Raw genomic sequence first — 70,458 nt, 5'->3', positions numbered from 1 at the left:
ATAAACTGCAAACCTCCTCAACACCTCTGAAATAGGGCTGTGCAGACAAAAAAACACCTCGCAGATTCACTAGGGCAATCCATAAATGAGACTTAAAATTAAGTACTGGCATCCTCATTTTATAGCCCAAACCCTGTCTGTCCTACAGAGTTGAGTTTTTATCTATTTTTTTCCTTCTGTTACTCTTATTTTTCACCTAAAATAAATAAGGAAATTATTTATTTGAGAGTTGTCCTTATCTCTAACAAGATACCTGGATTTCCATATCAAGGGATTGTTTCTCATTTCTTGGAGATAACAAAAAAAACATGCTCCGGGGAATTCTGATTTACATTCAGCAGCTTGTGAGAAACCTATTGATAAAAATATTCAAGGAAGAATTGAACAGATTGTGTCTGAGGATTATCTCTACACCCAAATGTGTGTGTGAAAAATAAATAAAAGCAATAAAATCCATTCTGTCTGCACAGAGATAGAAGCAGGCTTCTTTTGCAGTAAGAAAAGACATTATTTTAGTTATTATTTACAGAATCAGAGAGGTTTGTGTTGGAAGGGACCTTAAAGGTCATCTCCTTCCAACTCTTCTGCCATGGGCAGGGACACCTTCCCCTAGACCAGGCTGCTGTCTCTGGGACAGTGGAGGAGAAAAATAAACACTGAATTGCAGAATAACTTTGCAAAATAACATTTTAAATAAATAAATAAATAAGTGGTTTAACCTCTCTCTGCTTATGGGCTGGAAGGAAATGAGTTTAAAGAAACCTGATCATCTGATAACTGCATTATGCCAATTCATTCCTCCCTCCAGCACAGGTCCTTTAATGAGACCTTTTTACATTGCAGCTGCCATCCCTTGGCTGCCAGGCCAAATGCTCTTCTCAGTGAGGTGTTTAGTCCCAGATCATCTCCTTTATGGAGCTGCAAGTATCTTCTGCAAGATTAAATAATTTCTGGGGGAGATTTTCTGAGAGAAATTAATTTTATTGGACCATAATTTGTCCTTGGGAAGATCAGCCTAGTCTGGGGGTTTTCTAGTGGAGAGGGCAGGGGCAAAGACATCCCAGTGCAGAAGGCCTGAACAACAGCTCTCAAATGGCTAAACTGCTTATTGAAAGTCATAGAATCAAATAGTGCTTTGGCTTGGAAGGGACCTGCAAACACCATTTCATGCCAATCTGCTCCCTTGGACAGGGACACCTTCCACTATCCCAGGTTGTTCCAAGTCCTGTCCAACTTGGCTTTGAACCCTTCCAGGGATGGCACAGCCGCAGCTTCTCTGGGAATCCAGTGCCAGGGCCTCATGACCCTCACAGGAAAGAATTTCTTCCTAATATCCAATCTAAATCTCTCCTCTGTCAGTTTAAAAGCATTCCCCCTTGTTCTATCACTAACTGCCCATGTAAATACACTTGTCTGGATGGACAGCCTTGGAAACCTGCAACCTCTGGTCATGCACAAGAAAATAAAACATTTAAGGCAGAAAAGTGATATCTTCCCCCCATCATCCCTGCAGCTCAGCCCTGGGAGTAGGAAAAGATTTACACAGCAGGTTTTCCCAGGTGTTCATGCACTGCAAAGCATCCCAGCAGCAGCAGCTCCTTCCAGCCCTCCTGTCTGAACCCCCCTGCTCAGCAGATGAGCACTGGCTGTTCCCAGCAGGACTGCCACTCCCAAAAAGTGGCATCAGAAGGAGGAAAGGTCTTGGAAATCGGGAAAGACACAAAGAGAGGAATGTCCAGGGAGGCCTGCTGGCACTCCAGAGAGGCACAGTGGTGGTGTTGAGTGAGGATGAAGGCAGACAGGATTCACCACATCACAGCCATGAGCTGGGACCTCTTCCCAGCCAAGCCCTGAACAGGCAAATACCAAAGCACTTGGGACAAACTGGGAAAATTACCTCAACTCCAGCAAGAAGCTTGAATGGGAGAGGGAGGAGAAGGAACAAAAGAGACAGGATGTTTTCAAGGCTGGAGAAGCACCATCTCTTGAGGAGCCAGGGGTGTGACTCCTCTCCAGTGGGATAGCTCTGCATCTTCCTTGTTTTCCCTGGGTTTTACCAGCACAAACAGGACCTTCCCAACACCCCATGATGTCAACTGAGAGGATTCAGGACTAAAGTCATGATCTGGGGCTGTACCATGAAGATGTTCAAGTCTGAAAGGAGATGGGTCTTTTACAAGGAAAATGAAACAACTGTCTCCCTGCTTGGCCTTGGAGTTCCTCAGGGAGGCAGATGTTTGATTCCAGGATTTTGGCAGAAATTTGTGCACCTGAGACATGAAGACCACAGAAAGGAGAGAGCAGAAAGACAGATCTGTACACTGAATCCCAAATATACTTGCCTGATGGGGGTGTAGCACGTACAAGAATTTCAGCAAAATGCCTGTTAATTAACTGAAAACCTAATTTTATAGAAAATATTTCATACTTTTGGAAATAAGGCTGCCTGTTCATAAACAAACCCATGTCAGTGGAAAATTTTCAGATTTATATGAACCCTAGGATTTACACATTTTATTAATGATCAGTAATGTCATATTTATCAACCTATGGGCCAAGAAAGAAATAAACTGATGGAAACTAAAACCTGTTCTTGGTTGTGCTGACTGCTCCCACCATGGTGACTGGTATTCCAGTCAGCCCCAGACACTGAAAAATCCTGAGTCAGGCCTTAAAACCCACATGCCCTGCTTGAAAACCACAAGAGAATGTGACATTTATGAATAATAATAACAAAAACAGCAGCAGCAACAACCTTGGTATCTCACCCTTGGCATTCTGCTGTATTTCCAGCTTGTATTCCTCGGCTAGAACTTATTTTTGAATATGAAGCCTGAGAATATAATGGATTAGAAGGTCCTAGGAGTTGGATGCATCAGAAAAAAACCCTCATCTATTGCAAAACAAACAGTGAAATTACACAACAGCATTGTGCTTGGCATCTTTGCAAAGCAGGAATATTTCTATTTTCTTCACTTACCTATACAAATCTACCAAACATCTTTCCTCTCCAGCATCTATGGGAGTTTATGGCGCAGTAAAAACTGAATTAATAAACCCAGATAAAAAGCAATAAATTATTTGCTTGGAGAAAAAAAAAAAAAGAACATACTTGTCTTTCAAAATATTGGAGCTGAAAAAACCATCAGGGAAGAATTAGGCAACTTTATAGCTGATTTCAGTCTGTGGGCTTTGGGAGAACAGGGGTTTGCATCCCAATGACCTTCTGCACATGAAACATTTACAGACCCCTTTTTGTGTAAGTGCATTTGGACATTTTTAGTTGTGTCCTTCTCTCAATTTATTCAGTTTTGCATTGAAAAGACAGAATAAGAATAAGACAGCAGCAAAGTGAAAGCCAAAAATACCCTTGGTTTTCATTTTCCAAAAATGGCCAGTTTGGAGGGGGAAAAAAAAAAGTTTTGTTTGGTGGGTTAAGGCAAATGGCCCATTTTGAAATTTAAAAAAAAAGCTGTTTCCAATGCAAACAAACCTTCTGGCATTAGGAATTATGTGATTGGATTGTGCAAGTCGAATGTCTCTCAGTGGACTGAGGGGCAAAGGGAGCAGCATTGGGCACGTTCAGGGCTGCAGCCACAGTGCTGGCCTCTGTCCTCTTCTTCTTCCCTCCTTTGACAGCCTTCAGACCGCTGCCTCAGTTTCTCTTGGTGTAAAACATGCTTAAAATAGCAACTCTCCTCCTGGAGGAAGCTCTGAGGAGTAATTAACTAATGCTAGCAAAGTGCCAGCCAGCACTAATTGCTGTCATTATGCAGGAGAGGAGCAGTGGGGTTTACTTTGGTCCTAGTGGTGCTTGTTTTCCTGGACTCGATGAGCCAGGGCATCAATGAGCCACTGATGGGGCTGTAAGTGACTCCTCAAGGCGCTGCAGCAGGTTCTGAAAATATAAACATTCACAAATTAATTTAGCTCTCCAACAGCCTCCCGGAAAGTGAAGGCTCTGGTCTCCCTCACAACGTTAGTATGCCAGGAAAAAGGGACAGAAAAGTTATTCCTGTTATTCCAGGCTGATAAAGTGCCTGGGTTGAGTTGTAGATCCCCATTCACCCTTTGATTTGTCCTGTAAATCCAGCGTGGTCACACCAGCACTATGATGGCTCTGGTGCAGCACCGGGAGCTGTGCCCTGGGAGCAGGAAATTGGGAATGGGGCCAGGCTGGTACAGGAAGGATGGGGGAAAGCAAGTAGTTTTCAAAGCAGGGGAAGAGAAAGAAGAACTTAGCTTGGGGAGCAAGAGTCAAGGTGTCCCCTGCACCTTCTGGTCAAAAACCTGGCCAAAAACTGGGAATGGTTTGTGGAAGAATCAGATATAGGGACATTACCAAATTCACCTATGGAACAGGAACTTCTGGTGCAGACAGGCCTTTCATGAATATGGAGGTTTCACAAAATAGAGGATCCAAGTTATGATGTGTCCAAATAAATATTTCTCTCCCTGGGAGAACAACAGCTTCTCTGTCATCCTCAGTTTTCACATCAGGAGAGGCTGCTGGGTCAATATCAACTAGAAATTGTTGATCCTATGGCAGGGGAGGGGATGGGGTGCGTGACTAAATTATCTTTAAGGTCCCTTCCAGCCCAAAGTATGCTATGATTCTAAGAAATTATAGTAGGGTCCAAAATATGCTGTTGTCTGCAATCTGGAGAGATCAACTCTCTGCAAGGACTTTTCCAAAGGATGCTCCAGGGGTGGGCATCCCCCATGGCCACGGCACCACCAGAGCCTGCAGACTGAGAAAAGACTTTCTTCAGGTTTGAAAGAGGAATAGCCACGCTCAGACCAAGTGCAGGCTGGGAACTTGAGCTCAAATTTAATTGTACTCCATTTAGACAATTGAAGGGAAATAGATTTGCTGACTGCTGTCTGTCTGAAGACCTAACAAAGGAGGGGGATGGGAATAGTCCTAGGTCTGGACATGTTCCAAGGTGGTAGCAGTAAAAACAAGGAGCTATTCCCACAGGAAGAGACAGTGTGAAGGAATCTTCTTTCACAGTTCTTTCCTCTCTGGCAACAGTTTCTCAAGTTAAATATTTATATATGTATATATGCATTCATGTACATACCCTCACACAAAGCAAGGCAAAAAGTCAAATCTTACTGTCTGAAAAGCGGATCTAATCAAGTAAATTATCTTCAGTCTTGAAATTTCCCTTACAAGATTCTAAAATGTTTTATTTCAAAGTACAACCTCAGCTTTCCAAGTACAGAGTCATTTATAGATTAACATTTTAAGCATAAAGCCTTTGAAGTCCCTTTTAAACTTCCCAAAATGCTTTGAAGATGGGAGGGTTCAAACTTATAAACCCCTGGGAAAGAAGGTACCCCTTTAGAGCCAGATGGGCCTGATCATCCTCTTCACTCCAAAACCCCTACAATTAGTAGGATAATTTGGAAAACCCAGCCTGTGTTACCCCAGTATGACATTAGATGTCACCCATGCACTGCATTTACTGCCTGTCCCCCTCTCCTGGTCTCCATATGGCAAAGTAACAACCCATTAGCCCATTCCCCCCTCACCCCATGGCTGGTGATTCAAGCTGGGGGGATCTCAGGATATCAAACCTGGAGGGCCAGGAGAAATGCCCACAGCCTGGACCTGATACCTTAGCCTGGAAGAGGTGGGGTAGGAGCAGCATCCATGACCCCACAGCCTCGAAGGACAGGGGTGGGTCTTTGGACACAGGAGAAGGTCCAAGATGCAGATGTTTAACTCTGTGCTGTCCCTGACCAATGCCAGCCAGCTCTGCCCATGCCTGGGCAGCCTTGGAGGGCCTGAAGGGTTTGGAGATGAGTCCCCACTGGGATGCACCCCTAATCTAGCAAGAAGAGAGTACAGCTGTGTGGAATTTAGATGTTCTGTGCTACACACACGCCCATGGCCAGGAAATGGGTCCCCAGAGGAGACTGGAACCAGAGATGGCACAGAGGTACAGGGAACAACCCCATGTTGTAAGACAGCCAGGGTGCTCTGCAGCCCCCATTCCCCTGGCTCAAGGTCTCCTTCACACGCCCTCTCCTCCAAGGACTGCTTCACCCTCCTGTCCCCTTGCTAAAGGAGGGGAACCAAAACCCTGGGAAGGTGGCCACCAGGCTGGAAAGCTGGGAGGGAGCCAGCTGAGCAGCCCCACGCTGGGAACCACCCCTGGTGCCATTTGGGCACTGTCCCAGCCCTACACCAAGTGGGGCAGGATCTCCCTGAGGGCTGACAGGAATCCCGTGGACTGGAGAAGGAGGCCGACCTCATTAAAGCCATGGAAATCCCCTTCCACATTCCCGGCTGCGGTGTTTCCTCTCTTGCAAGAGCGTGAGGCGGTGGCAGGCGGGGGGAGGCACTTTGGGGAACATGTTTACAGAACTCCTGCCAAACCACAGGAAGTCCCAGCTCCTGGAGATGAAGAATGGGCGGAGGAGGAGGCAGATGTGGCCAAGGCTCTGTCAACTCCTCTCCACTGCCACTGGCAAACAAAAGCCAGAGCACAGCAGCGTTGTTGTGCCTGGCCATGTGGGATGCAGGAGGGCCTGGAGTCTTCTCCCTTTGCTGTTTTATCTCAGAGCAGCTCAGCAAGTGAAGTCGTCCAGCAAAGGGGGAGAAAAGCACCCAAGAGACAGGTCATTTATCTGCACACTTCTAGGGTTAAGCACACCTCACTGTGCTTCTGGCTGTGGCAACTGAGAACAGACTCAGAAACGGGATCCAATAGCTCACCATGCAGAAAGCTGACACTCAGTTTTATTAAATTTTTTTTTTAATGATTACTAAACAGCATTCATCTGCTGCACCCTGTTTGCCCACCCAAGGAATGCCACCTTGTGGAGTTCTCCTGGCTTCTCTCTGAAGGGCTGGCAGCTGAGCTGTCCATGCATACAAGGAATCTATAGGAAGGTGTTCCTTCCCATGGCACAAGAGCTGGAATTGCATGATTTTTAATGGCCCCTTCCAACCCAAACCATTCTATAATTTTATGAGTCTGCTGCCTCTGCCACCACTCACAGCAGTAACATGCCACTTGTCCAGTGAGACTATCAAAGGTGTGGGCAACAGCTTGAAGATGCTCCTCCTTGATCAGAAGGTGTTGGACACCCCTACAAATGCATCCTAGAATGGCAATGAGCTCTTGAGACTGGGCGCCACGAGGGTCTCCTCTGCTGACACCAGCTGAGCAGGATTTGGGCAGCAGGTCCACAATTCAGTACATTTCACATCCCTTTTAATTTCATTAGGGACAACAGCCTTACAGCAGTCAAGGATGTTTCTTTATCTCCCACGATCTCACATTCCCGGTGGCTTTGGCTGCATCCTTGGTGAAGACCTTGCACTCATAATAGCTTTAACCTGAAGCTGGGTAGGTTTAGATTAGATATTAGGAAGAAATTCTTCACTGTGAGGGTGATGAGACACTGGAACAGGTTTGCCCAGAGAAGCTGTGGCTGCCCTGTCCCGGGAAGTGTTCAAGGCCAGAACGGATGGGGCTGGAGTAGCCTGGTCTAGTGGAAGGTGTCCCTGCCCATGGGAGGAGGTTGGAATGAGATGATTTTTAAGGAACCTTCTGACCCAAACTATTCTGGAATTCTATGATAGGTATCTACAGAGAAGCCAACATTCCCCAAAGTTCTCAGCACAGCCCTGTCCTCACCATTTCACTTGTTTGATGAGGACAGACACTCCACACCCTGATTTATCTATCAACACCTGCAGGGGTACAGACAGGCAGAAAAACAACCTACCTACCAAAACATTGCTTCATATTGCTCAAGCCAGTCAGAACTGCAAATTAATTCATAACAGACTGAATTTAAGACCTAAAGAAAAATACAAGTTCATTTATTGGGCATGCTATTTCAAAATGAATAATGTAGTTCTTGTTTAAAAGCCACTAAAGAGATGGATTTAATAAAAGAAAAGAGCAAAGTTTCCAAGATGTTTCATCTGACAGTGAATATCATATTGAACATAGTCAGGAAGAGAAGTCATTGTAGTCTATATAATTAGTCCTTCCCTCCACCCCTGTTTGGCAATCACTTTATCAAATTACAGATGTCCAGACTGGATTAAGTGTTGCTGAAATACCTTGCAGTCAAAATCTTTGCGCAGTGTTCATTATCATTAATTAAGTGTATGCGATCCCAGTTCCCAGAAGAATGTCCTTTTCTGTTAGCTGAGCTATATTTAAACTCAGGAGAATTCAGCATGCATTTTTAATAGAAATTCAACAGACAGTATTGACATTTCTTTTTGGTTTACAGCAGCCTTTTTACATCACAAAAACAATCGCAATGACCCAGGGAGATTGTGCTTCTCCTTTTCAGCTAAAAACCGCAGTTCTTTAAACCAATTTCTGAGATCTTTCCATCTAGACTTAGATCCAGAAATGCCTTGCCCCACTTCTAAGCAGTAAACTCTGAGTTTACTAGTAGGTGATGTGCTTGTTTACACTTCCCAGTATGCTCTTTGCTCTCTCCAGAGGGTGGATTTCCTGACTCACAGTGCCTCTAACCTATTGCCCAAACCGGTTGCTCCCCATCCCGTCTTTGTGCAGCTGACTGTTCCTCCTGCCTTATTCCACCCCACATGCCTCCTGACTGAATCTCACCCCACTTTGGAAAGGCCATTATTCCACAAACTGAGGGTCCTCCTCCTTCCCAGTCTCATCCTCCAGTGCTTTTCTCAGTCCTTCCTGACTCTGCATGTCCAGCAGAGTGAATAATCCTCCTCTGAATTCATCCACCCACCCTGCGAACCCATGTTCACCATCACCATCCTTCTCAGAAGTCCTGTTAAAAAGCATCTGAGTTGTGCTTCAGCTGTTTTAGAAGATTGCAGATGAAAGCCCAGCTGGAGCCAAGGCAGCTACTGCATCTCTCCAAAACAACTGCTGCAAATGGAATTTGATTGATCCAAAAGTTTTCTCTTGACCAGTCCCTAATGGCTGATATTCATTTCCTTCATTACCTGTCATGTGTTTGTAAAATGGTCATTTAATTATCTGTCCTTCACTTGTTTTGGTAAGAGTGTGTGTGCATTTCCTACCCTGTTGCCTCTCCCACTTTATGGTACAGGGCTGAACACCCACTCTTGCTCTGCCTCACCATCCCTGATCCTCATCATGAAACAGCCCTGTTATAGGTCACTAAGGGGAGAAAAGCCTCTCCAAAACATATCTGCTAAACATTCCCAGTACCTTCAGTGAATGTTTGGGTGCCATTCCTAATATTAGTCCATTAGACCCTAAAATAACACTTTAAGTACACAACACATCACCAGCTTCTCCACAGGTCTGCAGAGCTTTGGCCCTGGTTCATAGCATTGTAGAGACTAAATGTCTCTATCCGTGGGTTAAAAAAATGCTGGTGATGTTTATCTGTTCCAAGGAACACCTGTGAAATGGATTCACACATTGAAACAACTTGTGTTCACCTCGTTGGAGAAATGAGAACCCAGGATTTCTTCAGTGCTTCCCAGCCAAGCCCATACCCCTGTCCTCCTGGGAAGGAAAACATTCCCATGAAGGCTGGGCTGAGAAGCAAGGAGAAAACCTACATTTCAATGAAGAATTTTCTCCCCCAGCAACATCCCAGAGGGTTTTTGTGTAGGAGCTTGTTCATACCTGATGATGCGACTGAGACCTGTGCTAGGGTGGCCTCAGGGGACTTTAAAACACACTTGACTGAAGCACCTCCACTAAAAGCTGCTCCCTGGGGTCCTTATACAACCAAAGAAATGGCAGAACATCACTCCTGGGGGTCTTTAGGGATCCTCAAGGTAGCAAGCATGAATCCCTGCTATTGGGGATAGGGATTCTCTACCATTTTGGGGCAAGTTGCTCACAGTTACATCAGGGAAGAATCAGAGCTTGCCTTTCTCTCACTGCTCAGCTAAGATCATCTTCAGACTGCTCATCTCTCCTGTATGAGACAAAATTCATCACAAAGCCAGTCCCTCCTTGCCAGAAGATGGAAGTGGTCCAATGCAAACAGGACAAATACACCAGCTAATGCCAGCTCTCTGTCAACTCAGACAGCCTTCCCTCTGAAACGAAAAGCAAAGCAAGTCCCAGAGGTCTCTCCTGCTCTGAGCATGGCTTTACAATTATAAATTATCCCAAGATTATCTCTGTCCCCAGCCGTGCTGAATTCACCTCTGCTGTGTTTGCTGGGGGATTAATTGCTGCTGCATTGGCTGCACTGCAAAACAAAAGCTGGGGATGCAGCAAGCTCCTGATTGCCACAACATTCAGCAAGGGGTGACAAATTTACAGCCAAATACACAGGAAATACTCTTTGATTTAGCACAGTCTGCAATTAGCCAGCACAGACCACTGCTGGGGAGGAAATCAAGGCAAACAACATCAGGCATCCAAAGGATGTGAGCAAGGACAGGGATTAGGGTGGCACTGGGTAAAACAGCAATGCCCAGAGCTGACCATGCTGGCTTCAGGAGGCACCATCCAAGGATGAGCGGGTGCTTCTTGCTCTACTCACATCCTAGCATGATGTCTGACAGTGCCTGGATGCAACATCCCACTCATTCCTTGATATCCTCTCCCATACTGTCAGGAGACTGCACTGATGCCAATTTCTAGGACTCGGTATTCAAAAGAGATGCTCCAGGACAGCCCTTCCATCCCACCTCTTCCCTAGATGGACCACACATCTCACATGGGGAAATGTGGATATATCTGAGGAGAGAAGATACCCAGAGGTCTGGTGCTATAGCAGAGCACTGGGCTTGCTTTCCAGATCGAAGCCTCTGGTTCCATCTTGGATATCCAGCCTGAGTGTGAGGAAAGGAGGAGCTTCATTTCCAGCAGAAAAATCTCCCACTTGCAGAGGTCACCCACAGCCTCACCATCCTTGTCCATGGTGGGAACAAGCAGCAAACACATCGCTCCTCACTGGATCTGGGCTGGATCAGAGGAAAGCTGAGATCCATGGGATTGCAGAAGAGGCCTGGACATCAGCTCTACTGTCATCCCCATCTGGTGCTGTGGGACTTCTAGGCACATGGAAATGTGGTGAGAGCTCTGGACCCAGAGGCTCAGATGAAACACCAGAAGCTCCACGGCTCTGAGTGGGACCGGGCTGAAAATCTGTCAAGCTTTCTCATGAGATTTCCCCTCTCCCTCCTGGTTCTGTTTGGACTGGAAACACCATGAGAATAATTTTCCTCCTTGCATTTCAGCAGTTTTGCTTCCGGGCCTGGGCTAAACAAGGAAGTGCAGAGGCGTGGGAACTGAGGGGAGACACAAACACATGGGAGTGCAGGATGAATGGCTCCAAATCCCTGCATTCAACTCACTGCCTCCATCAGAGGTTCTCCTGCCAGCTGAACTCCTCTGCACGGGCTGACACTTTCAGGTGGAGGTGGTTATCTGTGGTTCAGATCCTTCTCTCCCTTAGGCAGCAAAGCACTCCCAGGAATAACTCAGCTTTTACTGCTGTGAGACAAGAACATTTGGATCAGGATCTTGGTGCCTTTTAAAGACACATCACCCAGCCAGCAGCAGAGCACTTGGACACAGAGCCCAGACCTCCAAACCTTTGTCCTTCTGTGGTAAAAGGGTTTGGCTTCTGGATACACTCATCATCTCAGCACCCTGAAAACAGAGTCCATTCCAGGTGTGGAGTACCACAAACCACTTCATGGGAGGCTGTCCCATTCCTCCAGGATCCAAACTTCTTCACTACTCCACGCCTTCAGCATCCACTGACAAAACAAGTTGTGCCCACAGGAGCAGGTATGGCATGTAGGGATGAATAATGATCCTATCACCACATACATATTTCAGGATAAAATTCCAGCTTCACCACAGCCCAATGCACCACCCAACATGTGTTTACACCAAACAATCAGTAACTCAAAGCTACAAAGAATGAGGAAATGGGAAGGAGTTTTTCCCATACCAAGCAGCTTGCAATTTAAGGCATTGCTCTTTCCCATAAGTCTCCACCAGATTGGCATGGAAACCTATTTGGGATTATGTGGCTCTATTCAGCAGTTCAAAGGTTAATTGGAGCTACACCAGCATTATGAGCAGAAAGGAAGGGACAATTTCTAGCAGCAAGGTCATGTATCTTGTGAGTACTTCCCTCTGGAGCATTCATCATTATTTAATTATCACTGTACTAATAGCTAGCATGAATTAAAGTATTCAGAGTCTCTTAGGCTTTGTGGAAGAAGAAAAGCTTCTGGTTTTTTTAAGAACTTCACAACAGGAGACAGAGGAACATCCTCCTGGCCCAGCTGGCCCTGTCTCTGAGCAGTTGGGGCAAACAACTGAACTTATTTGACTCTACAACTTTTAGGCAGGACTGGCCCAGACCATGAGCAAAGAAGTTCCAGGTGAGTCTCAAGAACCTGCAGACAGCACTGGCACAAGCCAGAAGAGGACTCAGTGACTAGAGAGGCCATTTAAGTGGCTTTAATTTGAACCAGAATAGGTTTAGATTAGACACTAGGAAAAAATTCTTTACAGTAAGAGTGGTGAGGCCCTGGCACAGGTTGCCCAGAGAAGTTGTGGATGCCCCATCCCTGGAAGTGTTCCAAGGCTGGGTTGGATGGGGCTTGGAGCAACCTGGCATAGGGGAAAGTGTCCCCTCCATCCTGCCAGAGGCTCCTCACAGAACAGGTTACATCTGAATTTGAGCCCCTTAATACCTATTGCAAAACCACCTTCCCTTCCTGAATGGTGCTACCTGGTAGCAGCATCTGGACAGGTTCTGCTGTCCTCTTTGTCTGCATCATGTCCCTGCTCTGAACACATCCCCAGAGGCACCAGCACAGCTTCTCCATGTCCTTGGCTCAGACAGAGGAGCACAGCCCTGAGCCATGTCCTCTTCTCCCTGTCAGAAGAAGCAAGAGAGGCAGAAATGCACCCAAGAGACACCCTGTGACTCTGGTCCCTGCCAGCTCTCTCCAATCTGCCCTGCCCAAGGCACTTTTCCCTGTCACAGTCTGGCACATCTATTTCAAATGTGGAGGATTGCCACATATCACAGGGAACAAGAAACAGATTCCCACCAGGGAAGCAGGGCCCTGGAGCAGAGTGGCGTCAATGACATGCCCTTGAGGTTCAGAGAAGGAGGACACAACTGCTTGTTAATCCTGCTTTCCAGCTGGTGATTTCTAGGGATAACCTAACCAGGGAATTCTAGGGAAAACGTTAAAAGAACTTCTAGTAATGCACTGTGAGAATAAAATCCCCATCGCTGCAGCTCACAGGGAGGCAACGCTGCTGGTTGCACAATAAACCATGTGAACCACTGGACACAGATCCAAGGATCAGGAAACAAGCAGCAAAGTCTCCAGCAAATTCACCTCTTCCATTATTTGGTTTTAGGAGCCCAGATGTGACCCCTTGTGTTAGGGTAGATTACATGGTGGTCCCAAGACTGCCTTTCAACCCAACTTTTCATGAGTCCAATATTTTCTCTTATCTTGTGCCTTTAATTACTTGTGTTCACATGTTCATCCCTACCACATTTGCCTCCTTGCCTTTATCCCAGGCCCTCTCCCCAGCTTCCTCAGACACCACGAGCCCTCAGCCTGTTCTTGACCTCGCAGTGTGGCAGTCTTGAGCTCTTCAGACCTTGCCTGTGGCTTTATGCTTCAGCACTTTTATTAATTCAGAGATGCCTTGTCTTAGAGGACAGAATATGTAGCAACCTGAAGGCACAAGTTAAGGCCATGTGGCTGCAGCCCCAGAAGACAAGCACGTGCTCTGTGCCCACCTGGATGCTACCTGGCACAGTCCTGTCACTGTGAGGGCCAAGAAATGAATCAACAGCACAGTGCTAGACCTTTACACAGGCAAGGCAAAAAGGCAGAGGTGAAGGTAAGTCACAAAGTCAGAGCTGCATTACTCAGCATGGTCAGTTTGTCATTGCAGCATGATCTACCACCTGAGTCACAGGATAGAATTCATTCTGCTTAAATTTAGACCTCTAAAATGTGGAATCTTATGTCTGGCCACACAAATTGAGCTTCCTTCACAGTCTGTGATTCATCTGACCTCTCTCAGACACTATTGTAGATTGAATCACACTCTGGTTCTTCCTATTTTTCTGCATTGGCAACGAAGGGAGCCGACGGTGACTAGTTCATCCAAAGCCAGACATCTCAACTCTATATGCCAAAATAAGAGCAAAGGAATCCCACTCTGGGTATTGTCATTTCTCCCTAATTGAAGGGCTTAAAACTTTCAAAGCAGAAGGACAATGACAGCTGAATTTGTGGTGGGCTTTTCATGCCAACATTCAGAGACTGTTTCTTCCCTGCCAGCTCACTCAATTTAATTCATGGGAATGTCCAGAAACAGGAACCCCTGGAGCAAAGCAAAAAAATGAGCCAGGCTCTGGCATTTCTGTGAGCAACCAGTTCTTAATTATTTGACTAATACAAGCATTGTGCAGCAACCATTGAGCAGTTTGTGGAGGTTTCTTTGTCACCCATGTACAAACCTCCACAAGGGTCTAGGGTTTCTGTGGAGGTTTGGGTACAAGAGCACAATACCAAACTGCAATTCTTCTCAGGGTGTTTGAGGAATTTATAATGAAATTGACCTTAAATGTAATTTGGGGCAGGAAGGATCAGAGAGTCAGGAAAGGTGGGCTAATGCTGATCAAGTAGGAGATGTATCATGGGCATGAGGCAAACCCTCCCAAGCACTGGAAAGGACAGGAGCATGCTGGCAAAACCACAGGAATTGGGGTTTCTGCACAGAAGGGACAAAACTACCCTGGGGGGAGACTGCAAAGAAGCTCTCTGAGCCATGAAAATGGAGACAAAATTACTCACAAGCCCCTGGATGTTGGATACCTGTGGAGATGTGGGCTCTCCCTTCAGTAGGAAATAGGTCAAATATGGTTAGAAATTAGGATTTTATCATTTCAGCTCCCCAGCCCCAGAAGTATTGCTGGTTGAGGGCTCTGAGGCAGAGCAGAGCCAGGGGGGAAGGAAGTGTCTTGGGCTGAGCCCAGGGGCTGCACTCAGACCCCACAGAGCTATGGCAGGGCCAGGAGGAGAGCACAGGGGAAGGAAGTCTTACAGCAAGGTCGGACAGCAGCTGTCTCCAGGAATGAATCCAGGAGCAGCATCCTCCTGGGATGGGCCAGGAGGATCTTGCATTGACTGACTGCCCTTCCTGAGCTCGGGAGGAAATTAATCTCCCACCATGGGCTCCAGTTTATTTTTACATTGCAAGTTAGCCCAAAGGGAAAAAAAGAAAATAATAAAAAAAGTTCTATTCCCTAAAAGGAATCACAAATTTCACAGCGACCTAAGGAGATTAGTCAAATCCCTGTGACCGTCAGCAGTTTCACTTAGGTCAAAGCCTGGCATAACTCAATCTCTGTGAGAAGGGAGGAGTGGTGTGGACTGCCCAGCTCTGCGGGCTGGCCAGCCTCTCCAAGAGGGCCCTTCTGCAATATCTGGAGGGAAATATCCCTTTTGCAGTCCCACAGCAAGCAGTCAGACTGACCCAGAGTGCAGACTGTGAAAGGGAGCGTTATCTCTTGCAGATACCACAGTGAGACCTTCCAAGCTGGGAAGCAGGAGGAGGACAAATTTCCCAGGCTGGGAGACATCAAAGGCTGTGTGAAACCTTCCAAAAATGCTCACCCTGAATTTCTCATGCATGGGTGGGCATATGGGATAACTCTCCATAGGGTCAGGGAAATGTAGAAAGTGGAGCAGTCGGGTTCTGATTCGCCTCTTGCTTTGAGGGAGAAAATGAAGGGAATTTAGCTCAAAACCTAAAAATAAACATGACACCCATAGGTTTGGCTTTGCACAAAAACTGGCCTGAGTTAGGTAACCTAAGGCATTTTTTTGGATGAATTCATTTCCATCCCCTGCCAAACATGTCTATGTTAATGGGCTCACAGAAGCATCAGCCCTTCAAGCTGTGCCTCAGACTTCACCCAATGGATCAGTAATGTGGTGGTGCTGCTGTGATGCACTCAGTGAGCAGAGAGGTGTTGGAGAAATAAACTGAGAACAAACTTTCAGATTTGGAAATGTTCAGGACCAAGTTTGATGGGGCTTTGAGTCTAGCGGAAGGTGTCCCTGCCGCTGGTAGAGGGGTTTGAACAAGATAATCTTTAGGGACCCTTCCAGCTCAAATCATTCTATGCTACTATGATTATTCTAATGAGAAATAGGGTTTTCAGCTCATACTCCATAGCTTTAAAAATAATCTGCCTCCTTCTCAGTCAGAGGAAAGGGCCTCTTGATAGAAACCCAACAGAAAGTCTCCTGCTCTGTAGTGCAAATACAGAATTTGCTCTACATGTTATCATGAAACCAAAAAGGATAGAAGTTCCAGGGTCCTTCCTCCACTGCAGAGAGGCAGGAGGCTTTTGCAACTGTTTCTCTCTCTCTGATAAAGTTGTTGGTGCAGTTCTTAAAAGAAATAACAACTTTTACAATTCTTAGCTCTTCTCCTAGAGACACTTGCTCTCCCTTTGTGGCTTTTCCATCATTTGAACTCTTCCAGTAGTACCAGATCTGAAGTTTTCAAAATTACGAGTCAAGAACTAGAAAATCCTTACACTGATTTAGAAACTAAAAGATTAAAAACAAAACAGCAAGAGAGACCTCAACTGCAGGGACTTCTGAGTTGCTTCTGGTCTTTGAAGTTCTGAAACCAAGAGCGGGACAGTCCCGTTGCATTTTTTCTGAGTATCATCACACCTGCTCTTCTATCTGCTGTTTCTCTCCTGGTGTTGAGTTCTCTTCAGACCAGAAAGCATCCTTCTGTCCTATGAATGTGCAGCATTTAGCACAAGGTGCTTCAGGCAGGATGCATCCTCTGGGCATGGGAAAAATGAAGGTGAATTGTTACAATCAGCTCTTTTACCTATGAAATACATAAACCCAGAGTAAACCTTTGAGAAGTGAAGACAGCAGCTGGGATAAGGAAGACAGACAGCATCATTGTCCATCACAGCTGGAAGAACTCTCACTCTTCAATATTTGCTCCTGACCCAGTGAGAGCTTTCCTGTGGGGGAAAAGGAACAATAAATAACAGGGAATCATAGAGTTATAGCATGGTTTGGGTTGGAAGGGACCATCTCATTCAAACTCCCTGCCATGGATGGGGACACCTTCCACTAGACCAGATTGCTCAGCGTCCCCCCAACTTCCAGGGATGGGGCAACCATGTCATCATCACCATCCTCATCATCATCATCAAAAATATTGCTCATCATCAACACATCAGAATATCCTCTGCTATTCCTCTAACAACAGGGTGACCAAAAGCATGAGTTTGCACTAAGTGGGTTCAGATTAGTCAGAGGTAACATGGCCCTTTGCTCCTGATGATTTCACCAACATGACTTTTGTTCTCATGCCTTTCTCCAGCCTCCACCTCCCTCAAAAAAACCTGGAAATGCAGTTTCCCTAGCTGGAAGCACACATTTCGTAGTAACATTTTCCAGACCACTTTGCAAGCAGTAAAGTGGGACAAATTTTTTCAGCACAGTTTTGTAAAAGCTCACAGCTCTTACCTGGCCCTTCTTGTCTGTATCCTGACATATTCCTTCAGTAATCTCCAGGTCCACTTGGGTTTGTCTTTTTGTGGTGTTTGTTTCTTTGCCCTTCTTAAATAAACTATTGGCAGTTCCTATGGTAACACACTTCATTCTTTCTCTCTCTTCCCTAAAAGTCTCTTCCCATTTAACAGGCTTTTTAAAAGGCTCTATTTATACTTTCTTTTGTTACCCTGCCCCTGCTCCCTTGCAGTCAGACAAGGGCAGGCACGGAGCAGTGCATGCACTACCCTGTGTTACTAATAATGGCCATCCATAAACACAAGAGCGAGCCGTGGGGATCAAAGCTGTGACCTTCATCAGGAGATGCTCTGCTTCTTCGAGCAAAAAGAAAGGAAACCTGAGACACGGCTGGCTCGGGAGGGAAGCACTGTTTGCAGGGGCCATCCCCACCCTCCCTCTCTCCAGCAATGCACTGAGGGGCTGCAAGACCCAGAACCAGCCAGCATGTGAAAAACAGCCTTGCTGTCTCTGCAGGCAGTTTTCCACCTCCCCTCTTTCCTCAGTGTCAGACATTCATCTACATTACCGGTAATTGGATAAAGAGAAAAATATGAACTGTGCTTCTTTTTGCTTCACATTCTGTGAAAAGGAAAGCTCCCCTCCTCTCTGTGCTTTTTCGTTTTACATCTCGGGGCTATTACCAAGCATCAAGGTTTACTTCCTTAAGGGTCATCATATCATTTAAATGCAGATTACAACTTATTTTAACCCTTAACTGAAGCAGTAGGCGGATTTTTATGATGACAACACATTGTTTCTCAGACATTTCTCCTAATGAAAAACAAAGGGTCTGAAACAGTCCAAGTACAATTTGGTTCCTTTCTCCATCGAGAGGTTTCACTTGCACAGTCAGGCTGGTGCCAGAAACCACACGTTTTTTGGTCATCTTTAGGGTGTTCCAGGAAACATATTGTCAACAGATCTCAATTTTTCAGTAGGAAAAGCAAGTAGAAGAATGACTCCCCAGCCTTCCCTTTTCTTTCTCCACATAAAAACAGCTTCCAGGCCTTCTTTATTGATGAAGAATGACCCCAAACAGTTGTAAATCCTATTTTATTTTTTTTCTTGCTTATGATCTCTCCTCCCTGGCCAGCACAAGAAACTGTGATGCCCTCCAAGTGCCACTGCAGAAAGGGTTAAGGTATCTCAAACTACAGTCTCAAAAAGCAACTAGAAAAAGTGTCCTGTCCCCAGGGTAGGATCAGTGTATGAGAATTTGCTCAGATCATTTAATGTTTGTAACTTGATTTCCTGCCGGAAAGCTTCAGTGGGCGGAGTTTCTGCTGAACCAGACAGAACTAGAGCTATTTCCTTTTCCAGATTGCTTGTGCATGTCCAGTCAAGCTCAACTCAATTAATAGCAATCGGCTTGTTTCCCCCACACACCCCTTCCCATTCACCTTTTGCAGTGCAAATTCAGGAAGTGAGTGATAATCTTGCTGTCAGGGCTCAGGAGATGGGATGGTCCCCGCAACCCTGGGCAAGTCCCATTGGTTCTCTGCACCTCTGGCCCACTTCTTGTCAAATTCTGGAGAAAGGATGCTCTAATGACCCAGCTCCTGCCCTACTGATTTCCTACATGACCTCAGGAAAGTCACTTAACATTTGCCTGCCTCCACCTTCCATGAAATGGAGAGGAAATCATCAGAAGGCTTTGCTCACTCTGCTGCCACCACCAGTATTAAACCATGGCCCATGAGGACTGAGAGTAGAATTCTTTCCAATTTAAGCTTAAAGACACGTTGCTGTTTTCTCCTGAACAGAGCAGGTCTGTGCTGGATCACCTGAAGCACTTCTGCAAGGGAAAAACAGCCCTGTTACTCCCCACCATGCTCCCAAGTACAAATTGATTAATTCATCCTCTTCCTAGACTATCCCAGGAACCATGAGTTTCTTTCACATTCATCACTGAACGCAACCAAACCTTCTGGGACAGGCCAGATCCTGCTCCAGGTGCTTGTTTTTTTACCAAAGTTTTAGGTTTCATCAAAGTAGTGTGAGCTAACCCCCATCAAAGATGCTTTCATCAATACTGAGATCCTCTACAGAGGGGTGAATGCAGGACCAGCCAAGTGGGATCCTATGGATCTCATAGGAGAACAAGAGATCTACTCCATGTACAGCCTCAGGACTCTACTGGTTTGAATCATGCCAGGTCAATTTATTTGAGGTTCAGTTGGTAATCCAGACACTTCATCACTGAGGTGAAGGTGGGCAAGCCCCCTTCCCTCAGTCAATTTTCAGCAGCACCATTCAAAAGTAAAAAAAGTAAAGTCACCCCAAACAAAAGAAATTAAGCAGAAAAACTGTGAGGTTTTTTTTCTCTAACAGGACCGAAGAGGAAATTCCTCTGAAGCACAGAGAAATTTCTGAGTGCTGTGTTTCTCACCCTTTTCAAACTGCTGTCTCTACACCAGCCTTCGAGCCCCAGTGCTGGATGCCTGGGGCAGCACCCTCTCCCCCCATCCAGATAGTATCATATCCTTAGGATGTGTCTACACTCCCAGGTGGAGCTGGTTACAGAGAATAGTCCTTTCCTTAGGCCTGGCTAAGTCTGGAGGCCTGGGCGTGAGACAGAAAGTAGGCACTGTTCCTTATCATACAAGGGAGATTATGCAAGAATGTCCTGTAATGAGGATAAGAAAGGTGCTTTGAATAAGTATGTGGGGCTGGCTGCAGGTACCTTCTGGCACCAGCAGGGCTCTTGCAGCATGGACCAGCCCTGGTTTCCAGTGCCAATGAAGTGGGGCAACCAGCTGCCCCACACCAACCTCCCTAAACCAAATTATCAATTTAGCTTCTTTCACCAAAAAAAAAAAAAAAAAAAAAAACCACACAAAATTTGAGAGCAACATCAACGAAGGAACCATCACCAGGACCTAAAATTCAAAATCTTTATCTGCTACTGTTACTTCATCGTCCTTTCTGATTGCTGGCTCGTGTGCATGGGAATGCAACGTGTATGGTTTCATTTTCTTAATTGCAATCATCCTGCAGACCACCTTCAGGCACGCTGGGGACCACCAGTAGCGCAGGGACCGCATGTGAAGGAGCCCTGCCCTGGGAGACCCATCCCGCCTTCCCTGATGTGGTTAAAATGCCATTCCAGATTGTGGTGCCTGCAAGGATTTAACGATGTTCTCAGCCCAGAGGAGAGCCCTGGACTGTGCCCTGTGCCTGAGAAAGCAGGACTGAGCTTCAGCTGTGTAGGAGGGCAGCTGTAAGAAACCAGGATATCTGCAGTGGTGGTAGAGCTCCCTTCATAGCCCACCCCATCTCTTTCACGTGCAAGTGCAACCTTGGAGTCTCTGGACCAAGCTCTCTCTGTTCTGAAGCCTTCACTGGCAATTCATACCTGGGGAATCTGTGAAGTAGGCAAGCAAGGTTTTGATGAGTGTGGGAAAAAGAAAGGCGTTACCACGTATGAGTGAACTTCAGTTTCGCTCATGTGCTGAATTAGTCAGTGCCTTCAAGTGAATTCCAAGTGCTGGTCTAGCTATTAAATGACTCTTCTTGAAGAGCTAAGTGCTCCATTTTTAGCCTCTACTGGAGGAAAACTAAATTTAAAAAATCATATTGAATCAGAACCACAAAGGCTTTGGGGTTGGGTTTTTTGGTGTGTTGTTTTGGGGTGGGTTTTTTTGCATTTTTCAACTTTTTTATCTCTCCCAGAAAGAAAAAGTAACCAGTAGTCAACACACAGCAGTTGCTGGCTGGAGAAATCCAGGTCACTCGTTATGCCCATGAATGTGATATCTCAGTCAGGAAACCTCACTGAGATGTTGCAGCCCCAGAGGAACATGATGTGATAATTGCATCACCAAAGGACCAGAAGTACCTGGTGTAGAGGGTCAAGACACAAGCTCCAGTGGCTGAGAAATTCAGGAGAGGACTTGCTCAATTTGAACATTTAGTGGATGGAAAGGAGGTATGAGTGCTGGTACATCAGCACTGACATCTCAAGAATTCATGTTTCACTTCCTACCCTGGAGGAGTGGCTCCTCCTGCAACCTTTCCAACCCAGAATTATCACTTTTCTGCTGCTTCCCCCTCTAACAGTAGGGCTGTGAGAAGTGCTGTCTGCAGGTGGCAAAAAGCAGAGTTGTTTTTTCCATCAGTTCACTGTTAATGGTGTCCTGGCTTGAAGAAAGTTGAGTTTGGCTGAAATGGAAATGACAGAAGGGGCAGGGGAAAAAAAAATTACAGAAATTTAGACAAAGCAGGTGTATGGATTGCATGCCTATCCTTTCTGCAAACACAGAGGCTGCGTGGGCTAGATCCAGGAAAGTGTCCCAGCTGTAATACAAGCACTTTGACAAGCACACATTAAAACATAGCCAAGCTTTCCACTAACACTAAGGCAAACACAGTCCGCTGGGATTAGCATCTGTGCAGAGGTTACAATCCTTCCACATTGCTTTTCAGTGCATTAGGCTGAAAAACATGCTCAAGGATGCTCACGTGCACAGGAGATTGTCGATATTTGTGCTGAAAATCCATTCAAATTCAGAAATTACAGCTAACATGAAGCCTACTTGATCCTCTTAAGGCTGTGACCTGATTGTGGAAACATTTCTCTTTGCTTGTTTTTCTAAAATACAAAGAAGCAAGGCAGAGGCTTGACTGAAGATGGATTCAGGCTTGCCAGGAGACCTGAAGGTGTTCCCCAGTTGCACTGCCCATCAATTTTTAATGCCTCCATTTCCCCTCCAGCTCAAAGTGGACAAAAGCTCCCCTAGTCAGGATATTCTCTGGTTCTGTGGTGCCCAAGAGCATCAGGCAAACTGGCATGAATTTACACCCCCGGCCAAGAAGCAACACTCCCAGGCACAGCAACCCTTCAGCCTCACCCATGCAAGAGGGATCAAGCTGGGCTTGACAGCACTTCTGAGGGAATGTGGTGGAGCCTCATGCTGTTGGCCCTTTTTCTTCTGCCAGAGCTGTCAAGCTGAGGTTGTGCTCGAGCGCTACAATTTGCCATGTGACATTTCAGATGGGAAGCAAAAGAACGGCTTTGCCAACCACCGCTCTCAGGTTCTCCGCTAAATAAAAAACAGATTCCTGACATTTGCTGTGTCTGAGAGAAAGGCGGGTCTGTTGTTTTTGCAAACAATAAAGGATGCAGAAAAACAAACTTATTCCCTCAGAGCCAAGCACAGTTCCCCATCGTGCCTGGGAATCCCCGTGGAAGGGAAATGCTGTTCTAACAAGAAAAGATTTGACCAAAAATACCCAACCAAATGCAGCAACTGCGACATTTTTCTTTGTATTTTTTGTGTGTTTGTTTCAGTTCACGGGGGTTTTTTTGGGTTTTAAAGAAAGCAGTCACAGGCAGACTTCTCTGTGGGTCCCACCATCACTAGTGTTAGCAGAGGGACCTCTGCCCCCCAGAGCTTTCCCCGGGCTTTGCCAGACTGATTTTAGCACCACCAAAAGTCACACTCTGAGTTTTCATTAAAAAAACGTTGATGTGAAAACCAGATAATTTTCTCACTTTGAAAAAGTAGCAGGGAGTCAGACAGCAGAACCTAAATGTCAATAGCAAGGGAAGTCACAGGTTTTTTTTCCTGTTCTCAGCAGACTGCTTTGCAAGGTGTGAATTTGCTGATGCCTAACCAAGGTTAAACTTATGCTCTGCGTTGAGAGGGGAAGGGGAAGGAGAGAATGAAAATCCCTTTCATCCAGCAGCGTGTTTCAAACTTGCAGACACCAAATGTCTTGAATATCCTTTGAAATCAATCAACAGATTCCAAATTTTTTATCCAAGGACCCATTTTACACATTTACACATACAACACTGTAATTGCATAAGATTCATAAGTGTTAAGAAAATTTGGTAAATTTCACTTATTTCCTTTACTCTTTTGAAACAGTCATATGCCAGATCAGCCCTTCTCAATTCCTGCTGGAGGATTTGCTGTAGGTCCTGGCAGGTTGGGATGCCAAGGCTGGGTTGTGTAACAGCCTGAAGCTGAGTCAGGGGAGGTTTAGGTTGGATGTTAGGGAAAGGTTCTTCACCCAGAGCATGGCTGAGCATTGGAATGGGATCCCCAGGGAAATGGTCACAGCACCAAGCCTGACAGCTCAAGAAGCACTTGGACAACACTCTCAGGTGTGATTTTTGGGGTTGTCCTCTGCAGGGGCAAGAGTTGAACTTGATGATCCTTGTGGGTCACTTCCAACTGAGGATATTCTATGATCTCTGCTTCCAGGCCACCCCTTAACCAGAGAGGAGGACTGCATCCTTTGAACAATGTTCTCAGAAACATAAAGCACTCTCAGACCATTCTGGTTCAGAGGACACCAGTTTAGTGCCTTTCAGGAAAGAGGTAAAAATACCCTTAAAATGCTTAATAACATCTGAGGATCTCCTATATTCATCTCTACGTGTTTGTGTCTCCTGAAGAATCTCCTCATCCCTCTGTGCCTGTGACCCCAAGCCCCCTCTTATTCTTTTCATTTTTTGAAGCCCTTGGCTGCCTCTGCGGTGACTTCTGCTAAGAGAGTCCACAGCAAGTTGGAAATAAAAGAGAACCTGCGATGGCATCGGGTGCTGTGCTCCTGTTCCTTTGAATTTATGGTCTTTACACCACAGACCTAAACACAGGCTTTAGACACAAAGGTTGACAACCTGAGGTGAGGGCCTTGGCTGTAAAGTGACAGCAGCTCCTGAATTGTGCCAGCTTGAGCCCGTGACACACTGGGTGACCCCTGTGCCTCACACGTACCCAGAACCACTGATGGGAGATGTTAAATATATCCTGTATAGCCTCAGGAATGGGCAGCCTCTGCCCTTCATCGGTCAGGGCACTAAGGGCACCTCACCCCAGAGGACAGGGGACACTGCTGCACTGAGCCCAGCCTGGGCTGTGTCCCCTTGACTCTGCCCCCAGGCTCTTCTTTGTCTTCCTCAGCTTCCTCTTTGTCATCTTTGTTTTCTCCTTCTTCTTCTTTTCTTCTTCTCTTTCTTCTCCCTCTTCCTTCTTCCTCTTCTTTCTCCTCTTCCTCGTCACTTTTTTTATATTTATCTTCTTCCTTCCTCTTCTTCTTCCTTCTTTTCCTTCTTATTTCTTCTTTTCCTCCTCTTCCTCCTGGTCATCACCATTTTCTTCCTTCTTCCTCTTCTTCTTCCTTCTCTTCCTCTTCTTCTTCCTTCTCTTCCTCCTCATCATCTTCATTTTTTTCTTCTTAGAATCACAGAATATTTTGGGTTGGAAGCAACCTCAAAGGTCATCCAGTTCTAACCCCTGTCATGGGCTGGGATGACAGGTTGCTCCACTATCCCAGGTTGCTCCAAGCCAAATCCAGCCTGGTTTTGAACACTTCCAGGGATGGGACACCCACTCCTTCTTTGGGCAACCTATGCTAGTGCCTCACCACTCTCACAGGGAAGAGATTTTTCCCTAATATCCCATCTAAACCTGCCCTCTGTGGTTTAAGGCAATTCTTGCTTCTCCTGTCACCCCAGCCCTTCGTCCAAAGTCCCTCTCCAGCTCTCTTGGAGACCCTTTAGGCACCATGAGGGGCTCTAAGTTCTCTCTGGAGCCTTCTCTTCTGCAGGCTGAACAACCCCAGCTCTCTCAGCCTGTTTCCACAGCAGAGCTGCTCCAGCGCCTCCTGTTCCATTTCTTTCCCTTTTCCTTTTTCCTTTTTCCCTTCTCCCTTCTCCCCTTCCCTCACGCTCCCCTCACCCCTTGACCCCGCCCACTCTCACAAGCCACGCCCCTTCCCCAGCCCCGCCCACACCCACCCTAGACCACGCCCCCTCCACCGCCTGTCCCCTCCCCATTGGCTCCTGCGGGCGCCACGTGACGCGGCGGCGGCGCGCGCGGGGGCGGGGCCGGGCGCGCGGGTGCGCTCGGGGCGGCGGCGGCGGCGGCGGCGGCTGCATGTGCGGGCGGGGGGCGGCGAGCGGGGCCGGCCGGGCGGCGAGCGGAGCCGGGCGCGGGGCGAGCGCAGCCCAGAGGAGCCGAGCGGAGCCGGCGGGCAGGTCAGTGCGCGGGCGCGGGAGGCGGGCGGGCGAGGGGAAGCGGCGGCGGTGGCCGCACGTGGGGTCCGCCCGCTCAACAATGCGGGCGGGAGGGGTCCGTGCGCCGCCGGCCGCGGGGCCGCCGCGCCGCGCGATGAACCCCCGGAGAGCGGGGTGATGGCTCCGCTGCAGCCATGCCGCGGCTGTGGTGGGGGGGGGCAGCAGCGTGCGTGCCCCCCCGGCCCCCAGCGAGGCTACGGCCCCGTCAGACCGAACCCCAGAATCGAGGGAGGGGAGCTGCAGCCGCGCTGCCGGGGTCACGCACGCTGCTTCCTCCCACGCGCGGTGCCGCAGTCCCCCGCCCCATGTGCGGACACGGAGCATCCCGGCCGAGCCCTTCCCGCCGCGCTCCGTGGGTGGGATGCGGCGTGGGCACCGCCAGGGCCTCTCCACCCCCGGCCGGGGCCGGACGCCGCGATCGGTGTCACAGGGGGCCCGAGCGGGGAAGCGCCGTGCTCCTCCGGCCTCGCCGTCCCTGGGGATGTTTCCCTCTCCCTCAGAAGAACGGGGCTGCCCTGCATCGGTAGCCGCGGCAGGGGTGGCCTCTCCTGGGTCGCGTTTGGAGCAGGCTGCCCCGGGAAGTGGAATCAGCATCGCCGGAGGTGTTCAGAAAACGTGTGGCTGTGGCACTTGGTGACAGGGTGGTGGTGGTGCATTGATGGTTGCACTTGATGATATTGGAGGTCTTTTCCAACCTGGATGATTCAGTGATTCCGTATTTGAGCATGTCTCCTTAGGATACCAAGCCATTCCTGGCCTTGCTGTGGCGTGGGGGCTTGGGAATGCCAGTAGTTCCCATTCCCTGGGCAGGCAGGTCACGCAGCAGGAGGATAGCCCATGCCATGCCTTTCTCTGCCGTAGGTAAAGTGGATTTTTGCGTGCCACTGGAATTACTAATCCAAGCAATTAGCTGGAATCTGTCAAGTTTGCGCTGCTGCCAATTTCTCCAGTTCATTTGGTTACAGCTTCATCTTTGTGCTCAAAGGAACTGAAATGTAGGCAGGGCAACCGAGTGTCTGGAGCTGTTGGGTTGGGTTTATGTGCATCCTTCTGGCCAAAGGAGGATCAGCAAGAAAACTGAGCCTTAATAAATCATATATTTATTGGCAGCAGTGGAAAAAAAGTGGATAAATGGAGCTAGTGGCTTGTTTGTATACGAAATATCATGAATCTCCTTACTAGTTTGTGAGCTGGATTTAAATTCCACTGTTACAAGGATCACTGATTTTTTTAATCATATTATTGTTAATAGCTTACATTAAAAATGCTGCAAGTGGATTTAAAGCTGAGGGCCTTGAGGGCTCAATAATGTTCTGTGCCAATATTTAGGTACATCCAGGGACTTAACAGTGTGTTGTCACTTGGCTTCAGAGTTAGCTGCCCCGCTGGCAGGGGCTGGTGCAGCATGGTCCCTGACACAGCCACTTTCTGGGGGTCTCACATGCCACCAAATTTCCCAGTTGGGCAACTGAAGCGACTTTTAGTCATTGGTAAGTGCTCCAACCTGAACTCTGTTCCTTTTGGGAATATTAAAACTTTAACTTTGGTTAACTTGTGTCAAAGGTGTGTGCCATGAGCCATCGCCCTGTTGGCTCTGCTTAGAGAGATGGCTGCTTGCAGAAGCAAAAAGCTTTTGTTACAGCTATTTTATTTTTATGTGTGCTTTGATGGCTCAAAAATCACTCAGCTTCCAGTCAAGGCGATCCTGGGTGAGAAGCATCCACTGGGATTGGCCTGTTAAGTGAATTTCTTTGATTTGACAGCAGAAGTGCCCAGAGAGACATCAAAAACCCCAACATCAGGGCATGTTTCCAGCTTCATCATCCTCTGCAAGCCATGGAAATCAGCGGCTTGAAATCCAACAGCACTTGATGTTAAAATAGCAAACAGTAAACATCGTCTCCTATCAATAACTTTAATTATGGTTTGGGTTTTGTCTTAAATAGACACACATTGTCATAGGGAATCAAAGTTTAGCATCCAGACGTGCTCAGTGGGGTGGTAGCGTCTTTGAACAGGGTGTAACACGCTTTTATAGCATAAATTAAAATAAAAAAGGGGTTTAGCAGCGTAGCATGCTGTTGTGTAAGAAAACTGCCAACTTTTGGGCTGAGACTGCGTGGTTTCTGGGCATCGTGTGCTGCGGCGTGCTGGCGGGTGGCGTTCCCGGGCAGCTTTGGACGGGGAGAGCGAGTTTCACCACTCTGCAGCTGAACCCTGACAGGGTTTTTCAACCATAAAACGAAGTGCAGAGGAGGCTTTGTGTGTGCCACGGATAGCCAAACCGAAAGCAAAAATAAACACCCGCGAAAGATGGGTTTTTTTGGTCATTGACAGAAAAGGAAAGTGCCGGTCTAGGGGAGGGTGTGAAGTCCCATGTTCCTTACGCTCCTAATCTGGAAAATACAGACTGTGGCACATGGCATCAGCGTGCGTGGCTAATTTTACATCTCATCCTTTTCCCTTTCTGATTTAACCCAAAATTAAGGAAGGGAAGCAGCATTTAAACAGCATTTAACCTATTAAATGTTCATTTTTTGCCAAGTTACGCCACTTTGCGAACACGAGACATGACTGGATTCCTGTGGCAAGGAGCCCTTAAAATTTCAACAGCTCTACCTATAAATACAGTCACCGTGAAAGGCAATCCGGCTTTAAAAGAAAAAAAAAAAGCAACCATGCTCTTTTTTTAGTCCCACTGTATCTGCCTGACTTTAGTGCCATGCAATGCATCTCCAGCCGGGCGATGAAGCCGAGGCGGTGTGGAACATTCAGTCTCCTGATTTCTCTTGCTAATTTGTGTGAAGAATGGGTGTAAGCAGAGAAAAAAATTCATTTTAGTTGTCCTGAAGATTTTTAGTGTTGGGATTGTGGGGCTGAATTTCTGCAGCCACATCATGACCTTTTGCAAAGGGACCTTTGTTGATTTCTTGGTCCTGGTGAGTTCCCAGGAGCTGCTGCATTGTGGGGCAGTGCAGGATGGAGCCTGGAGCATCCCTTGGCTCTAAAGCAATGTCCCAGCTGAAAATTAAAGGGAAGAAAAAGAAAGAAAGAAGCTGGCTACCACCTCACCCCAGAGGTGTCTGGGCTCACCCACTGCTCTCTGATGCAAGCACAGCAGCTCAGGGAGCTCAAGGGCTGCTTTTGGACATGCCCAGGGTTGCCCAGGGACAGGCTGGCCTCAAGAGCAGGTACAGCATGTTCTGGGCACTCCTCCAGGCCAGTGGGACCCCCCACCAGCCCCAGATGATGTAGTGGGGTGATGGCCACTGGCACATCCTGGTGGAGAAGACAGCACTGCCTGCAGGGCTGGGATTTAGGTGGAGAAGCTGTAAGGGAGGGTGGTTTTGCAGCTTAGTGATGCTTTTCAGCATGCCCTGTGCTTGCATGGCAGAAATCCACCTCTGTGGCCAGAGCAGCTGGGTCACCTTGCAGTGCTAAACCTGCTGGGTATGGTTGGGATGGGGCACGGGCTGGGAAGCGTGTGGGAGTGGGGCGGGAGAGCTCAGCACGGGGAATTGCTGCGTGTGCACTTGGGCGAAGTGCTGAGCCTGGGCTGCGCGGGAGCTGCAGACAGAACCCACACGTGACGTCTGAATTTCAGATGATTGCTGGACCACTTTGCCAACAGCCTCTCGCAGCTCATCAGCTGCAATATCGCTTCTTCTTTTCCCTGATTTTTTTTATTTCCTTTCCCCTTCCCCACCCTGCCTGTTTTCTAAGCCGAAGCAGGAGGGATGAACACGACACCGAGGGTGGCTGCAGCTGCGCAGGGTTTGTATCCAAATGGTTTCCTGGAAGGCAAGTTTTTTTGTTGTTTTTCAATCTTAAAAATATTTTTACAGCGAGTGTCTCGTATCGGGGCTGTTTGGATGTCAGGTTTAGTTTCCCATGACATGGAGTGATTAGAGGAGGGAGGGGAAGGAGGGGCTGGGTGCTGCTTTATGTGCAGATCTCTCTGCAGCAGTGTCATTGCCTATTAATGGTAAATGTGTTCCCTCTCATCTCTGTGATAGTTCTCGGAGATTTCCTCTTTTACGTCACTGCAGTTAATAAGATGTTTAACTTGGGAGCTGGGGGCGATGTGCTGTGCTATCGTGTTGCAAGGAACAGGGGGATGACGAGTTCCTGCGCAGACTTGTGCTGGGAAGATCGTATCAATGCTGGGGAGAACAGCTGGGTCTGGAGACAAACCATTGCCTTTCACCCTTAATGAACCTGACCTGGCTGCATCTCTTTTTTTTTATCATGACAATGATTCTTTTCCTTCTAATACTGAGAGAGGCAACTCAGTCCTCTCTGTCTGCTGCATTGTTGGAGTCAAGGGTGCAACTTGATTTTTTTAAGCAGATTGTGTCTGCTTGGGTGCACTTAAGCTCTTTTTTTTCCTCTTTTTTGGGGACCACTGAAGCATTTCATGAGAGCACCTGATGGCTTTTTCTGGTGATGCTGCAGGTGCAGTAACTGCAGAGCCAGAGCCCTCTCCAGGAAAGTCCTTGACTGTGTGTTTTGTGTGTCACCGGTTGATTATAGAGTTAAGAAAGTGTTGCTGTTGTACATGCCTTGACCAGGAATAGCCTCCCTCCTGCCACAGTTTGCAAGGCCAGCTCATCGAGGGCAGGCGAGTTGGTCAATAAACGCTCCAAGCAGCACCCTAGGGAGTTGTGAACCAAAATGGGAACACTTGTGTCCTTCAGCTCCTCCTTCCCTGCCAAGTTGTTTTCTTCCCCCAGCTCCTTCTCCTGCTTGCCACTCAAACCCCCTTCATCCTGCTGTGTTTTTCCACAAATGTTTTTCAAGCGTGACAGCAGGGAGAAGAAAGCCACGAGTGCTGCAGGGGGCTGATGCCTATCAGGCCAACCCTTGCCTGTGGCTTTGGGGGCCCCTTCACTTCAGTGACTTGGTGGCTTCAGGTGGGTTCACATCTAGCAGCTGTTGAGCTTGGAGCTGTTTCTGTCTGCCACCAGACCCAACCAGCCAACTGCAGCTATTCCAAGGCTCCCAGCTCATCCCCAGGGCTTGAGTCAGGCAGGGTGGCCATGTGTAGGTGTGGAGGGGAGACAGGCTCTGTAACACCCTCAGGGAAATGGGGACATGGAAGGTTTGCAGGAGTAACAACGACAGCTCTGCTGGTGGCATTTTCCAACCTTCCATCAGGACCTGTCGCTTGCAGTCCTGATGACATTTAGCTACTGACATGCTGTCACTGATTTTGCTCCGTAACCCTTTTCTTTTTAACACTAAAATGCTGCTTAAAAAACAACATGCCACCAACATGTTGGGATGTTGATTTAGTTTTTGGGAGGCTCGCAGTCTCCCAGTTCTGCTTTTGCTCTGAGGAGGAAGCAACATGGTTGCGTGCAATTTTCAGCCTTCACGAGAGCATCTAAGAAGATGACTCTACCACATCACAGCTCACACCCTCACTGCTGGATGTGGGACTTAATTTTTCTCACTGCTGCCATGCACAACAGCCCCTTTCTGTGCTTTTGCTGTGAGCTGGGACAAGGGGAATTTTGGGTGCAACTCCAGGCAATGCTGGCTCGGCACATGTCCCCAAGCATCCCAGCTGGGCGGCTGCCCGGGGCCCCCTTCATGCGAACGGGGTCAGCAGCTGGGAAATAGCAGAGCAAAGTGCCTCCCTGGTAATTCCCAGCTGCCGTTAAAGCGGCTTTAAAATAAATTCCCTCAAAGAGCAATTCCAAGTATTTGAGGGTTTGAACTTTTCCGGAGAAGGGTTTGGGAGCTGCCGGCTACCGCGCTGCACCCTGGCACGCTGGGGAGAGGCGCCAGGGCAATTGCCCTGATTATCCCAAGATCTAAAAAACACTTTTTTTGATGTCTATATGATGTTTATTTATTAGCTGCATGTGCAGCACAACTGTTGGAAATGGGGCAGTGCTGGAAGCAAAGTTGTGCTAAACTGGGAAGATGGGTGGCTGGGCAATGTCCTGGGCTGGAGGCAATGCCCAAGGCTCAGTGGCCCTCACCGTGCCATCCTACCTGGCCACCAGCCTTACCCAGGGGTGCAGCACTGCCGGGTGCCCCTGGCCACACATTCCACGGCCGGCTCTGCTTGGTAACGTGGACACAACAGAAAACAAACTTTGCAGCAAGCTTTCCTCTCCCAGAGCCCCTGAAGCTTGCTTTAAAAAAAAAAAAAAAAAAAAAAAAAAAAAAAAAAAAAAAAGCAAAACAACTTTGGAGCAATGTGGTCTTTCTTTTTCTCATGCTCATGAAAATTCTCATACCAAACCAGTAACCTCCACTGCCCCCGGTTCATTATTTTTTAAGGTGGCGTTCAGGGGCATTTAAGGGAAGGCTTGTCTCATCTTCTGTGTCTCCTCCTCTCCTACATCCCATCATGGCAAATTACAGCTTCATCCGTGCTTGTGTGACAGACACTAAAAGGGGAGGTTTGGTCAACAAACTGGAAGGTTGGTCTCATCCCTGAAAGGCTCTGGATGTCCCTGTGCTGGTGCTCCCCAGGGTGATGTGTTGCTGCATCCAGACTGGTGCAACTTTTTGGTCACGGGAATGTCCCCATGAAGCTGAGTACCCTGAGCTGGGGACAGCCAAGCTTTTCCCTGCAGAGATAGTTCTGGGCTCTTGCCCAAGTCCCTTCTCGGGGGCCCTGGCACCAGTGCAAGTGCAGGCAAGCTGAAGGCTGGTGATTAAACCCATGATCCAGGTCACTCCTGCCCCTCTCAGTGCCCCAAAAAATAAGGATGCTGATAGCAAGACTACATCCAGTTGGGGATGTTGCACTTCTCTGAGCAGTTCAGCAGGTTTGGGGGTGAGCTGAGCTAATTTGGGGTATAACCACCCTAAAAAAAGCATTGCAGCAGGGGCTTCTTCCCTGCACACCCTTCATTGCTATGGCTAAGTTGCTTGCATTTCAAACTGGTTTTGTTCGTGGGCTGACCTTTATTTTGGCAGCTTCTTACTGAACTTTCTTTCATATATCTAGTTTTTAATTTTTATTTTTTTTTCTGTGTGGGCATGACAGAGCTGTCTCTTGAGGTGGCAGAAAACACATCTTGCCTCTTAAGGACAGGTAGGGAAACCTGCACATGGCATAGGGAGATTTGCTGTGGATGGGACAGCACTGGGTACACCCCAGTGCTGTCCCAACCCAAAGTCGCATCCACTGGACCACACACTTAGCTCCTTTTTTTTTTTTCTTCTCCTCCCAAACTAATCCCTCCAGCCCCTTAGGCTTTTTTGTTGTTGTTGTTGTTGCTCCTCTCTGAATTCCTTCTAATTTGCAGGCTTGCTGCCAGCATCCAACGCGCTATAAAAAGGGGACTTGTTCTTCAAGCTTCCCTCTGGTACAGAGCATTTGCACAAATAGCAACATGCTTGACAAGTAGGTCTCATTCCCCCTGCTATTACCAAAATGCTCGTAGGGTGCTCGGGGAGTAGAGCTGCTGTCTCAAGACAAGCTAAGCTGAATTTCACACAGGGCCCTGAGCCCAATTCCCAGCCGGTGTTTAAGCTCCTGTCAGCTGGAAAAATGGAGCTGTGCATTTTTATTTTCCTCCCCATGCAGCTTCCCTCTCTCTCCAAGAGCGAGCGGATGCTCTTGCATCCCTCCCTATCCCACCAGCACAGGTGGGATGTGGGCTGTGGCTGCAGTCCCATGTCCTGCTGAAGGCAGCCCCAGGGCCACCACCAATTTTTGGCTGGTCCCCCCCGCCACTGTTACAAGCAGCCATGACAGAAACCCCCTGCCAGCTTCCTTCTTCAAACTAATGAGCTGTTTGACCCTGGCAAGTCCTCTGGGAAAGCTGTTGCCAGAGCCTTGCTGCTCACACGGATACAAACTGCTCTCATTTCCAGCTTAAATTTATTTGTGGATGACTCGTACCCATTTGGCCTTGTTCTTCTTGTACCCACACTGGCTTTTAGCTTGGATGGCTCCTTTCCCTGCTCTGGTATTTATCCTCTGGCAGGCTTTGCCAAGTGCTGTGGGTCTGCCAACCTAAATAACCCCAGAGCTCCTGGTGGAGCATGGCTGGGAGGGGTGTAAGGGCATCTAGGCTTCCTCATTCCTGCAGTGAAGACAGCCCCAGCAGCTTGATTTGCAGCTCCCCCATTGAAAAGGAAAATCCACCATGCTGCTTCTCGACATCCTCTCTGGGGATGGTCCCAGCCTGCAGAAGGACAACCCCAGCCATCCTGTCTGCTGACAAAGGCTCTCCAATTTGAAACCATTATCTAATTTCATTAGCACACTTCTCTTTTGCAATGCAAATGATGTTTTGGCAGAAGATGAGCTTTTTTTTTTCCTGGTGCAGCCTTCAGTAGCACCTTTCCCTCTCCTTTCAGGTAGTGCCAGGGCTCGTGTTCCTGGCCTTGCTAATCTCAGCCCTGGTGTTGTGGAGCAGACATTTCGCATGCACAGCTGTGCCAGGCACTTTGCTCCAAGGCTGAAGTGGATTTAAAATGTCAAAGTTCATCTGGTCAAAATACACACGTGGCTCCTTACCACTGGTCCCTTTCGGAGCTGTAGGACTATGCAGGATGGTGTGGGAACAGCTGCAAGGTGTTTGCTTTCCCCCCAGGATGATAATTTTTCACCATGCTTTTCACTGCTGCACCTTTTCCATGGGTTTTCTTTGCCTTTTATGTGCTTTCTTTGGGACCTCTGTGCTTATTTCTGGTGATGCTGAGATGCTGCCTTATCCATCCCAATTTACACCTCTGCCTTCACCTCAGCAGGTAGAACTTGTACCTTTGATGGAAGGAAGGAAGGATGCTCTAGTGCCATCACTCATCAGATCCTTATTTCCTCCAAGTTTCCCTTTAGTTAAGAACCTTTTTTTTCTTTTTTCCTTCTCTCCAGTCTAAACTGCACCAGCATGTGTCCATTTGAGGCAGGATTTCATATTCCCCTGCAGTGTCCTTCCATCATTCTGTGCCCTCGTTAAACCACGCGTAAATTGGCATCATCAAGGAGGAGCCGGCCTCTGCTGTTATTGGCAGGATTATTCTCATCTCCCAGTTTCCAGTGAAGCTGCTGGGCTGGTATAACACAATTCCCACTAACGCTCATCTCCACTGTCAGGGAGAGTGATGCTGATGGGGCACTGAGCATCAGCAGCAGATACCAGGAGGAAACCAGCAGACCCCATTGCATCTTTCCACATTAAGTGATTTTTGACCCCCAGCTCCTCTCCTCCAGGCCATGGCTGTTTAGCACTTCATGTTGGGCATTAACTTCCCCTCCTGAATCTTTTCTGAGCAGCCCGTGGGCTCTTTCACAGCTGCAGCTCCAGCACAGGAGTGCATCACACCCTGTGCTCATCTCTGGGTTCGCTTTGTGTGTTGCGTTTTCTCGCTGCCTAAATCAGCATCCACAGCCTCCAGCACTGAGAGTGGGTACAGCTGGGCATTTTCTGCCTGCACTGGATCTTCCTTGTTCCTCTCTCCCTATTTATTTGATTTCTCACTGTATTTAAAGGAGAGGTCAGCGTGTGTTTTGCAACCTTCTCCTCCTGTTACTAATTTCTTAGAAACAAAGGGGAAGGAACCACAAGCAATAAAGAGCCTGAGGTTTGAGGACTGGCTGTTTATTTGTCAAAGCTAGAAATGCAGTGACTGAAGAGGACAAGAGAAAATCCTCCATGCAGATGTACCTCATTTAAGTTTAGGCTTGTGTAAGTCAGATTTGGGGGGTGTGGATTTCCTCCTGCTGCAGTTTTAGATGGAGCTGTTATCACTACCATTACTGCAAATAGCATTTTAGTTTTGCCTTCTGCACCTCGTTTTTTCACCCCACAGCCTGACTTTCTTGCACCATGCCCATCTGATGCTGGGGAAGCTGTTGGTGCCCATCTCAGTGGCATCATGGCACCCCATGCAGTGGGATTGGATTGCACATGGCTGATGGCAAGTGGGTGGCAATAAACCAGCCCTAAGGGTGCAAAAGCTGCCAGGGAGGCTGGGACTGGCCATCAGCTGCCAGGAAGAGGGGATGAGGAGAAGCAGGGTGACTCAGATGCTGAAGCCAAAGATGCTCAGAAGCCCAAAAGGGACAAAAATAGGTGTCTGGGTCACTCAAGAGGGTTTGAGGACCACTTAAGATCTTTTCCCTCGGAAGCAGCAATTACCAGATGAAAGGGAATGTCTTCAAGCAGGCATTTTGGAGCATCTGGTTTGCATTTGGCACATTCACTGGGAGAAGCAGGGAAGGCTGGAAGGCTGCTGGATGGGTTGGTGGCTGGGCGAGGCAGATGGTGTCCTTCAGGGGATGAATCTGGTGGCTTACAAAATGCATTTTGACACCAGGAGCATCCCACATCTCTCCTCCTTTTTGGACTGTGCTGTCAATAATTTTCCAAAGCCTTTATGCTGAGTAAGGGCTGGATTTTTGCTCATGGGAGGTTAAGGGGTGTCCCCACATGAAGTGGCAAATAGGGGGATGCACACATGGTTTTCTTTTTAGGTTTCACCCTTCTTCACTACAGAGGAGGCATTGGCATGTAATTACCACCAGCTTTAATCCAGCCAGACCAACTGCCTTTCTGGCAGACCCAAATACAATAGGAGCCAAAGGTTATTGCATGCCCTAAATAAAACCATTACAGCCCTGGGGCCTCACCCAAGCCCAGACCGCAAAGCATCCAGGACCGGCTCCATTCAGTTTTTCTGAGTCTGGAAGATTTGGTTTGATGGCAATGACCCGTAACTGTTTTTTTTTCTTTTTACTTTTTTTGTTTTTTGCTTTCCCCCTGCAAAGCCACCTGCACACTTGAAACCACTGTGGCACCTGCCAGGAGCAGCACATCTGGCCAGCATTAGTGAGCCTGCCAGGGATGCACTTGGTTCAGTCTTTTCTTGCTAAAACCATTAGTGGCTTTAATTGAAAGCAGAGGTGGATGAAGGCACGTCACAGAGACACACCACAGCGTGCACAGCTCAGCCCAGCACATGGCTGTGACCAGTGTCCTCTCAGACTGCTGCCAGATACAGCCCAATGTGCTGCCCATCCATGGGATGGACTGAAATTTCAGGCACCACATTAGGACCCATGTGGCCTGGAGTAGCCACCCAGGAACCAGTGCATCCCACACTGTTCTCTTCTCCCAGTTACTTCTCCAAACTGGGATTTACTCTGAAACCTGAAGGGTTTTACTCTTTGTCCATAAGCAAATACAACCCAAAGTGATGCAAATGCTGACCTCGCCCAGATCTCAAGAGGTAAATATTGCATCATTATGAGCACGCCCCGTATCCTTTGACCCAGTCTGAGACACTCTTGAGTCCATCCTGATGCAGGGGCAAGGCAGGCCAGGGAGGAGGTGTGTGGTGGGAAAGGCTTTCCCCTCACCTCCCACTTTAATTATCGGTGTCTCATGTTTGCAGTGTGATGGACACTGGCCCTGCCTTTGTGCAAAGCTGCTCTGGCTCCTGGCATCCCCACAGAGCTGCTGGCAGGGAGAAATTGCATTTCACAACCCATCTTTCCAGGCTCCCACAAGATTACTGGAGGGAGAGGAATGTGCTGAAGAAAATATCCCAACTGCTGTTAAAAGGCACAGTTTTCCCTACCCCTTTCTGGGATGGCCATTCCTTCACTGAACCAAACACCCTCCTCCAGCTGGCAGCACCCACTGGAGCCAGCACTGTGTCACCTCCCCACATTACCCTGGGGTGTCTTTGCCCTCCTGGCCTCCCCTTCATGTGGAAATAATTGAAATTGTGATAAGCAGGCTCTTTTATGAAGAAATTCTGCTTTTCCCTCGCGGTGCTCCTGGGACAGAGCTCAGTCACTTTATATCTGGGCAATAAATCTCCAGGCTCTCTAGGGCACACCCGCCACACAAGGCAGTAATGGGCCTGCCAGATGCTGTTCTGTCTGGGTGAAGATCTCCCCAGCCAGTGCAGCATCTGTTAATCATTTTCCAGGAGGGTCCAGGCAGTGAGGCAGTCTCAAGTTGAATCCCTTTTGGCCAATCCTTTTGAATCACGGTAAAGCTTTCTGGGCTACCTGGAGCTGAAACAACCTGTGAGCTGCAGCAGCCTGTGATCCTGGGCTGAGAGATGCATCCCACACATCTCAGGAGGAAGGTGAGCAATCTTTCTCCTTGGTCCTTTTTCTAAGAGGTGTAAAATCCTCACCAGGCCAAGGCTAAGGTAGCCCTTTTCCTTGATCCCACTCATCTGCTTTTGCTTCAAAATCCTGTGAGCATCAGATGATGAGATGTGGTCCTGGACAGTGAAAAGCAGTGGGGAATCTTGAACTGGTTTGCTGTTGAGTCATCTCCTCCTGGGTGATGGCATATGGACAAGGCTGTAAGCAGGGATGGCTTTCTCTGATGTTTCTTCTCTGTTGAGTCTTCTTTCAATATTCCACAATCCCAGACCACGCAATTTGCCTCCAGCAAGTAAAACACCTCCAGGTTCTCCGCAGAAGATACTGTTGCATCTGGGGGCAATGGTTGGGCTGTTGCACGCATTCTGATTTCTCTCCTAGGCTAATTACAAGCCTCTTGGACTCTCTCAGGTGGCTTTGGCAAGTGCTCTGCTTTTCTAGTGCCAGTGCCAGGGAGCCCTGGCCACAGCCATCAAATCTTCCCCAACTATTCGAAAGCAGTTACGCTCCTTGTGTGTCTTTTCATTGCCGGAAGCTGGTGAGTGGATGGATCCTACACAAATAAACTTCTGGAGGGCAGAGAGTCAAAATATCCCTGGGCTTGTTTGGTGGGAAAAGGTTAACCAGCGTGAAGTCTATGAATTGCTGCTGACCCGACTTTGTTGACAAAATATAGTTATTAATTGGACTTGCAGGCAAACTGCCTGGGGCTGTTTAGAAGGAACTTGTCCATTGCAAGGGCTGAGATCTCCCTGGGAGAAGATCTGCCTAGGCTCTTTAGAGATGTGCCTAGGCCTTGGCCATGGCTCTGGTTTGGGGTTTTGTTGTTGAGGATAAGATGTGTCAGGGTCTCAGTCGTCCACACTGGCCATGGGGCCACAAAGATTCACCAAGAGCAGAGCTGTAGCAGAGGAGGACAGGAGGAGCCTGTCAAGATGCCTCAGACCAGGTGACTGAAATGGTCTCCTGATCTACAGGAAGATCTCCTTGCTCATTGCAGGAGTAAATACTGTTGGGCTAGACGGCATTTGAAGTTCCTTTCCAACCCAAACCATTCTGTAATTTTTGTGATGACTCTGATGAGGCTCTTGGGTCCCTAAATTCAGAGTTCTGCTGTCAAGCTGAATCCTATATAAAGCATCATTGCCTGGACAGGAACTTGATGGTGAAGGTGAAGTTCTGGAGTGTGACCTGTGCTGCTCCCAGTGTGCTCCTAAATTCCAGCAGCAGTTCAATGCTGCGTTGACACTGATGACACTCACTGTCACTCTATCCTCAGCCCAGTGGCTTATTTTTGACTGTGGCAGAGCAGTGGTCATTGCATGGGTTCCATCACAGCCTTTCAGCCACTATCATGGCAGCTCCAGAGCTGGCTGCTCCTCTTGTGGCTGGTGAGTTCTTTCACAGCATCTCACGGCCCTGCGTGAGGAACAGCTTGTTTCCCTCAGCCTGGGAGCGAGCAGAACACTCGTGCTGGCACCAGCCCAAGACAGAAGCTTTGGGAATCCTCCTCGACAGCCTGACAGCAAATGCTCCTCTCCAGCAGGGCCGGTGCTGGGAGGCTCCCAGCAGCAAAGCCCATCCCGGTGCAGGAAGAGCTCGCCTTGGGCTGCGAGGTTTCCTGCACCTGCGTGACTGAACGTGCTGGAAAGCACCTTCCATGCGTGCCAGAGTGGTGGAAATGCAGCTGCCAGCAGATAAACATGCCTGTGCCTGTCCTGCCGTCCTTTGAGGAGGGGGGTGGCACCTAGTGGAGGTGGGCAAAGGGGCCCACTTTCTCACTTTCCCTAAAAAGCTGACAGTTGCCTCCTAGGTGAGATCAGCCACATCCACATGGAGCCTCATGCAGGTTAACTGTGCTCCTCAAAGGTTGCCATGTGCCTGTAGCCTACAGATGAAGCCACCTCCCTGGGATGCTCAGCCTTGTCTAATTCAAGTTGGGCCATGCAAACATGACCTGGAAGAGCTAATGGGAGCAAGATCCATTTGCTTGTTCCTCTTGTGCAGCCCCTGGACATAGTCTTGCCCAGGCTGAAGTGGCCCCAGGGATGAAATGGTCCATCCAGGCTGGAGTTCAGAGCAGCTTGACCGTTCCCTGAGCAGCCGTGGCAAGCAGCCCACGTTTCACAAGTGGGGTTTTCCCATCAGGCTCTCCAGCTGCTATAAATAACAGGAAACGTTTTGTCGTTTTCTGCTCCAGGGAAGGTCAGGAGCTGGATTCTGTGGTCTTTGGAGCTTTAATAAGGTTGGAGATTTATGCAGTGTACCCAGAACTCCCCCGAGACAGCTTGCCTGAGGCTGTTTGGCTCCTTGGATGGAGAAGTCCTGAATGCCAGCCTTTGACAAAGTTGCCATAGCTGCCCTTTATGAGCTGTCAGGTCCTGCTAAATCCTTAATGTGCTCTTCATCTCCAGGCCAGATGCTAACTCTTGGGTTGCTGCCGAACCAGCTCACGAGAGGTTTGAACCATCCTCTGTCAGTGGTAGGAAAAGCTTCCACCGTGGATCCCAGGATGGATGGATCTAGGGACACCAGCCACTGGTCTCATGAGCTTGCGGGGAGCTCATTCTCATAGAATCACAGAATGTGCCCTTGTGAGACCCCACCTGGAGAACTGTGCCCAGGTCTGGAGTCCTCAGCACAAGAAAGACATGGACCTGTCAGAGAGGGTCCAAAGGAGACTACAAAAATGATCAGAGGGCTGGAGCATCTCCTCGTGGTTGCAGCAGGATGGAAACCCAGCAAATCAAGTGGGAAGATCCATCCTCAGGGGGTTGCTCAGACATCTAGACAGCTTTTCTGGGTCCTGAGAGCCCCAAGCTCAGCTCTGCACTGCCTGCTGCCCCAGCAGCCACGCAGGGAGGAGGCAGAGCCCTGTCTGCCGCCTCTCCCATTTCCCCAGCAGATGCAGGAATGCTTTGATGTCCACTTCCCCAGCCCCAGTGCCCAGCAGCAGGATTAACCACCAGTCAGATGTCTCCATCGACTCCAAATAAATCTTCTAAACTCAGACAAGCACCACTCAGAGGGGTCCCAGCATTCCCCTCTTGCAGAATGAGGGTTAAAAGTAGTTTTTTTCCCTTGCACCTGCCCCTCTGAAGCCAAGGCTGTGTTTTATTTTTAAAACTCAGGTTTCTTGGTGGTTGGTTCCTCTCCTGGGGTGTACAGGCCAGGGACAAATAGAAAAATTGACTATCTCAGTGGTACCAAGGTGAGCAGTGTGGAACGTGCTCACATGGGTTGGGAGAAACTCTTCCCTCCCCCCAGTCTCTTCTTCCTGTAACCAAGACAGAAATGCAACTCTAGGGATGATCCTTCAGAAAAATACTGAATTTTTCTCCTTTTTGCATGTTTATGAAAGTGTTTTATTTGTCTCTAAGGGGTTTTTGGTCAAAGTTAGCATGCCCTGTGCAGATCTCTGAAGCCTGGCTCAGTCCCACTTAAATGGTTTCAGTGAGGCTGAATTATTTTTTGTTAAAGCCCATGTGTTTACATTTCATAAGCTTATTTTAAAACACATGTGTATACAAGAGCAGGCTTATTTATATGGCAGATTGGCCTACTGTGTCCTTACCTGACTTAAGTGTCAAGGAAGCAGCTTTTTTTAACTTTTTACAAGCACAGTTTAAAATAAAATACTGGTTTGCTGTGCGCCAGTGAATCTGCCCAAGAGAGGAGGTCAGGACAAGGTCTTGTTTTCCAACTGTAAAATGTTATTTTGCTTATTTACAGAGCTTCCTCTCACCAGCCATCATTTTAGGTTAGTATGTTAACAACAGCTATAGGTAAAAAAAAAAATGGTTTATGTTCCCCAGAGTCTTGGCAGGCCAAAATCCTCAAGTAGCCAGGCTTCCCAGTGAAACAGCTTTTGGGAACTTTCCATCAGTAAAGCAGGATTTGCTGGGTGATCCATTCTGCCCAGGTTCTTGGCAAGATTTCTGATTTCAAGTACCCCAGGGAAATACTTGAGAAAAGCCTTTGTGGAGAGATCTTGGCATTTTCTACTTGCCCTGGAGGAAGGATTTTATTCTTGGTTTTAATCATACGAACTGGTAACACACCAGTCCAGCTGCAGGAAGGTGAGGAACATTTATGGTGGTGCAGTTCAGTGTTGGATTGTGAGGAGATGTGTGTGAACCTTAAAGCAGGATGGGGAGGATGAGGAGAGCCTCAGGGAGCTACGAATTTACACAAAAGCAAAGGGAAGCTTTGACTGTAGGATATAAAATTCATCTTTCACAAAGATTGAGAAGCCCACATGTGGTTTTTATGCCTGTGCTTGGAGAACTTTTCCTGCTTTTATCAGGCTTCCACGTGGGGCTGATGGATATGGACATGAAGACCTAGGAGGTAATGAGAGAAGTGTTGACATTTACACCCAGGAGAGAGCTGGAGCAGACACAGAGTGAGGGATGGTGTTCCATCCAGAGCAGCTGTAAACCAAAGCCCTGACCACTGGTGGTTATTTAAAGACTCCAGCAGCGTTTCCTGCCATGGGAAGGTGCTTGGCCCACGTTCAGCCTGGGCGACTGCTCTCTGCAAAGCCAAATAAACAACAGCCACTTGAACTTTCCACCTTGCAGGCTCAGCCACATGCCTCATCCTGGGCCATGAGCAGGCACTGCACCTCAGATGGGCCTTGTGGATGAGCCTCTTTGGAGGATTCAGAGTGATCACCACATTTTGGGGTTGAGGGTGCATTTCCTGTGTCTGAAGAACCCTAGTGAAAGAGTTTGGTGCAGTTTGGAGCTGAGAGAGGGCATTTGGGAAGGGAGATCTGTGTCTCCATGCAGGGCCATGTCCTTCAGTGACCTTGGGCAGGGCCAAGGGAGGAAATTATATCCTTTAACTCTAGAATTGTACTTTAGATGCTCTATCTCCTCAGAGGAGCACAGTTCAAGTAGCCAGGACCAGGAATTTCATCCATCAATCCAGGCATGGTGCTAATGCGTGGCTGCAGGGACCATCTGATCTACAGGATGTCCATGAGGGTGCCAAGGCATCAGGGGTGAGATGCCCATAGCAATGCTTCACCGTTGGGGAGGTTGGAGGCTGTCCCTTCCAACCTCAGCCTTCCTGTGACAGTCAGTGTGAGATGTCAGACAGTCCTCTGCAGGTATTTTGTTGCTTTTATTGAGTTATAGTTAACACGATGCACGTCCTTCCCCACTTCTGACCCTTCCCGGGTGAGCTGAGATGTTTCAGCAACTCACATGCACCCTGCAGTGGATGTTCCCCAAGTCCAGCTCCTCAGCCTGGGAACTTTTGCAAGACTTGGCAGCAGGGCTGTTGCAGGAGTATTCCACACAGGACCCAAAAATATTGCTGTCGGTGCAGCGTCGGCCGGCCTGGACGCAGGGTCAGGTCCCGCAGAATTCAGACTGTTGACGAACAAGCTTGAGCACATTCAAATGTTTCGTCTGATTTTCTTTGGCTGCAGAGTTTCCAAGGGAGCCAGAAAGCTGGCTGCTCCTCATGTTGACTCTGCAGACCAGAAATACAGCTGGGTTCAGTGAAATAAGGAAGCTCGCAATTCTTGTACTCGTGTAGCAGAGAGGGGAAAAGCTCAGTTTGGAAAAGCTCAAATGTCTTTCTAGAGATAAAAATAAGTCCAAGGTGGTGCTCTCTGCCTGTACTCAGCATCAGGGATGATTGAGGATCAAAATCCTTGCTTGACATCCCTCTGAATTTCTGGCAAAGAAACAAATCCAGGGGCATTTCACTTGATCAGGTTTGAAAAGTGTGTCCACACTGGCTTTGGAGAGTGCAGAGAGAGGCTGTGCCAGCACTGAGCTGGGATGAGAGCATGGGAGCAGGAGGAGAGCATCACTTTAAACTGCAAATGAACCCTGAAATGACAAAAAACTTGAAGCAAGCCCACATTTTGGGTCAGGCCGGCCATGAATCAGCTCTAGAAAATGAAAGACAAAACTTTCTGACTTCGGTTCAAGCTATGAACTTAAAGACTCTCATTTATCTGGTTTAATGGATGTGAGCCAGAGACATTTTTTGAGGTTAGTGGATGGGACAGCTTCCTGAAAATGAACTCATTGAGAAAGGCGTGATTTGGAGACAAAGTTTGTCTCAAATTCTCATATTGTACAAGGCTGGGTTAATGTGACATGGAAATACCTTCTCTATATCCCAGAGCTGCTCTTGAGCATCCTCCATCCATTTAGTGTTCTCTGCTAAAATGCAGAGGCACGATAAATCACTTCCAAAAATGAAAGTTGAAAAAAACAAATGAGATCTTAAACCCATCTGAATGACAACAAATGTGTAAATAGCTTTTGCACAGGACAGCTATGTAATCTTACTCCATTTCCCCAAGATAACAACCACAGAGTGACAGTGAACTGTGGACAAGTGGGGCAGCCCATGGTCCAGCTTTGTGATTTCATGGCTCAGAGATGAGGATCAGAATAGGAGTGTCTCACATGTTGGTGATTTTTGTCAGCAAATCTTAGTAGGTTTTTTTTTCATAACAAGGCTATTTTTCCCCCTTCACTTTCCCTTTAAAATACTGATTTATTTTTGCCATTCTTTAAAAATGGCAGTGTATTCCCCACAACTGTCTTCAGGCATTACAAAAATCAGAATACTGCCTGAAGCCAGGCATAAAAATGCAGCAGAGGCGTCATGCAGGCAGCTGGGCTAAAATTGGTATCTGCTAAAGTTAGGGGAGATTTCATGAAGCTGTTGTTTGTTTTATTGAAGTGGACAGGTTGAAGACCAGGGTTTTATCAATGCCCTGGCATTTGAGGGCTGCACTACTGGTCCTGCATGCTGTGAGTCTTCCTCATCCTTGGTGCTGTGGCTGCAAGCTGGAAGGGTGGCTGGGATGTGCTCCTGGTGAGGAGTTGGTGGTGTTGTCGCCAGCTTTGTAGGCAGCAGTGCTGGAATGATGCTCCTGCCTGCAGTTGTGCTGGCAAAGTGGATGAGCTCAGAGATGATCCTTAGTGTTAACTAAAGGCTCCTGTTCTTACACTGTGCCAGTCTCCTGGGAGCAGATTTGGGACAGGAGTTCCTCTGTGCCTGGGTTAGGTGTTGGCTCCATGGGTGCACCCAGCCAGATGCAGATCACCACAGTCCTGCCAGCCTGTGAGGCTCACACAGGGAGGCTGTGATCCAGCCACATGGGAGAGGTTGGTTGGAATTTCCCAACCAAGCAGACCTCTTGCTGAGGTCCCCACAATCTTTCAGGTGCCACTATCTGGTGGAGCATGAGGGAAGTCCCTCTGCTGCTTTTGTAGTAAATGCCAGCCCAGGACGTGCTAGTGACAGCAGAGAGGATGTGCTCCATCTGCATGACGAATGACACTTACAGGAGATCTGGAAACAGGATGGGGATGTTTTATCGACCAGCTGATAAAAGAAAATGCCAGAGAAATTCCCCTGTGGGAACACACAGCAGAGTTTCACCCCATGTCTCAGTATTGAATTACAGTGCTCATTTAACAGCCCTTGGCTTTCTGTCCCAGTGCTGCCCACTGTGCCCTGCCTGTTTGTAAAGAGATGGGCTGGGAATGGATCAAGCTGAAAATAAACTTTTTATTTATTTTTTAACTCCCCCAAGGCAAGATCAACTCCATGGTGCCTTTGCCAAGATGGCCTCGTGCTGGTAGAACTGAGCCAAACCAGTACCTGCTGATTTTTCACAGGAGCAGATGAGCTCCATGTCCTGTGGCTGGAGGGGACATCTTCAGTGTCCCTTGTCTCTATTCCCTCTGTCCCAATGTGGTGCTGCCCACACCAGGCTGATTTTGCTCTTCGTTTTCATGTGCAATGCCAAATTTAAATTATTTGTGAAGTAGCAAAACGTCCTTTGTGCTGGCTGCTGAAGTACTGTGTACACATCTGTGTCTGTAGGGTTTTTCTTCTACGGTAGTTGAAATAGTATGGATTTCAGCATGGAGCAAGGTATATTAATAGGAATGCCCTAATTTTGCTTTTTCTCTGTACCAAAGGAGCTTACAGTGGGGGAATTAACTGAGCCTTAAGTCAGCACTGGGTGTTCTGCAAAGCCTCCATAGATGTTCCTCAATGTTTTATTTTCTGTTTGCAGCAGCCTGGCTCTTTAGGAAGCAGCATGAAAAAGAGGTGGAGAAAAACCCTCCCAGGATACATGCATGGCAAACAGAACAGGGAATGTCTGTCTGCTTCCTCCCCAGGCTGAAACCCTCTTATGTGCCCCTGGGAGCACAGGGACAGGGACCATTCTGGACGGATTTCAAAGCCAGTATTTAACACAGACAGCTTGTTACTGCTGTTGCTTTTTCATTCACCTCCTTTCCCTTTTTCCCTGCTGAGAAGCAGAGCATGTGCATTTACTATCAATCAGCTTTATCATAAATGATGAATTTGAGCTTGCAGCTTCCTTTACCCAGGGAAGCTCATTTGCTTTCAGCTTGATTAGAGCCTGCTCCAGCACAGCAAGGGTGGCTTGGAAATGCCACCCACACTGGGGTGTCAAAATGCCTCAGAAACCATCCAGGAGCCAGGGAGCCAAGCAGAGCCGGGAAACCAAGGGGAGCTGGAGCAGCTTGCGTGTCTCCAGGCCATTAAAGCTCACCCCTGGGGCTGGGGAGGATGTGCAGAGCACGGATGAAACGCTGCATCCTGCCTGTCCCATCCCTGCTGGATCCGGCCGTAGGAGCTGAGGAAGTTTTCCTGCTTAGCAGGGTGGGGAGGCTTCACATCTCAGCCTTTATTTAATTTTCAGGTGATAAAAGCGTCGCTTCCTTGCCTGGCGCGTCAGAGCAGCCAGCACCTTCAAACGCTCCCCTTTCTCCAGGGAATTTGCATTTCCCTAAAGGCAGCACCGGATTTATGCAAAAATCTAGATGAAAGAGAGTCAAAGGCAAAGCATGCTCGTGAGTAAGCTGTCCTGGGTACTTCCTGAACAGCCAGACCCTCTCCTTCCAACCTTTTGGCAGTTTGGGGAGAAGTGATGCTGACTGCAGGTTCCTCCAGCCCCAGAAATACTTCGTGATGACCACTTTACCTCCACGTTGTCCCAAGAGTGGTATCAGTCTGGAAAGGTGTTTTGAAGTTGCAACATCCCACTGTTGGATGTGCTTTTCCTGGGTGCACCATTCTCTCTTGTTATGTGTTCAGATGGTGTTTCCTCTCTAGAGAGGATGGATTTCTTCCTCATCTTGCTATTCCCCTGAGGATGTGATCCTTCTCCTTTGGTGGTCTCCAAAATCACCTGGGTGAAGTTCATCAAAGCCAGCTGGCTGTGCTGCATGACCTTCTCCTTGCTTTCCCTGACAGGATGGGAAGAGCACCAAGTATCATCATCCCACAGTGGCTCTGACATGAGCTTTTTACTCATGCAAATCATTGCAATTTCCCTTCCTGAAATACCAGGGCGTTTGCTGGCTTTTACAAAGCCACTGCTGGAAATCCTTCCTGTGAATGACAGGAACAGGATTGGATGACTGTTCATCTTCTGTATCGAAAGACAGTTCATTTAAGTTCAAGAAGTGCCAGGATCTGTATAGTTTGCCATCTTTTTTTAGCTGGTTTCGCCTCCAACAGTGGCTGGGAGCAGCCTTGGCATGCCAGAGCATCTCTGTGTGACAAGTGAGGATGTGATTTAAAATCTGCTCATCTGGGGCTGCAGCAGCTGCTCCCTGCTTCTGGTGTGCAGCCCAGAAAGGGACAGGCTTGATGGTAATTGGGGAGCCCATTTTTGCAGTCCAAAACCACCAAGTCCCAAGCTGCAGCATTGTAGGGCTCCAGCCCAAAGGATTTTTCATCCCATTTTCCTGAGTGTCCTGTTCTAGCAAAGCTTTTTTAATATCTTGGTTGAATTTGAATCCACTTGGAACCCCACTTGATGAAGTTGCAAGTGGGAAGCTGGGTGGGAGCTGATGTGGGAACCCAGGGGAAGAGTCATGGTGACACCCAACCACCCTGGCCATCAGGCACTCAGAGCATCCTGCATTGGTTTGGGACGGAAAGGACCCTTAAAGATTATCTAGTTTCAACCATTCTGCCTGGACAGGGACACCTTCAATTGCAACCAGGTTGCTCAAGGCCTCATCCAGCCTGGCCTTGAACACTTCCAAGGATGGGGCAACCACAGCTTCTGGGGGCAACCCGTTTCAGAGTGTCACCACTCTCATCATAACAAATTTCCTCCTTATGTTCAATATGAACCTGCCCTCTTTCAATTTAAAGCTGTTGCTTTTTGTACTATCACTACAGGCCCATGTAAAAGTCTTTTTCAATCTTTTTTTTTTTTCATCCTCTCTTTAATACATTGAAAGTCTGCTATGAGGTCTCCCTGACCACCAATTCCTGAGATGGGGAAAGAGCCACAGCCACATCCTCACATTTTTATGCCCATCTGAGCTCAGCTGCAAGGTGCATTTCCAAGGGGCTTTGGGTTTCAGAAGTTCTGTAGTTGGGAAATGGCCTCAAGCTGCACCAAGGGAGGTTCAGGTTGGATATCAGGAAGAGTTTCTTCACTGAAGGAGCGATTCAGCATTGGCATGGGTAACTCAGGGAACCAGTGGAAAACATCCCTGAAATGTTCAAAAATAGGTAGACATGGTACTCAGGAATGTGGTTTGGTGAGGCAGGATGGTACTTGGTTGAAGGATAGACTTGATGAGCTTGGAGATGCTTTACAACCTGAAGAATGTTACAATTCTATCTACAATTCCATTATTATGATTTGCAGACCCTGAGTAATCTGAGCTCTGCACTGCCTTAATTTCCTTCCTCCAAAGTGATGCTTAATCCTCCCTCCTCCTCCTTCCAATTTAGTCCCCCATCTTCCACGGGGACAAGGTGCAAATCGGGCTGAGGACATGAGGCTGTGCTTTACACACCAGGCAGGCTTGGCAGAGCAAGTGGAGACATTGCTGAGACATTGCTGTCCCTCCAGCAAGAACAGCTGGGACTTTCAGCATTTCATGCCATTTGATCTTTTATTTGAAAGAAAACCACCTTCATTTGCTCTGCGAGCTCCCACGGGTGGGGGACAACTCTTGGCACAGCTTTGGGGTTTTGCACAAGGGTGGCAGGACCATAGGATTTTTTCCCTGTTACTGAGGATGTCTGGGCCCAGGAGGGTGGGAGAGGGTGCAGGGGAACAAGAGAGGGTACAGGATCAAGCCATGCTGTAGCCATGCTTCCCAAACTGGCAGCTTGGAAGTACCCACCTTTGTCCCTAGAACTTTGTTGACATGTTGCTTTTGCAGAGCACTTTTCCTGTGGCAACCACAGAGCTCTGCTGTGGCTTTTTGCTGGAGCTAAGGAGTTTTCTGGAAGAGGGTTTTAGGGAAAAACATCTCTGCAGGACCTAGGCTTAATGGGAGGAACCAGGAGTGTGATGTGCTGGTGGGTCTTGAAAACATCTTGCCACATCCTACCCAGGAGCAGCCTATTTTCCCATCTCCCTTCACTTGCTCCATGGCTTTTAATTATCCTGGCTGACACTCAGTTGTGTTTCCCTCAGGAAACACAATTGTTGATACTCCTGAGGGGACACTTCTCACCTACATGGAGCATCTCTGTCCCATCCTGCTGGAAAAGGGACATCCCTGGAGGGGCTATTTCAAGGGGCAGTTTCTGCTGATAAAGTGACAATAGCCATGTCTGGGGAGGATGAGGAGGAGATAACCCAACGTGTTTCCCTGCAGCACTGTCCCCATGGGCTTGGTGGCTGCCTTCAGAAGTGTTTTGGTGTCCCCAATACAGGAGAGGGCTGGTGGTGCTGCCACCTGCCAGCAGCCTGTTGTGATTTGTGTGACACTGTCTCCACGGGGTGAAATGTGTAAAGCAAATAGTGCAGAGCGACAGCAACATGATTTGGGAGGACAACCCCAGACAGCATCCAGGGTCTGGATGGTGGAGGAAGCTCAGATACCCACAAACACCATCTCAACCTGGTGCCATTGACTTGGAAGAGCTGCCTTTCTCCAGAGCTTGGCTTCTCTGGACAATCCTGACCATAGCTTGACACCACCAGAGATCCTTCCATGGGACACGTCACAGGCAGAGCATGTTCTGTCCTTTGTTGCATTCCCAGCATGTCACAGAACACTATTTCAACATTGTCTGCGGGTCAAAATCCATCCTTTGGGTAGATTTGAGTCCCTTGGAGCCCCCTTCATCAGCAAACTTCCATCAAAGCCACCGCAGCCTGTCTGGGTTGGGGATTGTGCAACAGGCACCAGTGACGCAGAGAGGGCTCTGGTGGCCTTGGGTCAGGGCTCCTGGTGGCCTGACCAGGTGATGTGGGGACAACTTCCCATCAGAATCCCCCCACCGAAGAGGGACATTGCAAATAGCAAAGTTCAGGTCTCGTGGGACAGAGGTTCAGGCTCAAACTGTACCTCAAAGGGGAGGTCATGGCAGGTCCTCCCTGCCCTTCCCAGGAGTGTGCTGCTGTTTCTCATGTTACCCCAAAAAACACGTCATTCTGCACCCCCACCCCCAAACTTCGCCACCTGCTACAACTAATAAATTCGCTCAAAATACTGTGAGAAACCACAAGAAAAAAGCTGGGCAGGTGTTCAGCTGCACCAGAGTTTCAGGGTGGGAGGGACACGTGGCAGTGGCAGTTGTTGGGGGGACCACTGGGGTCAGTTTGCCCTTAGTGTGTGTTTTGGGACAAGGATGCTGCTTTGGGATTCTTTTCTTTCCAAGGATACTGTTGGACAAGGCTTGAAGCCTGGAAATGCTCAATTGCACACAGAATTGTTTTTTTTCCCCTGATTCTTCTGGCCAAAAGAAATCCCTGAAGGATGGGGGGAGCTGGCCCCCAGTATTTGGGGTGCCTGACTTCCCTGTGCATCAGGCGCCGGAGCGTGGGGACCATCCATCCCCAAACGACCGAGCCTTTCACCCCTCCCCAAAAAAACCCTCTAGGGCACACCCTCTGCAGATTTGGGACGCAGCCAGCTCCAAGCCTGTTATTACTTTTCCCAGTGGAGTTGGCCTCTCTTCCTCCCCCCTCTTTTTTTCTTTTTTTTTCTCCTTTCCCTTCAAATCAAAGCCAGGAAAAACCTCTGACGTCGGCAGCAGGGCTGTGAGCTACTCGTGGCTGCTGGGGGAAGGCAGTGGAGGGGATATCCCAGATCATAAAACCAGGATCTCGCTGTGAGCAGGGCCACCGGTGACTGCCTGTGAGTTGTCCACTGCTGGGAACAGGGTGGGAGGGATGGATGGGGATGTGTTCAGCTGGGGGGGTTCTTTTTCCCCACAGTGTGGAAGGTTTAGTGCCTTTTTGTGGTTTTTATAATCCTCTGATGGCTGAATCTCTTCTGGTACAAGAAGGAATTAGGTTAAAAAGCTGTCCATGGAGACCTCAAATTCGAATTGCTTGGGAGCTGTATGAGAAGGGAAAAGTTGAAATTCCAGTGAAAGGGCTGTGGAAAGGGTGCTTGAAGCATCATATTTCCTCCAGGGCATTGCCCCGTGAGCTCTGGACAGGAGACACAGCCCTGACACTGGTGGCATCACAGGAATTCCAGTGTGAGCACAGTGTCTGTGTCCAGGGGTTGTGAATCTGGGTGAGAGGGAAAAACAACTTCCAAAGGACCTTTGTAGACACTTTCCACACTGTGCCTCAGCTTCTCTTCAAAGACAGAAGGTGCAAATACAAGATAAGAAAGGGTTGATCATGTTACCGGTGCCTCCGGTGCATTCCCAGCTTGCACAGTGCTGGGAAGACTTTGCTCTTCTTTTTATCTGGCTGGCTGGCTCGCTGCCTCAGTTTCCCCATTCCTCCCTCTTTCCTGGTGTCCTGAGTGCCTCCTGCTTGCAAATATCCATGCCAACATCATGTTGGCATCTTTCCCTGATCTCTGAATGTTACCAAACTTCTTGAGTCCAACTGGGGCTGTAAAATCAAGGGCTGCACAGCTCTCTTTGGCAAGATTTAGTGTTAGCCGGTATTTACTGAGCACCAAAAAGGACGTGGTGAAAGATGCATCACCTGGTTTATCTTGCAGGTGTTTTCATGGGCTGCCAAGAGCCCCCATTGCTCTCCCTCTACAGCTGTGCATTTTTAATCCTCCTTGTTGTGTTTTGCTCAGAAAACATCACGTGCAGCAAGAGAAACAACCTAAAAAATAACCCCTTGGAGGAAAAGCCCCACGATGGTTCCCTGGCAGATGGTGCTGGGCACTGCTTCACTCCTGGCAGCAGATACCCCACAGCAGCACAGTACCCAGCATGGCTTTTCCAGGATATCCCATCTGCTCTGTCCAGCTCTGGCCCTGGAGCAGGATGTGCCAGTGGCTGCTTACACCTCTCCCCACAGATTCCAGCTCCTGCTGGGTGTTTTGTTTCCGTCGCTCTCCTCCCGGACCTTTCCTGTTTCCTTCCGTGCGGATGCAACTGGAGGAAATCTCAGCACATTGGCTGTGTCCCAGCTGCAGTCACAGGCTGGGGACAGCACTGTGGCTCTCTGTGTCCTGGGACCTGTTCTCCCTGGCAGTGATGGCGATGGTGGCAGTGGTGATGCTGCTCAAGCTGGTGGAAGTGGTGGTGCTTGTGGCACTGATGGTGCTGCTCATGCTGGTGGAACCCAGTGGTGGCAGTGGTAGTGTTGCTCATAGTGGTGGCAGTGGTGACACTGGTGGCAGTGCTTGGAATGGTGGTGCTGCTGATGCTGGTGGCAGTGGTGGTGTTGGTGGCAGTGGTGGTGCTCATGGCAGTGGTCATTGTGGTGGCAATGGTGACAGTGGTGTTGCTGCTGATTCTGCTTGCGGTGATGGTGGTGGCAGTGGTGATGCTGGTGGTGCTGCTCATGCTGGTGGCAGTGGTGACAGTGGTGGTTCTGCTGGTACAGATCTTACATGTGCAGCTGAGCCTCACAGACCTGCTCCCCATGGTCACTCGTGTCAGTGGCAATGGATGTGTGCAGAAACTTCTGCATGGTGATAACTGAAAATACTCAGAAGCTTGGATTCCATGGTCACTCATGTCAGTGGCAATGGATGAAACTTCTGCATGGTGATAACTGAAAATACCCAGAAGCTTGGATTCAGTTCTCAGGGTGATGGAAGTGCTTGTTGGGAGCAGCAGAGCAGGACTTTATCAGCCTTAAGGGGAAAGGGCTGGTCAGTGTCTTGGTACATGAGCTGAAAGAGAGGTCGAGAAAGTGTGACACAGCTGGGTGTTTTGTTGGATTTCTCTGAAGGTGAACTTTGAACAGGAGATGTGCTCACTCTGAGATCTCTATATTTATATACGGGTGAGATACACATTGTTTGGGTGAGTAAGAGCCTTTGTTCCGAGTCCCGCTGCTGAAGCTCGTGTGGAGCGACACTTTGGCTCTGCAAAGCTTCCTTTTCCTTCTCTTGGGGATGTGCTGTGTTTAGGAAAACCTGACTCCACCATCTGTGTCCCGCTAGCCGGGTACCAGCAGCACAGCCATCAGGTCAGGCAGCTGCTTGCCTCTCTAACCAAGCTCTTCAAGTCACTGGGTGAAAAAGATCTGACCTTTATTGTCCATCAAGTTGCCATGAGGAAGATCAGCCTCATTCCTCTGTTGCAGGCTTAGTCCCTGGACATCTAGGATGAGGCTAAGATGTTTGTAATGGCCTTGCCACACTGCAAAGGAATATTTCAGAGACCCCTGTGATCCCCTCAGCTGTGGGGGTATAAGACAAGGAGATGATGGCTCAGTGATCCCCATCCCAAGAGCAGCAACCTTCATTGCTCTCTTGCCACACTGGTGTGTGTTCATACTGGATCCTCAGTGGGCTCTTAGCTGCAAAATTCCTGTGTAAGAAGCAGAAATTTCCACAGTCATGGTGAAAAGAAAATCATAGAATCATTAAAGCTGGCAGAGATCTCCGAGATCAGTTGTTAACACTGCCAGATCCACCACTAAACCATGTGCCACATCCATGCCTCTTGATCACTTCCAGGGATACTGATTCCACCACTTCCCTGGGCAGCCTGCTCCAATGTCTGAGCACCTTCCTAGTGAAGAAATTTTTCCTTATACCAAATCTAAACCTCCCCTGGCACAACTTGAGGCTGTTTCGTCTTGTCCTGTCCTTTGTTATGTGGAAGAAGAGACCAACCCCCACCTGGCTACAACCTCCTTTCATCGAGGTTCCCCAAGACGGGTTTGAGCCTGACAGGCCAGCACTGCATTGCTGAGCATCCTCATCCAGGGCTTGTTCACTGTGTCCTCACATGCTTCCTCTAGATCCCCCGGAGCGCTCAAATGAGAAGGATTTATATTCCACTTGGCAGGTTATTAATATTAGCTAAAATTCCCTTTTCCACATTGTCCTGCCACGCTTAATATGGAGATCAGCATCGCAGCCTGAAACGCCGGGGATGATTTGTGATTGAATACCCATTAGGGATTTATGGGCTTCGGGACTGAATTGCTGGGATGTGTGATTGCCAAAATACTTGAAACGCTTCCACTGGAGAGGAGACCTTGTGGGAAAGGAGCACTCGCTGTTCTCGTAGGCAGGCGGTTCCCACTGAGCCTCCGTTACTGGCAGCGAGCGCGCCCAAGCCAATAAAAAATTGTCCAGGATCCAGAGCACCGATGGAGCATGAACTGTGTGTTGGATGATGACAAGGGGCAGCGCTGGCATTGGTGCTGGCAGCAGCTCCCAGCCCCACAGGGCTGCTCAGCAGGTGGGATTTAATCCAGGACATGGGTAAACATGGGCACAGTTCGTATTGATGTCCCTGGCAGCCGGTTAAAATGAGATATGAGGTTGTCTGAAGGGAGAAAAGTAATTTTTTGATGCTTTTCCTTGTGCACCTCTGGTGCATCAAATCAGATCGATCCAAATCATTAGGACAGATGGCATTAAACACACTGGAAGCCTGAAGAGCAAAGGCATGAAAAGTAAAAGCAAAATGTCCTCAAGTCCTTTGTTTCAGAGAAACTGGGCTTTCAAGCTGATGGTTTGGGGCAATTCCTGCTTTGCATCAGCTCTTCCCTTTGAGCAGGCAACTGTGGCTGCCCATGTCTCCCACCTCCCATCCCTTTTCGTGGTTGTGCTGGCCAGCAGATTGGCAGCTGGACATGTAGGAGACAGCCAAAACCAGCCCAGAATTACCCTCCAGAAATAACAAATTGGTTCTTACCCAGCCATGGTGAGATCATCCTGAGAAGAAGCAGACCTCACAAACAAAGTGATAGATGGGATCATCACTGAAAAAGCACAGTGAACACTGGGGGAAGCAGGTTTCCCGGCCCATCTTGCAGGATTATTGCAAGCTTTGAGCAAAAATTCCAGCTGCTGTGGTCCAGGTGGGGAGGATCAGCATCATCTGTGGGCTGAGCTGCTCTGAATCACACCTAAAACACTGTGGAGATGCAGCTCCCACCTCACTGCCATGCCTCAGCCAAGCTCCCAGCCTCCATCAGCTGCTAAAATCTGATTTCTCAATGGGGACTGGAAAGTCATCCCCCCTGAATGTCCCACTCATCCCCTGCAGCCCAGGCAGGGTTTGAACTTCGCAGAACATCCTTGCAGGACTCTGGAATAGCATTATCCCCTTCTTTATGGGCAAAAAAAATTAGTCAGGTGTGATGGAAGATGGTTGTTGGGAAGAGTTTGTGATTTTAACAGCCAAACTGGGCACACTCAGCGGAACAGCTCTGCTTCCCCTGATACCTTACCTGGCTTTTTTCCTGTTGCTATTTAACTTTTTCATCCCTGGGTACCACTGGAGAAGCAGGAGGTGTTAAACATGTAAATAATGCTCAGGCCTGGACAAACCCATTGTCAGCACCCAGGTGCTGTTATGAGCTGCTCATCTCATCTCCCTTCTCCCACCTTGTGGCATTGCATAAGGGTGAAAAATCCAGAGGGAAAAGTTTCTGGCTGCTGTGAGGAGAGCCAAGGGGGTGCCTGCTGGCCTGGCTCGCGTTACTTATGTGCTTATGGTCTATTTTGAGGCTCTGGCCACCCGGCACTAAGCAGCCTCTGACCTGGGGGAAGGACCAACTTCAAAACAAGAGTCCAGTGGGGAACAATCTGGGGAGGCTCTGGCTGGGTTTCCCTCGGCTCTGAGTGGGGCTGGCAGAGCCCTTGCCTCCCTGCTGGGCCCATCATCTCATGGATTTGTGTATTTCCACAGTGGGAGTTGATTTTCTTTCTTAATTCTTCCCACTGCCATCCTTGAAAGCAAAGATGCCACGGGTGGAGGAGCCGGGCTCCGTTACTGGGAGCGATGTGCCGGCAGCGTGGGAATGTGGATGAGCAGGCAGGGAGACACATCCATCACTAACCCTGGCAAAACCACACACACGCAACCCCCTCCTCAGCCCCCCCTCCCCAAGATAGCTCATTTGCAGGCGGCTTAATTCTCCTAAGAGCATTAGAGGTGCATTTAGTGGACATGAGCCCAGCGCCAGGAGCATGTGGCCGATTAGCGGCAGCGGCAGCTGGTTTCGGGCACAGCGTGCATTTGGGGTGGAGGAATTCAACGTGCTTTTTGGGGACACAAAGGTGAGGTCTGGGGGAGTCTGGATGGGTGTCAAGGGGGTCAGCTGGAGTGAATTGGGTGCTTAAATCCACCAGCAGGTGCAGGTGTTGGGTGGTATATGGGAGCAAGGCCTTCCCTGCCATGTGCTTTCCGTTCTGCAGGTGAAATGTGATTTATCCCCTCTGGCTTTCCAGTGCTATTCTAGATGATATTTCAGCTTTAGCTTTAAATACCACCTCACTTTCTAATTTGTGTTAAGATGTGAATGGGATGCTCACAGGGGATGTAGAAAGTGATGGTGCCTTCAGGAGCTTCCTTGGGGAGGAGGACACTCTCACCACTGCATTTCCCTTTCTCTCCCCTGCAGCCTCGCTCTGCGCTGGGATTTATGGAGGTGCTGAGGAGCAGCTGTGAGCCCCGCAGCCCCCGGCAGCCCAGCCTGTGAAGCAGCCCCCGGCCGCCTCTCCTCGTCCTGCCCAGCACCCCGACCCTCCGACCCAACCATTCAAGGCTCCCGTGCATGGATCGCCCCAGCGAGGCACCGCTGCCGGACGCCGCCGACGCCGCCCCGTAGGCTCCCGGCCCCCCGTGCCGCCCCCAAGTACTCCACATACCCCGATGGGGTAACGTGACGGGGGCCACCCTCCCGCCACCACCACCCCCCATATGCAGAGGCCTTTCTAGAGCGCCCGGGAGCGCGCGGCACCGGAGGCAGCGGCCGCTCGCCGTCGCACACACGCAGAGGACGCCAACACTACAGCAAAGGGATTTTTTTTTTAATTATTATTATTATTATTATTTCATTAATATTATTTTTTTCCCCCCATCTGGCTTTTTTTTTTCCCCCTGGGAGGCTTGTGGTGTGTCAAGGAAGCCGGTGCGCTCCCAGGAGTTGGGATTATTTGCACAACGTCTGTATATTGAGTTTTCGATCCTGTTTTGTTTTTATTTTTGAAGCGCAGAGGGGTTGTTGGGTTTTTGTTTGGGGTTTGTTTTTTTTTTTTTGCTCCTCCACACCACTCTTTTCTTGGGTTTTTAACCCTGCCACTGTCAGCACCACCTCACCTTCCCACTGTCCCCACCATGGCCCGGATGAACCGCCCTGCACCCGTGGAGGTCTGCTACAAAAACATGAGGTTCCTCATCACCCACAATCCCACCAATGCCACGCTCAACACCTTTTTGGAGGTAAGGAGGAGAGTTTGGAAGGTGGGGACCAGGGTCCAGTTGCATTTTTTGGGACTAAAAGCTGCTGTTGATGAGAGGGCAGCACATCCCCTTTAGTACCACAGCCCCTGGTGGCATCCTGGGGCAGTGGGTCCAAACATTACCAGCTTTTTGGGATGGGAGGTTTTTCAGGACCCCAAATGTGATGTTTGGGCACAGTAGAGATGGAGCAGAGTTTCCTCATTCCTGTTGCATCCCCTGCCAGATCCGGTAGCACATCATGTCACAGGGTTTTGGAGCAATACACGGGAGTGCACAAAACCTTCTCTGTCTGTCCCAGCACCTTAATAATGGCTTTTGATCCCAAATATCCCAGCGTATTTCCAGCACCTAGAGTGTGTTGAGTAGTGCTGGAGAGCTTGGTGTTGAAGAGGCAGCACTGGTAGCAGCTGTGTGAGTGCCACTGCCTCAGGGTGACAGGCAGGTGGCTGTGATATGGGGACAGCCACCCCATGCTCACTGCAGAGGGCGATGGGGACCACACCAATGGAAAGGGAGAAAAATTCCCCTTTCCTCCGGTCTCTTAGACTTTTGGCCGGGCTGCTGAGCATGTGGGGCTCACCACGGTCTGGTGAGCGCACATGGGGAACAAAGGAGGTGGATCATTGGGGATGATCTCATGGTTCCCGGCGAGGCCGGCGCACCGGGCACGTAATCCGGGGGCAATCCTCGCGCCGGGCAGTGAGCCATGCTGGAAGCATCCCAAGTCCCACGCCTGAGCCTGCAGCGCGTTGGAGTGATGATGGGATACGGCTGCGAGGTGGAGAAGGAGCCCCTGAGCCATCTGTGAGATGCTGAGCTCGGCTGCTAGGGCATGCTACGACTCCCCCACAGCTGCCTCCATGCATTTCTGCATCAGGAGTGTGACCTCAGCAGGCACAAACAATTTCTCCTTCAGAGGACTGGCACCCATGTCAGGGTTGTTTCTTTGCCTGAGGTATAAAATCCCTGCTGATGAGGCTGTCAGGGCTTAAAAATAAATGTCCCCATTGGTACTCGTGACTCTGAGGAGTCATGAAGATGCTGGTTAAAAATCCTACAAGGCCACGTGGCTTTGGTGTCCTGGGATTTTGTGTTTCCTTGTGCCTGCCAGGCTGGATGGATCATAGGTCAAGGGTTCAGAGAAGGGGCACAGCACTGTTGAAGGGTCCATACTGCTCCACATGGTCATAGCAGGGCTTGGATGTGTCAAGGTTAACTGGGGTGCATCTGGCAGGATCTGTTCAGACCCCTCCTTCTCTTTCCCTCCCCAGGACCTGAAGAAGTACGGTGCCACCACGGTCGTGCGAGTGTGTGAAGTGACCTATGACAAGACCCCCCTGGAGAAGGACGGCATCACTGTCATGGTAGGTGGGCAGCAGGATGGGCACCGGGGGTGCTGCCCCAAAACACCACCCTTAAAAATCTCATCCCTTGGGGCTGTTAAACAGCCCAGCACAGCATCACCCTGAGGCAGGAGCAGAGCTGGAAGCCCAGCTGAGCTGAGCTGAGGCTGGTGCTTTAAAAAGAGACGTGCTGCCCACACAGCCGAAACTGTGACTCACCCGGCTGAGTCGGCAGCTGCCTTCCCTGCCTGTTGCTCTGAAGCATCCAGGGATGAGAGCGCCTGATCCCACGGGGAAGATGCGCGTGGTTCCCATTACCCCCGGCGTTATCTTATCCTGGGGGGTGGTGTGAGGGTTTTTTGCTGTTCCAGCAGCTGGCTGGTGCAGCTGAGGGGGATGAAAGGGAGCAGGCAGCAAGCTGGGAAAGGCAGAGCATGCAGCTGCCTGGGCTGTATCTTGGCTGATAGGTAATTGGAGATGATGTCAGGCATGATAGCCCTGCCAGGGAGTTCAGCTCCAGCTGGGAAGTGAGGCTCTGCTCGTTATTTAGGGAAGGGTTTGGAAATGCCTTGTGTCTCCTGGGGTGGTCCTCTGTGTGTAGGACCTCTTTATATAGCTCTGTCTGTATATTGTATATCCTAGAGAGAGAGGAGGCTCTATCTTAGATCCTCAGGGATATGGGTGGATAATCCTGTGGCTCTCTAGATATAGATGTCTCTAGATCTAGATGCAATCTGTGTCTGTAGTGGATATATCTTGGAAAGATCACTGTATCCTGCATATATAGAATTTGTATGTTTGAGATCATATCTGCTCACTTACACACCAAATTCTGCATTTTACCCCATTTCTAACTGGAGCCTCCAGTCTGAGTTTCTATATCTAGGATATACATACCTCTTTACATCTCTTATATCTCTCTTATGTGGAGAGATACGTATCTAGGATATGTTTTATATAGAGAGTTAGAGAAACTATACAAGATACTGTATAGAAACTAAATAGCTTCTATATCAACATTTCTATAACCATACAGAAACTATATAAGGTAAATCAAGAGATATCTATAACCTGGTTTTTATAGATAGATGTATCTCTGCAGATACAGAAATATCTCTATAATTGTATCAAATCTCTATATATTTTTGAGATATCATGGTATATATTTTTATTTGATATACACAGTTTGGTGTATTTTTATCTGTATCCTCATAGATATATCTGGCATATAAATATATCTTGGTGCACAAGTCTGATGAGGAGCAGCTGAGGGTGTTTAGTCTCGAGAAAAGAAGGCTTGGGGAAGATCTTTTCCTCTCTACAACTCCTTGAAAGGAGGTTGTAGCCAGGTGGGGGTTGGTCTCTTCTCACAGGTAACAAGCAACAGGACAGGAGGGAATGACCTTCAGTTGCTCTAGCGGAGATTTAGATTGGATATTAGGAAAAATTTATTCCCTGAAAGAGTTGTCAAGCATTGAAGCAGCTTGCCCAGGGAAGTGGTAGAGTCACCATCCCTGGAGGGGTTTAAAAGAGCTGTGGATGTGGCACTTGGAGACATGGTTTAGTGGTGGCCTTGTCAGTGCTGGGTTAACAGGTGGACTTGACGATCTTGGAGGGCTTTTCCAACCTAAACAATTCTATGCTTCTATATATAGACCATATCTAGGTCTATATATGGAGAAGTGAAGGCTCTGGGGAGACCTTAAAGCCCCTTCCAGTCCCTAAAGGGGCTGCAGGAGAGCTGGACTATTTACACAGGCATGTAGTGATAGACCAAGGGGGAATGTCTTTAAAATGACAGAGGGCAGATTTGGATGAGACATAAGGAAAAAAGTTTTTTATCATGAGAGTGGTGAGACACTGGCACAGGTTGCCCAGAGAAACTGAGGCTGCCCTATTTCTGGAAGTGTTCATGGCCAGGTTACAGCAACCTGGGATAATGGAAGGTGTCCCTGCCATGGCAGAGGGTTGGACTAGATGATATTTGAAGGTGCCTTCCATCCCAAGCCATTCCATCATGGGATGATTCTGTAGGGTGCTGTGTCATCCTTGGTGTGAACCCCTGACCTGCACTCATGGCTGCAGTGGGGACATGGCCTTGCAGCACAGGCACAGGCCAGCCAGGGAGTCTGGCTCAAACACTACAAATACCCTGAAGCCCAGTGTGCTCCTTTGCTATCAAATCCCTACAGAAATCACACCACCTGTTCAAACACTGAAGTGAAGCAGCTTATTTTGCCATCTCACACCAAGGGTGACTCCAGCACAGCAGCTTAGTGACTCACTCCTCAAAATCTAGGATTAGGGCCCAGGGCCCAGTGCCTTCAGGGCTCACCAAGCCACATCCTCTCCAAGTGATGCTGCCCTTCCTGTCTCTCTCTTCAGTGCTGCATGGCCATGTGGCCATGCTCCCCCTGACAAATCTGTTTTAGGAAAGAAATCCCCATTTTGGGACACTTACCCCTCATAACTGAGCCCAGGGCTGAGGGGTATCAAACGCAGAATCCATTTAACCAACTTCCTCACCATGCTCCAATTTTGAACCCCTGCAACTTGAGGATGAAGCTCAGAAGATGGGATGTTTTTCTTTGTCCCTTAATAGCCTTTCCTGAAGGGTGGTATTTAAATGGCCCCATTTGGAGTGATCTCACTCCCTTGGACTCTCTCTAGGGCTGTTTTAGTGGATCCCCAGACCATTCTTTTGGTCTTCCCCTCCGTGTGTTGCAGGAAGCTGAATTTCAGCACTGCATCAACCTCAGATTTCAACCATCTTCAAGCCACCTTTGCTCAAATCCCCTACAGTGTGCTCCCAAGTGCTGGAATTAGGAGCTGGCAGGGGGGAGGATGGGAACTGCATCACCCCAGGCTCAGTGAGGTCATCTGGATGGGGATGCAGCATGGGGTGGCCATCCTGGTCTGCAGAAGCAGGAGGTCATGGGGACCACGTTGCAGATCCTACAGGTGCTCCTGTAGGCTGAACGTGTGCATAGGAGGTAGAAGGACTCCAGACCTAGATTTGTATGTCTTCAACCCTGAGCCAAAGCAGCCAGGGAATTCCTGTTTGCCACATGATGCCACAAAACCACCTGCATCCCCACAGAGCTATGCTGTGAGCCCAGATCTGGCACTCTTCTACCTCCCTGCAGCTGAGGCCCCAAACACCATCACCCGGAGTGAAAAACTACCCCTGAAAGGTTTTCCCCAGACACTTGACAGCGTTTCTCTCTTCCCAACCTTGCAGGATTGGCCATTTGATGATGGAGCACCTCCTCCCAGCAAGATTGTGGAAGATTGGCTCAACTTGCTGAAGACCAAGTTCTGCGAGGACCCCGGTTGCTGCGTGGCCGTGCACTGCGTGGCCGGCCTGGGGCGGTGAGTCCGAGCCCAGCACCTCAGCTGCCACCCCTCATGAATGCAGGAGAGGGAAAACCATGCCAGCTCTCCTCTTTCCCTTCCCCAACCCCCCTCTAAGCAGGGTTTTGTCCCAGCTGCCACCTCCCCACGAAGGCAGAAGAGGGACAACCATGCCGATACTCCTCCTTGCTTTTCCCAGTCCCTCTTTGAGCAGGGTTTTGTGAAACTTTAGTGGGAGAGTAGGTGTTGATGGGGGAGATCTGCTACCTGAGCTTCTCCTTGAACTTTAAATGGTGGATATCAGCCTCTGGGCTGTGTGACTGGGGAGTGACAGCCACTGCTTCTGCCTTTCAGCGCTCCCGTTCTTGTCGCGCTGGCCTTGATCGAGAGTGGGATGAAGTATGAAGATGCCATCCAGTTCATCCGACAGTAAGTGGAGCTGTGTTGTGGTGTTAGGGCAGAAAGTCCCTCCCTTAGGGAATGGAGACATCTGGCACGTCCCAGGGTTTGGTTGTTTTGGTGACAATGGGGTTTCTTTTCTCTTTGGGAGTGGGAAAACGAGGCATTGGCATGGAGCATCCCTGAGGGGCTTTTGGCAGTCACCCCACCTCTGTCCCACATGTTTCCTCCCCAGCCCTCCATGTCCTGGGAGTCAAAGGGTGGATGAGCAGCAAGGAAAGCTGCTGGGGTCAGTGCCTGTCTCTATTCCCTGGAGGGTGCACCTGGCTTCAGCCTCCAAAATGCCTTCCTGCTCCAGGCAGGGGGTCTCAGCCCCCCAACAAGAGTGGTTTGGGGTGGGGGGGAATCTCATGGCACACCTCTGACTGTTCTGGCATTTCTCTGTCCCCGCAGGAAGCGCAGAGGAGCCATCAACAGCAAGCAGCTGACCTACTTGGAAAAATACCGACCAAAGCAGAGACTCCGATTTAAGGACCCTCATAACCACAAGAACAAATGCTGCATCATGTAACCTCAATGACCTCTTGCCAAAATCCGTGCACAGACCCCCAGGCACTCGCACACATCCCACCCCCTCACCTCCTGGCCCAGCCCTGCGCTCCCCATGTGCTGCCCCTCTGCCAGGGCTGGGCTGGGGACGTGGAGCATCTCCAGTGTGTTCCAGCACTCACAGCACACTCGTCTTGCTGGATCCCCAAAAAAGGCTGCTCTCTCCAGCTGCAGCCCCAAGGAGGGAAGGCAGCACTGCCCTGAGACTCTTGGTGTTAGCAGGCAATCAGCTTGTGTGACCATTCTTCATCACCATCCTCCTTCCCCCTTTCCCCTCCCATTGCACTGAGAGGGGTGGGCAAAGGGTGCTTGGTTTGGGGTGATGCAGGCAGGGCTCTGCCAGCTGAGAAGGGATGGGGTGCAGAAGTGCCAGAGCACCCCCAGAAAAACCTTTCCCCACCTCTTCCCCATAAATTAAGGGCTGCAGCAGCAGGGATGGAGGTGGGGATGGCACAGTGGCCTCGGGGGGGACGGTGGTGATAGCAGGAAGAGGTGACAGGGCCTCTAAGCTCAGTGACCTTGTGACCAGGGGAGGGGCTGAGCTAAGACCCCCAGCACTATTCCCTTTCTCCTGGCCCCTCTGTCAGCTCACCACCTCCCTGTTGCCTCAGTGCCAGCCAGGATGCTGCAGATGGAGTTCCAGCTCCAGTGAAGGCAGAGCTGTTGGGAGCCTCGGGGACCACAGCAGAGCTTTGAGGCACTCAGCTTTGCTGGGGTGCTGGATCAGCACTGGGTCCCCCAAAGCGTGGGGTGCTCTTATTTATAGCTTCCAAATTCAGTGCCCAGGGTGGTGGGTTCTCTGCTGTGCTGTCCCCACCCCTGAGCTGTGGCACAAACCCCAATTCTGGCTGCAGTGCCCTGGGGACACAGTGTGCCTCTCAAGGCACATCCATGTCCTCCACTGCATTTGCTGGCCAAGGGGCTGGGCTGCAGCTCTCCTAGGGGATTTTGGGTGTTCCTGGCAAGAGCACATCACCTGATTTTGCAGCTGCCTTTTCCATGTCTGTACCAAGGCGCCTGGCACCCCCAGCACACACCCAGGTGGGCTGGGCTCAGAGCTGCCCCTGAGCTGGGACATTAAACATCTCTCAACTTTCTGCCTTTGAACGCTTGCAGCAGCTGGAGCAGTGGCCACGTAGGGGGTATGGGGGTGATTTTTTTCTTTTAATGAGGATAACAAGAAATTTGCTAATTAAAGGAAAAAAAAAACTTTAAAAAAAATACCCTGTTTGTCTTCCGCACATCCTCTGGCCTTTCTTTCTCTTGTCACTGCCCAGTAGAGCCCAGGAGGTGACCCATGGTCCCCCAGACTGATCCCCAGCACTATGTCACAGCTGGCTGCCATCCACTATCACCAGAATATACATGTGGCCCAGGGGATGCTCCAGGGCTCCTTTGGCTCACTGCTACTCACACCTCAGCTGCAGAGGATCGCACTTGTTGGGACAAGGAGGGCTGATCATCCACCTCTTGGGGTTTTGGGCTGAGCACCTTGAGATGCCCTCAGTGTCCTCTTGACCCTGAGCTGGGTCTCTCCAGAGGGTTGTGTGCCTTCCAAAACATTGCTGTCCAGAGACATTTGCTTCAGGGCGTTCATCTCTTGGGACAGGTGCTGAGGAAGGCTGCTTAGACACCTTCAGTACCTGCAGAAGGCTGGGGCCTGCTTTGTACCACCACATGGGTGAGCAGCAGAGGTGTTTGGAGCTGTTTCCAGCACCGCTTCACCTGTCCTGATGGGGAAGGCAGGGCAGGGAAGGCCATCCTGTGGGATAAGCTGTGGTGCTGAGTGAGGTGGGGACCCTCCACATGTGGCCCTGGAGTTGTCATACCACACACTTTGGGCCTGTCCAACATTGTGGGTCAGCCTTCAGTCCCTTGAGTTTCTCCTGCTCTATCCCAGGCTGTTGGTTCCCATGACTCGTGGAGAAGGCAGCAATGGTCAAAGGGTCTGTGTTGATTTGGAATAGTGTGGATTGGACTGATAAAAAAGCCTGACTCTGTATTAGAGCACCCTGCTGGGTGGGTCACCATCCCCTTCTTGCTTGGGTCTGTCCTCCTGCTGCTAAAATAGGTGCTGCTTCTTCCCCAGGGACATAGGAGGTGGCTTGGCATTGTGGTGGTGACAACCCCAGTCCCTGCTAGCCAGGAAACCTCCCAGTCCCATGCCCTTCCTTGTGGGAACTGTTGCTTTATGGGCCTGGAGACGTTTCTGTCCTGCCAGGATGAGTTTTCCTCACCCATGCTCATGGCAGCATCACCTGGAATGTTGCCCATGGCAAGAGGTCCTGGGATTCAGCCACGATGCCTTTGAGCTGGACTCAGGCTGGGGACAGAGGAATTTGAATTCAGCCTCCTTTGGCCACTCTTGAGCAAGACTTCACTTAGACCTCAGCTTGGGGGGCTGGCCTGGGGGAACATGAGGGGGACAGGCTTTGCTTTATGTAGCATCAACCCAATCACCTTAAAATTAGGGAGCTCCTGGTATAAAAGCAGTCCTTGATCTGGCCATGTGGCCAAATCCTGAGGGCATCTGGCTGGCAGAGTGGCATCTTGATCTTCCTCAGTTTATGAGTTACTGAAAGAAAAAAAAAAAAAAACAAAAAACAAATCATGCTGATTTAATTGTCCTAGATATTTTTCCTTTTTTTTTCCATGGATGTCTCCCCCTTGACCCTAAAATGTGCTGCTTCCATGGAAAGGATACCTTGGCAGCCCAGGAGCTGCTGTTTTGCATGAAGGGCTAAATTCAAAAGTGTCTCTGGGTTGGACTGCCAAATATTTGGGATTTTTTTAATATCGACTTGGGTTCCTTTCTCTGAGGTACCAACTCCTTGATGTTTCAGCCTAGAGAAGGTTACAGAAGCAACAGACTGGGGAAATTGAGGGGACTTCCGAGGGGGATTTGGGTTAGAAATCTCAAAGAAGAGCTCACAAGTCTTGACAGTTAGGCAAGGGGGAAGGTTGAAACTCAGTAGACAACACCAGAGCAAGGCCTAAGCCGCCAAGGGCTCATGGTTTGGGCTGGTCTTGGGTTCTCTCCTTGTACACTAATCCTCATTTCACCTCAAAAGCCATGATGCTGAAAGGAGACCCTTAAAAATCTGATGTATTTGCCAGTGCTGCCACTGCTCCTGTTGTTCCCACCGAGTCCTGGCAGATGTCACAGGGAACAGACACCCCATGGCTTTGGCTACAAACCATCCTGCCCTTTTCTCCAGAAGCAAAGGCTCAAACTGGGTTTTAATAATTTCTCACCCCTACCCACCCCCTCACCCTCCATGGAAAGCCACCACAATTTGCAGGGACAAGGCTCCAAACTGGTGCAAGAACTTTGCAGACCCAAGGGATGGCAAAGCAGAGGTGCCCCAACCATCAAACTAAGAGCCTTTACCCAGGAGTCAGTGATGTCTGAGCCTCGTGTGAGGGAATAAATCTGAGCGGCAACTTGTAGCTGTGTCCTCTCACCAGGGACACACAGCACACATATGCCCTCAAATATCCCTTCTGCTGTTTGTTTTCCAGTCAGATGGAGCACGTGGAGGGGGTGGGATGGTGGGAAGGCAGGAAATGTGGCCATCACAAATGTCCAGCTCTTAATTTCAGAAAGTTCTGGTGACACACACGTAAAGACTTTGCATTTGTAAATTCATATTACGAGTCTTGCAGCAAGGCTGACGCTGTGGTGCTTGGGCTGGGAGCTTCAGAGGTTTATGTGGAACAGATTTCCCGAGAAAGCAGAGTCTGGCTCTACCCACAATAGAACGAGTCGTTTCCTTTTTTATTTTTTTCCTTGGGTTTGTTTGGTTTTTATTAGTCCCAGTGGGAAAGCACACAGGGAGATTCGTGACTTCCATGCAGTTTCCAAGGTCTTGTATCTTATTTGCTGCCAGCACGCGGGGTAGGTGCAGCTTGGCGGGTGGGTTTGGATGGGATTCTGTCTGGTGGGAGACAAATGTGGCTGGTTTCTTGGCACAGAGGGGGAGTCCTGGGCCGGGCTCTTGCAGACATTCCCGGGGAGGGGGCGTTCCGCTGCTTCCCTTCAGACTATGATCTCCCAATGAACTCTCCACTTCCCTGCTGTTCCTTTCTGTGCAACAAAGAGCTGCATATTTTCCTTTTTAACCCCCTGGGCAACCATAGTAGTGTGTAGATTAAGCCCAGATGACTTTTTTTTTTGTTGGGTTTTTTGGTTTTGTTTTTTTTTTTTTGGTTTTGTTTTGTTTTGTTTTTTGGGGTTTTTTGGTTTGTTTTTTTTTTTTGGTCTGAGCCATAGCTAAATTATTGTACCCAATGCTTTTTGTATCAGATGGCATCACTTTGAATATGCAGATGAGGTATAGGATCTTGACACTTTATAACCTTTTTAAAAAGAAACATGTCTGTTTACTTAACGTCTTGTGTAAAAAGGAAAAAAAAAATGTATGCCTTCGGTAATCACTTTTTTTTTGTTGTTTTTTTTGAGTTTTATGAAATTACAGTGGTTACACTCCAGCAGCAAAATAAAAAGCGTTCACTGTTTTGTACATCCCTGTGTGCCTGGTGCTGCTGATGGGAATTATCAGGATGTGGGAGGCAAAGGCAGAGCTGAACTCTGGCCAAGGGTGGAAGTGGATGGGGGAGTTCGTTCCGGCTGGAGAAGAGAGAGCTTCAGGAAGGCCTTAGAACACCTTCCAGAGCTACAAGAGAACTGGAGGGAGAATTTGCAAGGGCTTGGGGTGACAGGACAACAGAGAATGGCTTCAAACTGACAGATTAGATTAGGTACACAGAAGAAATTCTTGCCTGTGAGGATGGTGAGGCCCTGGCACAGGTTGCCCAGGGAAGCTGTGGCTGCCCCATCCCTGGAAGTGTTCAAGGCAGCTTGGATGGGGCTTGGAACAACCTGATCTAGGGGAAAGTTTCCCTGCCCATGGTGGGGCAGCTGGAATTATGATCTTGAAGGCCCCTTCCAACCCAAACCATTCTGTGATTTTATATCCAGTAGAGCATGGCCTAACCTTGAGTGGACACCCTGAAATACACCCAGAGGGCACACTACACACACCTCACCTGGTCACATGAAATCAGCTGGGTTTTTAACTGCTCCCCATGACCAAGGAAGGCAAAAACGAGTCTCCATGGAGGCTGAGGAGTTGGAGCTTGCACAAACAGGCTGGTAAGCAAGCAAAGCTGACACAAAATTGTGTGAGCTCCCAAGTAATTACATGGGGATTGCATGGAAGAGTGGGGAGGAAACTCCCTTTGTGCTGCTCTGGGCTCAGGAAGGCTTTTAAGCCAGATGCCAGCTGGGAAGAGGATAGAGGTGAAGCAGGGTGGCGTGGCCAGAGCTGTCCTTGGATTCCCCCAGCACTTCCCAAGTGCTTGGCATGGCAGATCCTTATCTCCTGCAGGCTTTGAATCGAAGCTGCAAGGGGCACTGCCTCCTCCTTGTGCAAGAAGCAACTGGGCCTTCAATCAGCCTAATTGCTGCCTCTCTTCTCCAGCAGGAGGGCTGGGGGACTGCTGAACACGACGTGTGTGCTGGAGAAACACCCACCCGCGCTCCTGCCTGTACATGCTGGCTCCTACCTGCTGCATTCCTCCTTGCTCTCCGTCACCCAAAAACGTGCACCCCTTTGCAGGCCAGATCCCAGCTCTCTGTGTTAGGCTGCTGCCACTCCATGCACACGTTCCTGCCCTCCCTAAGAGCAGTACTATGAAAGTTCATTAAATTGGGGGGTTCTGGGAAAGGCTAAGTTGGCCACTCACAGGGATCAGCCCAGAAATCTGTGACTACCCCATCCCTGGAAGTGTTCAAGGCTAGGCTGGATGGAGCTTGGAGCAGCCTGGTCTGGTGGAAAATGTCCCTGCCCATGGTGGAGGCAGGGGTAGAACTGGATGATCTCTAAGATCCCTTCCAACTCAAACCATTCTACAATTGTCTGATCTCATCCCAACTGGTGCCATGGTCCACAGTGCCTTAAACAATTCTCAGAGGATGCTGGTACTCGTGAGGCCCATCACAGCCATGGACTGCAGTGCTTTCAGTCCTGCCAACAGCAAAATCAGTGAAACCCCCCCTCCCCACTTCAAGGTGGACATCCACAGCTTGGGCTCACCCCTGGCTCCCTTTCCAGTCATCAGAGGTCAAGGGACAGCAGCATAGATTCAGGAGGGACTCATCTGAGACTGTCATGGACACTCAGAGCTCCACCAGCATAGAGGCACCCCCAGAACTCTCAGCTCGCACAGACACATCCATGCTGGAGACCCCAAAGCCTTGGGAGATGAGCCATGGCTCACAGCTCTCCCTGTCTGTGTTCGTACCCCACCTCAGCAAGCCAGGTCTCCACAGAGCAAGGAAGCAAAGATTGCAGGGTCTTCAGTAAAGTCCAGACCAGCCACATAGGACTGGATTAAAAAATGTTTTCTGAGGGCTGCCTTGGTACATTCTGAACCATGATGAAACCTTCCTTTGATTATTTTGGACTGCTGCTGCCTGCCATGGCCAACACTGGCTCTTCCCAGGCACAGCACAGCTCTCATCTCTGATCCCATCTGCCTGCTTGGGATCAGCCCTTTCACAACACCTCCACCTGAGGACATCCTGCTGCCTCAAAGGGTCTCCCCACTTCCCTCTGTGCCCAGGAAGGCTTAAACCATCACTTGTGCAGGGGCAAAGGTCTGACCTCCCCCCAGGACCTGGCAGACCCCATGGGTCTGGGCACAGAGTACTGGAAGGTGGGTGGGAGGTGCTGCCCTGCTTGCGCTGCAGTATCTGGAAACTCCCATGCTGGTAGGGATGAAAATGTAGGGCAACTCTTGGGTTGGAAGGAAAATTAAAATGTTTGCAACAAATATAGCTGAAAAGTCAAGTGGGGGATTAGGCACTGCTTGGCAAAGGCACAGGAACACAGATCACCAGGGGTGAGTTTTGCCCTGGGAGCTTTCCCTGGGAAACAGAACAAGGAGGAGAAGGAGAAGCCCTTTGCCCAGGCTCACACAGCAACCCAGACGGTTCAGAAAGGGAATCCTGCAAATCCCTGCTCCACAGCAAGGAGCCATGCTGCCCTGCCTGAGCCACTCGCTGGGCAGGACCTGGGGGGCAGAATTTGCTTTAACCATGGGAGAGAAAGAACATTTGAGTGGCAGGAGAAGAGGCTTGCAGGGAGCTTGGAAAGGGCTGAGTCACTCGCTGTCGGCGTCAGCCAGTGAGGAGAAAAGCGTGACTGCCAAAGAGCCACCTGGAGCTCTGTCAGCTCATCGTTAAGAAAAAAAAATTAAAAAAAAAAAAAAAAGAAATATAAAAATCTCAGCTGCCAGCCTCTCCTGCATCCCACTGGAGAGCTGAATGTGCCGCACGCAGCCGGGGAGCTCCGTGCAGAAGCGGCGGCTGTGAAAATGCCCTTCCCTGGCTGCAGGT

General features: G+C 49.1%; 1 protein-coding gene and 1 long non-coding RNA gene across 4 annotated transcripts; one reads left to right on the top strand and one right to left on the bottom strand.

Moving 5' to 3' along the window:
- The first annotated feature begins 25,417 nt into the window (after positions 1-25,417).
- On the top strand, positions 25,418-67,579 carry PTP4A3 (protein tyrosine phosphatase 4A3). 2 transcript variants are annotated; one of them, XM_064398850.1, is made up of 6 exons: positions 25,418-25,565; positions 56,510-57,330; positions 58,623-58,715; positions 61,936-62,066; positions 62,403-62,477; positions 62,901-67,579. In XM_064398850.1, exons 2-6 carry the CDS (start codon positions 57,226-57,228, stop codon positions 63,016-63,018), a joined length of 522 nt encoding a protein of 173 aa, XP_064254920.1. In that variant the 5' UTR covers positions 25,418-25,565; positions 56,510-57,225; the 3' UTR covers positions 63,019-67,579. The 2 variants fall into 2 exon arrangements, with proteins under 2 accessions (XP_064254920.1, XP_064254930.1); XM_064398860.1 differs by lacking the exon at positions 25,418-25,565 and adding an exon at positions 56,143-56,165.
- Positions 45,548-49,695, bottom strand: LOC135285994 (uncharacterized). 2 transcript variants are annotated; one of them, XR_010350577.1, is made up of 4 exons: positions 49,589-49,695; positions 48,882-48,958; positions 48,048-48,239; positions 45,548-46,973 (listed from the first exon to the last, which is right to left on the bottom strand). It is a non-coding gene; the product is annotated as an uncharacterized LOC135285994 (long non-coding RNA). The 2 variants fall into 2 exon arrangements; XR_010350576.1 differs by lacking the exon at positions 45,548-46,973 and having other exon boundaries at positions 46,982-48,239.
- Positions 67,580-70,458: the final 2,879 nt, after the last annotated feature.

Source organism: Passer domesticus, chromosome 1 (assembly GCF_036417665.1).
Source record: "Passer domesticus isolate bPasDom1 chromosome 1, bPasDom1.hap1, whole genome shotgun sequence".
In the NCBI taxonomy this organism is placed as follows: domain Eukaryota; kingdom Metazoa; phylum Chordata; class Aves; order Passeriformes; family Passeridae; genus Passer; species Passer domesticus.
Note: the sequence above shows the minus strand (reverse complement) of the source record. Positions and strands in the feature narration are given on the sequence as shown.

Excerpts from the sequence above, each read along its gene's own strand:
- PTP4A3 (XM_064398850.1), top strand. The coding sequence starts at position 57,226 with ATGGCCCGGATGAACCGCCCTGCACCCGTGGAGGTCTGCTACAAAAAC. Across the intron at positions 58,716-61,935 it reads AGGACGGCATCACTGTCATG|GATTGGCCATTTGATGATGG; the intron begins GTAGGTGGGCAG and ends CCAACCTTGCAG. Across the intron at positions 62,067-62,402 it reads TGCGTGGCCGGCCTGGGGCG|CGCTCCCGTTCTTGTCGCGC; the intron begins GTGAGTCCGAGC and ends TCTGCCTTTCAG.